The sequence below is a fragment of the Lontra canadensis genome, unplaced genomic scaffold (genome assembly GCF_010015895.1).
Source record: "Lontra canadensis isolate GAN:19392208 unplaced genomic scaffold, GSC_riverotter_1.0 scaffold1, whole genome shotgun sequence".
In the NCBI taxonomy this organism is placed as follows: Eukaryota; Metazoa; Chordata; class Mammalia; order Carnivora; family Mustelidae; genus Lontra; species Lontra canadensis.
In genome coordinates this window covers 122,697,452-122,769,540 of record NW_022630995.1, presented here as the reverse complement: position 1 = coordinate 122,769,540, position 72,089 = coordinate 122,697,452, and the positions used below count along the sequence as shown (strand labels likewise).

The following is a 72,089-nucleotide window of genomic DNA, read 5'->3' as shown; positions in this document are numbered from 1 at the left end:
CACTGTGGTCTGAGAATACGGAGGGAATAATCTCCAGTCTTTTGGTATTGGTTGAGACCTGATTTGTGACCTAGTATGTGGTCTATTCTGAAGAAAGTTCCATGTGCACTCAAGAAGAATGAATATTCTGTTGTTTTAGGCTGGAATGTTCTGTATAGATCTATGAGGTCCATCTGGTCCAGTGTGTCATTGAAAGCTCTTGTTTCTTATTGATTTTCTGCTTAGTTGATCTGTTTATTACAGAGTGGAATGTTAAGGTCTCCTACAATTAATGTATTATCAATATGTCTCTTTATTTTGGTTAAAAGTTGGCTTATGTAGTTGGCTGCTCCCATGTTGGGGGCATAGATATTTACAATTGTTAGATTTTCTTGTGGGATAGACACTTAAAGAATGATATAGTGTCCTTCTGTATCTCTGACTACAGTCTTTAGCTTAAAATCTAATTTGTCTGATATTAGAAAGCAGCAGTAGAAACCTGCTACCCCAGTTTTCTGTTGAGATCTGTTGGCATGAAAGATAGTTCTCCACCCCTTCACTTTCAGTCTGGATGTACATTAGTTCAGAATTAGTCTCTTGTAGACAGCATATGGATGGGCCCTGTCTTTTTATCCAATCTGTAACCCTGTGCCATTTTATGGGAGCATTTAGGCTGTTCACGTTGAGAGTGATTATTGACAGATAAGATTTTATTGTCATCATGTTGCCTGTGAAGTCCTTGTTTCTATGGATTATCTCTGTATATCACTGTTCTATATAACTCTTGGGGTCTTTCTCCTTTTATAGAACCCTCTTTAATATTTCTTGCAGGGCCACTTTAGTGGTCATGTATCATTCAGTGTCTGCCAGCCCTGGAAGATTCTTATCTCTCCATCTGCTCTGAATGACAGCCTTGCCAGATAAAGAATTCTTCGCTGCATGTTCTTCTCATTTAGTACCTGAATATGCCTTGCCAGCCCTTTCTGGCTTGCCAAGTCTCTGTGGACAGGTCTGACATTATTCTGATGTTTCTCCTCCTGTACATAAGGCATCTCTTTCCCCTAACTGCCCTTAAAATGGTTTTCTTGGTTCTAAGATTTGCAAGTTTTACTAGTGTATATCTGGGCATTTGTCCACTCTCACTGATCTTGGGGGGTGTCCTCCCTGACTCTAGGACACGATTGCTTGTTTCATTCCCCAGGTTGGGGAAATTCTCAGCTACAATTTGTTCAAATATATTTTCTAGTCCTCTCTCTCTCTCCACCACTTCAGAGATCCCAATAATTCTGACATTGGAGCATTTCATGGTGTCATTTATTTCTCTAATTCTGTCTTCATGGATTTTAAGCTGTTTGTTCCAGGCCTCCTTCTCCTCATCAGTCTGTCTTCAAGATTACTAATTCATTCATCTGCCTCAGTTACCCTAACTGTTAGAGTATCTAGATTAGATTGTATCTCATTGATACAAGTTTTTAAGTTTTGCCAAATCTGCTATCACTTCTGCCCTTAACAAATCTATGTTGCCATTAATAGTTTTCTCCAGCCTGACTATTGTCTTCATAACTGCTACTCTGAAGTCTATTTCTGACATCATACTTAGATCCATATCCATTAGATCTGCTGGAGGGGCCATTGTCTCTGTGTTTTTTCTTTGTTGAGAATTCCTCCTCCTTGTCATTCTGTTGAGTTGTGGTTGAGGGGATGTACAGTCGAAAATTTCAACCACTCTCCAGGCAAGGTGTATCCTGGGAAGTTTCAGAACAATAGGAAGTCACCACCAAAAAGAAAAGAAAAGAAAAAAAATCCAAAACCATATCTTTTGTCCCAAGAGTAAGATTTATAAAGTATAAAAACAAAACCAAACAAATGAACAACACACCAACAAAAGAAAAAACAATCCAAAATAAAAAGGGGCGGGGTGGCAGGAAGGTGGTTATTATCCCTCAGTATGGGTGAGGAAGGGTATTTCAGTTCTTCCTGGGTGTATCTTGTTATCTTTGTTTGAGAACTCAACTTTCCAGAGATACACAGAAATTAAAACTGGTATATATATATAAAGGTAGTATTGAGTGGGGAAAAAAGGACTACATTGAAGCTTATATCTATATCTATATATCTATCTATATCTATATTATAGCTACAGATATAAAGAAAAAGAAAAAAGTGTATGAAAATGTTCAAGTTAAAAAGTTACTATGAAATATGCTGCATTAAATATCTAGTTGAAATGATAAGTAGGTAAAAAAAAAGAACAAGAATCATGAAAAATAATTAAAAAAGAGAGAGAGAGAAAGAAAAGTTGTATCTAAGAAATATACAGGCTGTTAGACAATAGCTTAATATATTGTTTTCCCTGGTGTTAGGGTTTTATAGTTTTAGGGGAACCCTGTGGTTGTTGTCCTCTTCTTCCTTCAGCTTGTCTTCTGGGGGAGGAACCTGCTGCATTGCTGTTCCATCAGTCCTGCTTGGGCATAGTTGCCTTGTAGGCTATCAAGGGACTGGGCTCCATGGAAACTATTTTTGGGGGTTTTTGTTCTCTGAAGGTTCTTATTCTCTGGTGGCTTTTCGCACCTTTTTGGAGGGTCAGAGCAAAGTAAACTGTCTGCACCTAGACCTTTGCCTTAGAGAGAAACAGACTGCTCATCTCTGAATCCTCTAGAACACAGACGCCCCCTCTGCAAGCTCTGGTGAACACTGCAGGCTTCCACAGGTAGTGCGTGCCCCCAAGCGACCCTTTCAGTGGTCCCCCAAGGCCCTTCTTCTCTCTGTACCCCTGTGCCACCAAAACCATGAGCGATACAGTCTGGGCAAGCCTGGCCCCAGTGGCTATGGATCCTGGAACCGTGGGCTCCAGTCCAAGCCTGGTCCTCCCTGCTGCAGTGGCAGAGGTGGCAGCAGTGGCTGTGGTGGCAGTGGTAGACATCAGCCCCAGGGACCCAGACTCAAGTACTCGTGGGGTCCTCTCAGCCCCAAGGGGTGGTGGAGGCAGCCATAGAGGTGGCTGTGCTGGCAGCAGCACCTGCCAGCCCCAGGGACCACTGACTGAAGCTGCTAGCCACACGGACTGCCTACTCAACTCCATGCTGGGTCCTCTCAGGCACAGGTGGGTGGCAGCTGCGGCTAGTCCCAGGACCGTGTGCTTAGGTCTGTGCCTGCAGCACCCCAAGGGTTCCCCTCCCCCATCCCACAATTGTCCATTAAGCCCTTTTGTTTTATTTGAGTGTTATTATCAGTCCCTCCTCATCCTGCAGCCACTAGTCCCCAAGGTATCACTGGTCCCCAAGCACAGGGCACTTTTGCATTGGGGTATTACTTTCCAATAGCTCCCTTCTGGTGGCTCCCTTCCCCTCCTGTTTATCCTCCTCATATCTTTCTGCACAATCCCACCTCTGTCTTTTGTACCTCTCAAATGATGATCTGCTGCCCCATAGAGATCCAAACATATATAATCTTACATCTCAGGTGGGACTCATGGGAGTCCAGAGTGCTCTGGTGGATATCCAGCTCAAATCAGGGGACCAGTTGAAATAGGGTCCCCTACTCCTCTGCAATTTTGTCCGCCTCCTCCATCTGTTTTGTTTCTTAAATTCCACATGAATGAAATCATATGGTATTTGTCTTACTCTGACTTATTTTGCTCAGCATAATACTCTCTAGTTCCATCCATGTCAGTTCAGTTGACAAGATTTCATTCTTTCTTATGGCTGAGAAATATAAATATATATATCTAATATATATATATATATGTATATATATATATATATATATACATATATATATATATACACACACACACACACATACCACTTCTTCTTTGTCTATTCATCAGCCAATGGACATTTGGGCTCTTTCCATAATTTGACTATTGTTGATAATGCTTCTATAAACATTGGGGATCATGTATCCCTTCAAGCCAGTATTTTTATTTCCTTTGGGTAAATACCTACTAAGCAATTGCTGAGTCTTAGGACAGTTCTATTTTTAACTTTTTGAGGAACCTCTATAGTTTTCCAGAGTGGCTGCACCAGTTTGCATTCCCATCAACAGTGTAAGAGGGTTCCCCTTTATCTGTGACTTTGCCAACAATTGTGATTTCCTGTGTTGTTAATTTTAGCCATTCTGCTTGTGTGAGGTGATATGTCATTATAGTGTTGATTTTTATTTCTCTGATGATGATGAGTGATGTTGAGCTTATTTTCTTTTCATGTGTCTGTTAGCCATCTGGATGTCTTCTTTGAAAAACTGCCTATTCATATCTTCTGCCCATTTTTTAACTGGATTATTTGTTTTTTGGGTGTTGAGTTTGATAAGTTACTATAGATTTTGGATACTAGCCCTTTATTTGATATGTCATTTGCAAGGATCTTCTCCCATTCCAAATGCGGCCTTTTAGTTTTGTTGATTGTTTCCTTCACTGTGTGGAAACTTTTTATCTTAATGAGATCCCAATAGTTTACTTTGGCTTTTGTTTCTCTTGCCTCAAGAGACAAAGCAGGAAAGACTATCCAGTGGAAAAAGACAGTTTCTTCAAGGGGCGTGGGAAAATTGGAGAGCAACATGCAGAAGAATGAAACTGGACCACTTGCTTACAACATACACAGAATAAATTCAAAATAATGAAAGACCTAAATGTGAAACAGAAAATTATCAAAATCCTAGAGGAGAACATAGGCAACACCTCTTTGACCTCAGTCATAGCAACTTCTTAGTAGATAGTGTTGAGGAATTTTTAGAAAGGAAAAGCAATTCTCACTAAACCTCACCAGAGAGAAATGACAAACTATAGATTATAGTAAATACATAGGCTATTTTCCCTGAAGTTTCATTCAGTTAAACATTTCTTGGACACTTATGATTTTCTATACAATGTTTTAGGTTTCAATCATATTATGTAACTACTGAGCCTATTTATAGCCAATCACATAAAGCAATCATATAACTGCAATTTCCAAGTGCCACTGAAGGACAAGAGAACCAAATGCAAGGGAGCCCTGATGTTGCTATTGCTGACTTAGGAAGGAGAAAGAAGTTGATTCCATTTCTCTAAACCACTGCCAAAGGGGAAATAGCAAAATAAACTTGGCTTTAACTCTGGTTAGAAAGACATCCTGAATGTGGATAAATTAAACATTCGAATGATATTTTTAGTAAATATCCTTGCCATATACATATCCTTATTAAATTTAAAGATAATACAAAAGTGAAAAAATGTATGCTGGATGACAAAATAAGAACTCAAGAAGTTTTCTATAGAGTGAGAGATTGAAAAGAGTTGCCCCAAACCATACAACGATATTTAACACATTAAAATATCACATCCCACATTTTGATTCAAAGTTTCTTTTGAAACATATGGTACCTAAAAAAAATCACAGCATCTGGTAGTCCACAACATGAACCAATGGTAGAACCCATCTTCTGGAAAGACATCAACATAAGCTCAGACTGTTAGCAGTTTTCATACCTTAGAAAGGAATCATTCTTTTACATAGGTTAAACCACATCTAGGTTGTTATTCTGCTTATTAGACACAACTCTTGAAGGACAAAATCAAATTACATTATCCAGAAAAGAACAACCAGGATGATAATGGGTTTTTGAAACTACAGAAAATAGCAGTAAAGGGAAAAGGTAAATGGGGAGAGGGAGTATGCTAAATATTTCCAAAATGGAAGTTTTGTCATGTGAAAGAAGTATTAGATTTACTCTCTGAAATTCTGCAGCATAGAACTAGAATCAATGTATATAAAGTAGAATAGCACATTTTGATTAAGTATGAAGAATAAAATTGTGATAATTAAAGCTAAGAATGAAAACATGCATCAGATGTTGGTGTATTCCATCTATGTCATTAGAAGTATTCCAAACGTATTTTCCCTTAACATTGTCAATTCATATACCAAGAATTATGTTATTATTTCTATGGCATTCTAGGATTCTAACTTATTCTTGCGGGGTGACACAGTTTCATTTAGACAGCAGAACTCTCTAAGTGAGACATAATGTTCTTAAATTGCTTTGTCTAAAAGAAAAGAATCTAAAACATACTCAAATATAAACTTCGAAACTGATATTCATAAACCAGATGCAAAATCATGTCTCATTACTTCATTGTCTCACTCCATCTAAAACAGTGAGATTTCCTTTTTAAAAAGGTTAAGTCCAAACTTCCAAAAGATTTAGGTTTTGCAATCTTAGCCCTCTCAAAAAAAAAAAAAAAAAAAGAAAGAAAGAAAGAAAGAAAAAGAAAATGAAAGAAGAAGGATAAGAAAAACAAAATCTGTACGATCTGTTACCTTTTAGACATCGCTTTACCAACCCTTGACATATAACACTTCAAAATGTAAAATAAAACCAACATAATAAAAAAATAGGAAAAAAAATAGATTCACTGGCAGCTAATAGGGAAAATTTTATCTTATCTAACAGATAGTATTGGCTATCTTAAAGGGAAAATTTTGTGGGCTTTCATTATAGAAGGAAAAGAAACATTATAATATGTAATGCGGCGGGGGGGGGAGAAGAAGCCTGCATCAGATTTTTATAGAATACATTCCTCTTTTTTTTCCTCCATAATAGAAAAAAATCAGTTGGCTATGGGTTGTATGGACATGCTGTTTAAAATGAAAGGCTGACATCTGAATCCAAGTCAAGGAATAAAAGCATCACCTTATATATCTACTCAGGAATCACAAAAGTTCATTTTAAGGTTAAGAAGCTTGCATAATAGAAAGTTTTTACTAATGTTTATTCTAAGTTTGGCTACAGTGTATGTATATAAAATGCCTAAAATTGAATCCTTGATTGGGCAAATGTAGTGTCTTTGAAGTTACATAAACTATTTAGTAATGCTTTAGCATTCATCATTGCCTGTTTTAAACATGAAGAGTTTTAATTTATGTTATTTTTCAGTTCTGTGACCTGATGGATCTCCTTAAGAGCACTATATTAAATAGTGCCTTCCTAATGTTGGGAATAATAGTTATGGAATTAGGAGATTTGAAATGTTTTATTTTTACCTCCAGAAGAATATTTTTCTGTTAGATTTTAAAATAATTCCTTTTTTCTTTAACCGTTAAAAACTGAAGGAAATATTTTATATTCATGTTTTTACTTGATGTGTAGTTTTTTAAATTTGGTGCCAATATATGACATTTTTTAAAAAGAGACAATTAACCCTGGAGTTATATAATAAAATGAGAAGAAAGGTTTAGTCTACACAATTGCATCTTATAAGGGAACAATAAGGTATCTAAGTCATGAATAAATTTAGGTGAACACTATTCTTATGTTCTTATGCATATGTTGTAAAAACCTTTCTGGAAGGCATTTTGGAAATGAATATAAAGCCAGCTAATGTACTCATACTTTGACCCAACAATTCCAGCTCTCATAAAAGCTGGAAATAATCTAAAGAGCATTCAATAATAATTTTAGAATATCCATAATTGTATAACCATAAAGTAATGCACAATTCAAATTTAATTAACATGAAAGGATACTCAAGTGAAAAGACCAGGTTGTGTATAACCTGGACATTTTTATGTGAATAGGAAAAATAATATGTAAAAGAATGCTAACTCTTAACAATGACCATGGCTGAGTTCAGGAGAGTAGAGTATAGCTTGGAGTATGAGCAGTTATGCAAGTCTTTTAAAAATATTTATTAAAAAAAATATTTTCTTGTCACATTAAACTAAATTCCTAATATTCTAATATAAGGAAAAGGTTGATCATTCAAAAAGCTTTATAAAATTACTTTAAAAGTAGATTATTTTTCAGTGTAATTTTTAATCACTCTAAGCATAATAAAACATCCCCAAAATATTAATGATCATGTTCTTGTTATATTCCAGGATGCTAAATCCTTTGCTGCCATCTTTTGGAAGTAGGTTACTAATGCATGCCATGGATATCTTTTAACCTGGAAGACTTCCCAGATTAGGAAAATAAGGAAAATTTATATTCTCGCAGGAGTGAAATGCTAAAGCAAAATTAGATTTTCTCCATAGTGTTGAAAAATTTGTTTTATTCACACTACCTACAGCTGGATTCTGGCCTCTCTTTCTTTGAAAATCCTGAAAGGGGTGATCTTTTACAAGGAAACTCTGACTGACCAATGCCTGGGCTTTCCTCAACACTCTGTCTTAATTCCTCAGAAACTCAAGCATTTTTTGTGAAAAAACACTAATAGTTTGTCTTTTTTCTATCTCCAAACCAGATTTGTCTTAAGGTGAAGGGGCACAAAGCAGGAAGGGACTGAGCAATTCCAAAAAGGTAGATAAAGAGGGAGCTACACTTGGAAGAAATGACATGTAAAACCATTTCCACAGTGTGGGCTAATAGATCAGGAAAGAAAGAACACACTAGCTCAACTTCCCAAGTAAGAATAATGGCATTGTATGAAAACATTAATAAAATTAAAGATTTCTTAAAACTTCAGTAGCATCATAAAGTCAATATAACAAACCAGTCTCTTCCGACATTTCACAGACGAAAATAACTACCTGATTATCAAGTTGAATAATATTTTTTCAAAACTACCTGAGTCTCAAGATGGTACATTAGACATGCTGGTATAATAGACTAACAGTGGCTGGTTTCCTTCATTCATCGGAAGCTGATAAACACTTTTAATCAGTGTAGTTGTTTATCGCTGGCTTCCTCAAGATTCCGACACTTCCCTTCTAGAAGTTCTCACCCCAGAAGTTGGCACTGGTATTGAGAAATGCACTTGTATCTTGGTTGTTTACTCTCATTCTCTTCCGCATGAGCATTCAGTGTTTAATGTATATATAGTCCTTATCATTTGACATCAAAGAAGATTTGCTTTTTTGTAGTGCACTTCTCAAAATGTTAGACATGTGCTTTATTTATTCACCCAGGACTGGCTGTGAGTACAACATCCTTCGTCTCTAACTTGCGCTGCCAGTCACAGGACAATAAATAATTTGCTTGCTGAGGGGAGGGCAGGAACTTTTGAAGAAGAGTCATTGCTCAGTTGCTTTATGATTGGAAATAGATCTTCTCATTCCCCTTGTGACCTGAAAGGCAACACACTATCACTGTGTTCAAATTCTTATATCTGCAATGAGATAGACTTCACATTCATAGACCATTTCCTCTGCTTAAAATATACTTTTGATCTCTCTTACTTCCTAAATTCATTAATCAACTCACACTTAGTTTCTCTGTGAAAACTTAGTAGTGCCTTCAGGAAGAATTCTTTGCTCTCTCTTGAGACCTTCTCTCTTTGTACTTCTACAGAGAAATTAGCACAATGTATAATCACTGTGTGCTTACCCAACCTTCCAGCTGTCTCTGGTCTATAAGATCTCCAGGCAGAGACCTACTCCGGTTTACATTTGAACTCTCCAGATCTGACCTAGAATGTTATTGATATGGGTGTACTAAATGAATGAATGAATGAGTGAAGACAAGGTTGAGAAGTGAAAAGAGCATAAACTCAAAAAATACTTGCTTAGCAAATATGTCTGAGATCAAATATATACTTGAAAAAAGAAAAAGAAAATAAAGAGAAGATGTTACATAAGCTACTGAAATTGTGTGTGTTGTAGTGTTTTGTTTTTTTTTAAATTGAGTATATGTGGCCTTTGGAAATGTTTCAAAAATTATTTTTCATTTAAAATGCTATTTGTTTATGCATGAGTTCATGCAACAATTATGCATTTATTGCAAATTAAGAGTTAGATAAAATCATAGTATTAATTCAGGTATTATATAATGTCATTTTTAACATATTATACTGAAGCTACCTGAAAATATTGATAAAGTACATAATATTCTACCGCTTAAGATAACAGTAGGAAAATACTGTGCTTTAGGTGTAGAAATAGGATTGAGGCCAGGTTAACTGCTTTTGTTTACTATAGCTTTGTAAGCCATAGTTGGATATTGTTTATTAATTATTTTGTACTAAATTGAAATTAAAAATCCAGTGGGTTCTATGGAAAAGAGGATTTTAAAGGCTTTTTCATTAATATTTTGTGTGACTTTTATTTTTTTAAATCATATGTAAATAAAAACTACATATTGGGTGGGTGGATTAAAAATGAACAGTTCTTTTGAATGGATATAAATATCCAACATGAACAAATTAGGACTTCGCATATTAGGATGATGTAGATCCTGTCTTCTCACTGTGGGCTCAGGTACCACAATGGAATCATACTTGTTTATTTTTTTTCAAAGATTTTATTTATTTATTTATTTGACAGAGAAAGAGAGAGAGATCACAAGTAGGCAGAGATGCAGGAAGAGAGAGGGGGAAACAAGCTTCCTGCTGAGCAGAGAGCCTGATGCGGGGCTCCATCCCAGGACCCTGAGATCATGACCTGAGCGGAAGGCAGACACACACAGACACTGAGCCACCCAGGCACCCCATCATACTTATTTATTAATAACTTATATGAATTAGAAAGTTAACAGTAACTGGTAGGAATGAGAAATCTTTATGCAATGACTCCCTCAAAAATGTTTGAAAATTCCAAAATTAAGCAAATGTTGATCAAACTTTGTTTTCCAAACAAGTGGAACATGAACCAAACACAATTTTGAAAAAGTTGAACTGTAAATGTTGTAAATGTTGCTAAAAGCATAATTTTTAACTAAATTTCATATTTTTGTGCACATTTAGTTTTCAATACATTTGTTTATTAAACCATATATCTCAATGGGATTTGCTTATGCATAATTGTTGAATGAGTGAAAAATTAATAAATTTTAGAGATATGGGAAAAAATACCAGGTACTACTTTAATTATTGGTCAATATATTTATTTGGACAATTTAGCTTGGATTAAATATCTTTTAAATTAAAAATAGTAGAAATCCATGTTATTTTGAAGTCTTTAAAGAAGTGTTTGTCTTTTGTTTATTGAAGGATTCCCTATGCTAATTAAGTGATCTTGATCTGGGTTTCTTTAGCAGCATGTGGTGCTCCAGTCTTAGACCATTTTGTTTATTGACTGGTTTGATTTTAACCAGATTATCCACTTCCTATACAAAGGGGGAAGCTTTACATTAAAGAAATACTTGAAATGGGTTTTCACCTGTGTCCACAAGGGATGATTTCTTTCCAGGTGCTTTGTGACTGAGTTGCATAAAAAGTGTATCTAATATTGACTGAATGCAATCCCAGGCGCCCTTGCAGGTATCCCACCTGCTTATTCCATTCGGTACTCACAGCAACCCTCTAAGGTGGCTATCATCATCATTATATTTTTCCCAGAAAAGGAAACTGGAACATAATTTGCCTGACATCACACGGGTATAGGGAAGGAGTACCAGGATTCAATAGAGCAGTTCCTCTCCTCAGCCTACAAATGTCGCTAGGTAGCTATTCCGTCCCATCTGCCTGTACGCTATTCTGTCAGTGCACTATTCCGATTCACAGAACTACATATCCCAACTCTGGCAAAATGGTAAATGTGCTTTGGCTCGAGCAGCAGGTGGAGGTAAGGATCTCACTCCACGGGAAAACTCAAGGCTCCTGGTTCCGGGTGGGAGCCGGAGGGTCCTGTCTCCTAGGCAACAGCTGTAGCGCAGCGGACGATAATGCACCCTTTTCCAGGGACCCAAAGGGGTGACGTCATTTCCTTCAGTCGTTCCTTCCTCGACGCTTCGGGCGGAAGAGCGGCGTTGGGTACCCGAGAGACCTGTCGGTTGGGAAGTCACTTCCTTCCGGAGACGCGGTTTCTTAGCAACCGTCTCCCATCTCCGCTTTTTAGTCCCTCCCCTTTGCTCAGTCCGGTGCGAGTACCCGAGAGCCGGCAGGCCCAGGTCAGGGCGGGAGGCTCCTGTCCAAGGCCAGGAGCTCAGTGAGTGGCGGGAGCCCTCCGTAGGATCGGCTGGCGTGGGTACAGAACGCGGGTCTTGGAGGGTCTCGGAGGAACGCGGCGAGGATGGCGCTCGGTGTGCTCGGGCCTGGGGAGTGCTGGGAGCTGGGCGGGCAGGCGGCGCGGTACAGTGCGGAGCCAGCTGGGACCCGGCGCCACTCCGCCGGGCGGGCGCGGTCCCTGGTGGCGCGCTGCGGCGGACAGCTGGGTAGCCGAAGCCCAGGCCTCCGCTCCGAGCACGGGAAAAGTTCACGGGCCCATTCGTGCAGTGATTTTAATACTGCCTATCATGGAAACTTCGTTTTGTTTTATCTAGCCCTGTTAGCACTGTTGCTAGAGGGAAGAGCGATTGGGGGGGGGGGAATATATATATCCCCCCCCCAATCGCTATTGAAGGTATTGATATATATATATATCGCTATTGAAGTTTAGCATTATGATCTTTGTCTTTCACTAGAGCTGTACGCAAGCTTTTGCTTGTTTGCTTGTTTGTTTTGGTTGTCCTTCTAGCTGTATCTTTTATGCTGCCAATCTCCTTTAAAACAAGGTATGGCTGTTTCATGGGCACTGTTATATTTTCTGAATGGAAGAGAAGTGAAAAATAAGGTGTTGTATTTTAACTGGCAACATTTTACCATACTAAGCTGTTACAGTCGTTTATTTGCTCATCCTTAAAATAATTGCCAAATTCTTTTAGGATAACTTCAATTTGACTTTTCCTTTTTTTGATAATAAACTTGTGAAAATTTTATATTTCTTTATAAGAACGCTAAATATTTAAGTGAATATGTAGCGCGATGTTATGAGATGCTTTTCTTAATTTTTTTGTTTGCTCTTTTTTTTAGCACTAAAGAGTAGTAATAGAAATTCTCAAATATGCAAAAAAGTCTGATTTGTTTTTTATTTCAGATACCATTAGAGTTTGAATTATTCCTATTATTTATTAGCTGTTTTACAAAGGTAGAGAAAAATCAAAAAACACTATGTCCGATGAAGTTTTTAGCACAACTTTGGCTTATACAAAGAGTCCAAAAGTCACCAAAAGGACTACTTTCCAGGTAAGTATTTCAAACGTTTTTGAGTGATTTTAAAGGTAAACATTGTATTAGCAATGTTGGATTTAAAATGACTCTACAAAGGGCCCTGTGTAACACAGGAGTGTATCTTACATTCCTTTGGAAGTTTTGCAGGTGGTCCTGTTTGGGCTCAAGTGTTACCAACTCTCTTCTGTGTGGCTTACATACTACTTAACTAGCTTAACTACTAGGTTCTTACTAAGTTAAAAGTTTAAATCAACTTTTAAAAGTTAAGTTATATAGCAACTTTAAATTTGCATGTAGTTTTTTTCTGTTATAATAACATTTCAGTTTTTTCCATCCAGTCACTACAGTTTTGAACTCAGCCTCTAAGTTTGCAGTATTAATTACATTTATTACTGCAGTGTGCTAAAACAAAAGATCTTAAAAAGTACCAGTTTCTTTCAAAATGCCAGTTTGTGATAAATCTTGCCTAAATCGAGTCCTATCTTCTTTATTACTCTCCTGCCTTAATTATACCCTGTAACTAATTTATTTGCTGTTCCCGGTCTCCTCCTGTTGAACTGGAAGTTCCATAAGGAGAAGGGGCTTGTCTGTGATGTTACACATTGAGTCTGAGGGCTTGGGTGCATGGCATAAGGTAGGCTTTCATTGAATATTTGTTATATGAATGAAACCCAAGTTTGAAAGCAGTTATTAATCAAGCGTTGTTTAAAGAATTAATTCTAAATATGAGACCTCTATGTTTGGATGGAAATTGATTTTACTTATCTCGTTTCAGGATGAGCTAATAAAAGCAATTACAGCTCGCTCAGCCAGGCAAAGGAGTTCTGAATACTCAGATGACTTTGACAGTGATGAAATTGGTATGTGTCAATGTGGAAAAGTGAACCACTTTTCCTCTTTTTGTTTACTTAGTTATGTTTAGCTCATCCCTTCAAAAATAATCACTTATGTCAAAATAACTGGTTCTAAATAATTGGTTCTAAATTTCCAACTTTTTAGTGAGTAAAAAGCCACTCGGAAGCTTCAAGAAGTTGTATGATTATCTTTGTTTATTTCTGAATGGTGTATACTGAAAATATAAATTAACTGATAGCAGGTTTGAAGTAAAAGTATGCCTGTCTGCTATAAACCATGTTGGACACAACAGTGTCAACCTTATGAGACTCTACAGCGAATTAAAAACTAGAGCCCAGAGAACTAAACTTTAGTGCATGTCATATAATCACTTTTGTAATGCTTTTTGTAAATCAGATTTTCTTTTGGCTGTAATAGGGGTTTAGTTTTAAAAACCTAGTATATCAGTGCTGGTATGACTTAATTTTGTCTCTTTCGATACTGTAAAAATATTAACATTTTAGATATCAGATGTAAGCACACAGAATTTCAAACTTGAAATTCAGCACTTTATACTTTAATATGAAGTGAATAATTTTTAATGTTCTCTGTGAAAATAATCAGAACAGTAGTTAAAGCATTGCTGTATAGTTAAATTGGCATTCTTTAATACTCTTCTCACAGTAAAATCTAATACTCTGGTATGGATGAAATTATAGTACCAAAGTTTTTATGGAAAATAATTTAATTAGCAAATAACTAGAAAAATTCTTCCACTTACCAGTGTTTTTGATTTTATATAATGAAGTCATTTGCAAATAAAAGCTCTACAGTCCAGAACCTAATTTAAATAACCCAAGTCATCTTTATTTTGAGGAACCTTTGAATGACTTCTCAGAGCAAGTGGAGAGTTTGGCACACAATTCACACTCACTAAGTATAATTAATGAATAATGAATAAATTAATGAAATTGAATTTTTTTTTCAAAAATACCAATAACAACTGCCTAAGTTAGCTGTGTGTTAGAGCTGCAGATACTTGTCCATTCATTGTTGTAAATTCATTTCTAGTCTTTAAGGTAATCTTTTTGATTAATACGACCTTCACAACTTTAAAGAGGCTATTGAAAACGTTTTTTCTCTTCCATTTTTCAGTTTCCTTAGGTGATTTTTCTGACACCTCAGTAGATGAAAATTTGGATAAGAAAAAGATGAATGATTTCCATTTATCAGATGATGAAGAAAAGAATTCTCCAAAACTGTCTTTTTTGAAAACCAAGAAATCAAACAGTGACATAATGGAAGATGAGGCAGTATTCTCCACCAGAAATGATGAGGAAATGGCACCTGATGGTTGTGGAGATATGGCTGGAACTCCCTTATCTGAATCTCAAAATAAAGACCAAGAAATTGAAAAAGACGAAATTAAAATGAAACCTAAACCCAGAATTCTTCCAGTCAAAGGCAAATCTTCAGGTAATTCATGTTACTATATTTCTTGAAAACATATTTTATTTATTTTAATTTTTAATTTTTTTTTAAGATTTTAGTAATTTGAGTGAGAGAAAGAGAATGAGAGAGAGCACAAGTGGTGGGAGGGACAGTGGCAGAAGGAGAAGGAGACTTGCTTCCTCAGGTCATAACCCTGAGATTATGACCTAAGCCGAAGGCAGACTTGTAACCCACTGGTCACTCTGGTGCCCCTTGAAAACTTATTTTAAGATAATCACAAAATATCTTTATATGGTAGCTAGTAAATATTTAAGAAATAGGCATAACTTTGTAATTTAGAGTTATAAAGTAAAATAATGGAACCATATCAAAAACTCATAATTCTGATGTCCAGTTGCATGTTAGTCTTGCATGTATGCTGGTGCCTAATAGAAGGCCAGAGTACCTTGCCCTCCACAGCTGTGGCTCCCAAAGTTTCTAGGTCTAGCCTTCTGAGGCCCTTGGGCTTCAGTTTTGTTTTTGGAGATGGGACTGAAATGCAGTCCTTTCTAATCCATTTTACACTCCAGAAATTAGTTACAGCAGGAAGGAACTAGTCCTTCAATCATTTCCATGCCATCATTTGCCAGAAAATCTTTTTGACATTTGAGAATGTGAAGGAATAGAGTTTTGCTGTTGGTGTTGGTATTTAAGCCTCCAGCTTGCCTTACGGAAACAGAATCCCCATTTAGTTTCTCTGTTCCCTGGGAAAATCCACTCAAACTCAGTTTTCTGAAGGGAAGTTCCTGGTGTGATTGGGAGTAGAGTCGTTTCTCCACAGTTCTCCTGAGCTCTAGACACAATGGAGCAAAGACGAAGTGAAGCAGGAACCAGCCTCTCAAGAGGTCCCCTGGGCCACCATACAGAAACAGGGGCATAGAAGTTTAAGGTTTTGGTGTCTTGTAGTCATTTTTTCCTGTTTTATAGAAAAAATATTAGTTGATACTAACTTTCATAAAAATATCTTTCCTTATATCATCATTAAATATTCTACTGGTAAATATTTCATACTTCACATATTAGATATCACTAGTAACATCAGACAGAACTTTATTTCAGAAATTTTAAGGGAACCACTCCTTCCCCCACAATCCCATTGACTTTCAAATATGAACAGAGCAGAGACTACTAGGAGAAGAGCCATTGTATTGCTAATTATATGTGACCTTGGCAAATAAGGTAGGCCTTATTGTCCTCATGAGGAGGAGGATAAAACCTGCTCTTCTCTTTCTACTGAATTGTTTCAAGAATCTATTGAAGTATATCTCAGAAACTATATAGTTCTACCACAAATATAAGCACAAGACATAATGAAACAGAATTAAGCTGCTGAATGTACTTAATTAGGAAAGAAAGCATTTTGAAAATGTATAGTTGTGTTTTTGTTTTTGTTTGAATAGCACCAAAAATGGAGAGAAAGGAAGCATAATGGAACTTGGTGAATAATCTAGTAGTTTACCATTTCCCAAAGTACATTCTACAGTCTGTTCCTTGGTATTATTGGAAAAACACAGAATTCTAGAAATTTTAAAGTGATTTCTTAGTGGGAGAACTTCTTGGAGCCATTAATAAAGAAATATGAATGGGGAATCTTCAAGAAGGATAGAGCAGACAGTATTTCCTGGTTCCAGTAAATTTAGAAATCTATTTTTGTGGATTGTATTTATCTTATTTGTCTTGATTCTGAAAAGCTTTTTATTAGGTAAATGAAAGCATACAGAAATTATGCTTACATAGAAAATGTATGCTTTCTATGCTTACATAGAAAATGTAAGCATACAGAAGCTAAAAGTTAGTCTTAGATAGAAGTATCTAGTTAGAACTGGATGGTGGATAATCATCAATAATCTATCTATTTAATACTTTAAAAAAAAAACCTGTGACAAATTAAAATTAATAGAGAAATACTGTCTTTAAACCACAAGATGGCACCAAGATTCTAAATATTATACACAAATGTGCAATACTTATTTTTAAAGTCATTAGCCATTTGCAATTTATTTTGTTATAAAAAATAATTACCAAAAACAGTTAGTCATTTACACTTAATTAGGAAAGAAAGCATTTTGAAAATGTATAGTTGTGTTTTTGTTTTTGTTTTTGTTTTTTTCTGAAAGCTTGACAGTACTTCTAGGAGTGGAGCGGAATTTTGGTATAAAATATATTAAAGTCATTATTTGTAGACTCTTCAGATTGAAGAAAAAAATTGAGATTAGTGGTTAGTGCCTGGCATGTATAATTCAATCAGTATTTTAGTGTAATCATAAGTGAATGATTTCATTCATGAAAGAAAGAGTGTGGTTCCCAAGCTAAGCTTTATCCTTTTCTGAATTTTTAGACTTTTTTCATTTTCTTATGAAGTTTGAAACTTAGTGTTTTTAATGTGAGACATTGCCAAGTAGCAATTAAGGCTTTATAAAAATATTGGAACCTGAAAGTTTACTTTGTTCTTGCTGTCTTTTGTTAAAAGTGCAGTAACTAGACTCTTCACTTGATTGAGCAACTATCACATGGGGAGTGATTGCAGAAAGTAATTTTTACGGGATGTGTTGCTTTTATTTTAACATTAAAATGACTAAAGTCATGAACTTTGGAGCCAGGGTGCCCTTGCTTTAATCCCACAAACTAGAGTTTATGACCGTGGGCATATGACCTCTTTGTTCCTCATTTTATTTGTCTGTAAGATGGGCATAATAGTTGAACCTGAACTAAAGGTTTGAGACAATTAAATGAGTTTATATATTTGAAGTGTTTAGAACAATCTGGCATAAAGCACTTTTCTAAATGCTTTTATTAGCATTTGTTCGTAAGCAGATCATTTTATTTTTCCACACATATTTATTATAAATACAGTCTGTTTCAGTATGTTACAGGCACTGTGATGATAACTAAGAATACGACATTAAAAAACATTGTACCAAAAACAAAACAAAACAAAAAAAAACAAAAGACGTAGTACCGATCCTCCAAGACTGTCTTAGTCCATTTGGGCCACTATATGAAAGTACCATAGACTGGATGGGTTTTAAAAAATGGAAACCTCTCTCTCACAGTTCTAGAAATTACAAGTCTGAGATCACAGTGCCAGCACGGTCAGGTGAGAGCCCTCTTCCAGATCTCAGACTTCACATTGTGTCTTTACAATGGTGGAAGGGGCAAGAGAGCTCTCTGGAGGCTCTTTTATAATCCCCTTCATGAAGGTTCTGCCCTTGTGACGGGGTCACCTCCCTACTGCCTTAATACTATCACCTTTGTGTTTAGGATTTCAACCTAAGAATTTGAGGGTACACAAGCATTCAGACTGTAGCAAAGACTTTACAATTTAATGAGAAGGTATATGAAAGGTGTAGTAAGAACAGGAAAGGAGGCATCTAAGTTTACCTGAGGGCATCAGGTAAAGCTTCCTGGAGGAAATGGCAATAATAGTTGTAACTGAAATAATAGTACCCATAGTCAGGAGTCTTGGTTGCAAATGACTTGACTCAAACTTCAGTGAAAAGAGAAATTTATCACCTATTGAGCATGGATGTCAAAAGACCTCTCTTTAGGTCTGATTAAGTTTGTAAACAGTAGTTTTATGTGATCTGCATTCTCTACTTCTACTTCTTCTTCCCTCCCTGATTTCCAGACCTCCTCACTGTCTCCTCCCACCCCTGTCACTGGCCCAGTTACTCCATCCGCTGGTCCTATATTTTTGTCATTGGGTCTCTTTGTTTCAGACTTCCCTTCACCTGGCCGGAAGGAATGCCACTAGTAGTCCCCAAATCATATCCTTTGGGCCTTGTGACCTTAAAGGCATATCCTCCAACTCTAAATAGAAAAATACTGACCTGACCATCTGCTGTGGACAGGGGAAATGATGTTTCTGTGATAAGCTGGGAGGGTGATATATACTGTGGGCACACCCCTCTCACTGAGGTACGGAGGAGATGTTTGTTAACCCATTAGAATTACAAGGATGGAGAAGAGGAGAGACTACCCCCAAAGAAAACAGGAGTGACAAACAAACCAAAAAAAAAAACAAAAGAAAAAAAACAAAAGAAAAAAAAGAAAGAAAAGTTTACCACAGTTATTAATGTTCACTGAGAGCATTTACCATGAGTCCGGCACTGTGCTATGCACTTTATTTTCTCACTTAGGTCCCACAGGTATACCTCAGGAATTCTTAACTAATTTTACTAATGGGGAAACTGAGCTCGTGGAGATGATATGGTTATGTAAGGTTATAATGCTAGTAAATGTCGGAGCCAAGATTCATGTATGAAATACCTGAACTAGACACACTCCTCTAGACAGAAGGTAGAACGGTGGTTGCCAGGGTCTCTGGGGCAAGGAAAAGAGAACTTGCTGTTCAACAGGTGTAAAGTTTCACTACGAAGGTGAATATATTCCAAAGATCTGTACAACACTGATTCTTTAGTTAATAGTACTGTATTGTGCACTTAAAATTTGTTAAAAAGATGGGTCTGTAACCACAGACCTGGTTACAGAACTACCCTCTTAACAATTTTTTAAATTGTTCTTACTACAATTTACAAAAAAAACCCTGACTCAACACCTTCTTTTAGGCATTATATAATATTCTGCTTACACTTAGGCTCAGAAGACAGGCAAGCATTTGTCAGGAGAAGCAGCGGGAAGCAGACATTCTAGGCAGAGGCATGAGCTGGGTAAAGGTATGGTAGCAGGAGGGATTGTGGCACAGCAGTGAGACAGCAGTGAGCCCGGCATTCCGGCATTTCTGGAACATAGATTACAAAATGGATGTGCGGGTAGACGAGGCAGTGCCAGCAGGAGAAGACCATAAGACCTTAAGCTTTTATTCCGTAGGATTTGACGCTGGGGAGCCATTGAGGCATTTTATGGAGAGGAGTAATGTGATCTGATTTTCATTTTTCAAATACCTCTGAGGCAGTAATCTAGGAAAGGGTGGATGAGGAGCTGAGGGTGGGGATGCAGAAAGTGGGTTAAATGAGAGATGTAGCAAGAAGAATCAGTGGGGTATCCTGACCCATTAGATATAAGGGGAACAGAGGGAGGAATCCAGGATGGCTTAAACATTTGGCCAGAGTTTAGAACACAGCTAAAATTGGCAATTGAAACATTTATAGTAGTGCCACTTGGTATGATGATGAAGTCTTCTAGCAGTGTTCATAAGGCCATGTGTAGATAAAGAGGATGAAGGAGTTGATTATTTCAGTTTTGAAATTTTGTCAGAGGGAAACACTGGTAGAACAATGAAGAAATTAATATGCTTAATAGGTAAAATTTGGGCAAAAAGCTTATGTAAAAACTTTCTTATATTTTGAGGGCTGGACGAATACCAGCCCCAGATTGTTGTTTTAAACTTTGAAGTAATGGAAATAGTCACTGAGAAATTTTTAATAACTGCAGAGAAGTTTTATGGACTCAAAAAGCAGCAGCTCATAAATGTAGTTCTTCATTACTCCGTCCGGGGAGAGCGAACACTTCTGCCCCCAGTACCGACATCACCTTCGTACTTGTAACAGAACTTACCTTTCTCTTAGAATTTCTTTTGTTTAGAACCACCTCCCCTCCCAACCTGTAAAACCCCTGGACGGGGCCATGGTCATTGTCTTGACTATCAAGTCTGGGAATGTGAGTTATCTGTATGCGGCCTAGCCGCAGATACTGGCTGAAGGTTCATAGATGAGCCCCCTCCTGTTAGAGAGGCAGTTTAGAAACTGGGGCATAGTTGGTGTTTTGTTTTTTATTTTTTATTTTTATTTTTTGCATGCTAGGAGAGTTCATAAAATTGAAGCATTAACTTCTCACAAAACATAAGTATGCTAGTTCCTTCTGGGATGGCAGCTACTTTTAAAAAAGAAAATTTGATCGTGAGCTATTGCTTATTTGTGCTTCTGGGAGATCTGTGTAGAGAACGGTTGTGGGCTTCTTCTGGCTCTCCAGGACAGAGAGCCACGGTGCACAGGCACAGGAAGGAAGTGGGGCAGCGAAGTGGTGGTAGGTGAAGTCATGGGCACTGTTCGGTATGCTCACCTTAAAACGGTTTATTTTTCAACAGAAAACAGCAGCAGTCTTGAAGCAGACAAGCACTTTAAGCCTTTACCTCGTCCACGGAGCATGTTGAAAAAACACAGCCACGGGGAGGAGAAAGATGGGCTAGGCAAAGATGAGACCACTGCCCTCCATGAAGAATTGGAGGCACATTCTGCACCCTCCCCCTTTCCAAAACTAAGTGACAGACAACTAGAAGCTGTGAAAAAATTGTTCTCCGAAAACCTCGATCCTGAGGTTAGCACTACTGTTGAATTGCTGGATTGTGCTCTTGAACTGAGGTCTTTGCAGCTGATTATGGAAAAGAGAATATTTGTGCGCATGCACGTGATGTGTGTGTGTGTGTTTGTGTGTGTCGTACATGTTTTCTTCAGCAGTTGATAGGGAAATCTAAAGTTGTTTTTTTTTTAAATATACAGTATTCCACTGAGTCTAAAACTTCACCAACTCTAAGATATAACAAAGATGTAGCATTATTTTATGTACTGCTAAGAAAGGAGAAAACTACAGACACCAGTAATTATAAAATGAATCATCCAGTTGCAGAGAAAGTGAAATGTGAAAAAAAATATCACCCTTTTGAATCTATGCAATACTATCTTTCATCATAAGAATTTATAGGTTTATTCACATACCTTTTTTTTTTTTGAAGATTTTATTTATTTATTTGTCAGAGAGAGAGAGAAAGAGCACAAACAAGCAGAGTGGCAGGCAGAGGCAGAGAGAGAAGCAGGCTCCCTGCTGAGCAAGAAGCCCGAAGTGGGACTCGATTCCAGGACCCTGGGATCATGACCTGAGCCAAAGGCAGCCGCTTAACCGACTGAACCACCCAAGTGTCCCATATTCACATATCTTTGAATTATATTATTTATGGCTAAGGATAATATAGCCAATGTCATTTTATTTATTTGGTTTTATTCACTCAACAAAGGTATATTGAATGATCATGGCACTGTCCTATATTTTGGGAATCTGCCAGAATGGGAGTAAATGTGACCCTTTGGGATTTCATTGGAGAGTTTACTATGTATTGTTATTAGGAGAGAACGCTGGGCCTCCTCTCTTTACATTGCACTGTGGTTAGTGAACTTCCACCTAACATTTCAGAAGGAGTAAGTATGGGAAGAACATTCTGTCTCCATAATCTGCTTGAGCAAACTGGGGAAAAGGAACGGAATGGTACCTGACTAAGCTTCTTTTTCTCCTCACTCCTCTGCGGTAGTGATGCGTGTAAAGATCTGGTCCCTGGAAGGTGGTACAGAGGGAAACTTGGGAGCAACTCCTGTGTGTTATGACTAAATAAATAAACCTTTCCAGTTGGGATAGGAAATATGAGCCCAGTAGACAACAGGTTCAAATCTGGTTTCGTAGTTTAGCTTTGCCAGTAAAGCTGACAATTTGATATAAATCTTTTCTGACCTCAATGTGCTCTTTCCTAATTTGTTCTGAAAATTCAAGAAAAGAAAAAGAGGTCTTCTCAAACCCAGTCATTTTATATTTAATAAAATGATCTGGTCAAGTGGATTTCGTGTTAGTTTAGTATAGCTGCTATAACAAGGTGCCACAAACTCAATGACTTTAAACGACAGAAGCCTCCGGTCTGGAGGCTAGAGTCCAATGGGTAGCGCCATGTTCTCTCTGAAGCTTCTAGAGAAGAATCCTTGCCTCTTCCGCCTGCTGTTGGTTACCAGCAGTCTTTGGTGCTCCTTGGCTTGTAGAGGCATCACATCCTTCCTTTGCTCCATCATCATGTGGCCTTCTCTTCCCTGTGTCTCAGCATCTCCCTCTCTTTTTTCTACAAAAGACACCAGTCATTGGATTTAGGGCCCACCTATTCCAGTATGTTTTCATTTTAACTACTGCCATTTGCAAACACTTTATTCTCAAATAAGATCACATTCGAGGTTCTGGATAGATATGAATTTCGAGGGAACACTATTGAAAGTGGTACTGGTGCCTCGCTTTAAATGATCTTTGCTAACATTTTCATATCCCTTGATTTAAGGGGAAAAAAAGGTATTCCTAAAGTTTTTTTGTTTTGTTTTGTTTTTGTTTTTTTTAAATATTGACTTTTTTTTTTTTAAAGATTTTATTTATTTGTCAGAGAGAGAGAGTACACACAAGCAGGCAGAGAGGCAGGCAGAGAGAGAGGAGGAAGCAGGCTCCCTGCCAAGCAAGGAGCCCAATGCAGGACTCGATCCCAGGACCCCAGGATCATGACCTGAGCTGAAGGCAGCGGCTTAACCAACTGAGCCACCCAGGCATCCCGGTATTCCTAAAGTTTTTAAAGTAACATCATATTATGACAAAATTTAACCAAATAAAAGATACCAACTTATAATCCCACCATCTCATAGTAACTATGTTTATCAGTTTTATTCCCTTTTAGCCTGTTTCTCTAAACTTTTTATCACATTTGTCATCTTAACATGATGTTTGTATCATGCTTTTTCTTTATCTCAATATTAGATCATGAAGTCTTTCTATGCTGCTGGGTGATCTAGAGACCATATTCTCCTTACTGATTATAACATAGCCCATAATATAAAACTTTTATGTTATTGTGGGGTATATTGGATACTTCTATTTTCTTTTTTTTTTAAAGATTTTTTATTTATTTATTTGACAGACAGTTGTCTCAAGTAGGCAGAGAGGCAGGCAGAGAGAGAGGAGGAAGCAGGCTCCCTGCTGAGCAGAGAGCCCGATGTGGGACTCAGTCCTTCCACCCTGAGATCATGACCTGAGCCGAAGGCAGAGGCTTAACCCACTGAGCCACCCCGGTGCCCCTGGATACTTCTGTTTTCAATAATCTAAGTGTTACATATTTTTCATTATAAAAATCTTCCTGACTGTGCTCTGAATCTTCTTTAAACCCACCTTCTCAAGGATTTCACATTTTTTTGCTCAACTCTTCTCTCGCCATATCTATGACCTTTGGCCCTTTATTGGAAGAGTCAAAAACTGGAAGGGTCTGTTTCCATCCACATTCAACTATGATCAAGACTTTTTAACTTTGTGTACACTCCCTCTTGATAGCATGCCTCTCCTCCTACTGTCTTATCTTCCTTCAAATATCTTGAAATTTTGGATCTTGAAATGGTGACATTTGCTTTCTTACCATCCTCATCTCCCACCTTTCCTTTGTGTGTGTTTGTGTGAGAGAGAGATAGAGAAGAGAGCTAGGGGAGTGGAGATGATACATATATATGTACAAATGTCAAACTAAGCATTCCTAGGATAAAATCTGGTTGATAATAGTAGAATATTTTATTGTGGGATTTGATTTGTTAGTGTTTTGTTAAGACTTCTACATCCGTATTTACAGAGCTATTTACCTATAATTATTTCCTTACAATGTTATTATCAGGCTTGGGTATCATATGAGTTGGGGAGTATCTCTTCCTCTTTTTTTCTAAAAGTTTGTTTGGTATGAAACCAGAAGTTTGGTATCAATTTTTTTTTTCCTTAATTGAGAGAATTCACTAGTGAAATCAATGTGGAATTTTCTTTGTGAAGAGATACTTGACAGTAAATTTTATTTTTGGATACATATTTTGGTATTCAGATTCCCGGTTTCATCAATTGGGTAATTTATGTCTATTAAGAAATTTGTCCATTTCATCTAAGATTTTGAATTTATAAATGGGAGGTTGTGATATTTTTTATCCTTTTGATGACAGTGGGATTATCATAACATTCCATCTTTTATTTCTAATAAAAAGTTTATATTTTCTGTCTTCCTTGTTAAATCTTGATAGGCATTATCCAGTTTTATTAAACTTTTCTAACTTTTCTAACCAACTTTGACTTTGTTAATTTTCACTATTGTTTGTTTCTAATTTCACTGATTTTCACTTATTACTTTCTTTGGGTTTAATTTACTTACACCCTTAAGTTAGAAAATGGGTTCATTCATTTTAAGCCTTTTATCCTTTCTATTAAAACCATTGACAACTATAAATTTCCCTCTCTGCACTGCTTTAGGAGCACCCCATTTTTTTTTAATTTTTTATTTCTTTTCAGCGTAACAGTATTCATTGTTTTTGCACCACACCCAATGCTCCATGCAATCCGTGCCCTCTCTAATACCCACCACCTGGTTCCCCCAACCTCCCATCCCCCGCCCCTTCAAAACCCTCAGATTGTTTTTCAGAGTCCATAGTCTCTCATGGTTCACCTCCCCTTCCAATTTCCCCCAACTCCCTTCTCCTCTCTAACTCCCCTTGTCCTCCATGCTATTTGTTATGCTCCGCATATAAGTGAAACCATGTGATAATTGACTCTCTCTGCTTGACTTATTTCACTCAGCATAATCTCTTCCAGTCCCGTCCATGTTGCTACAAAAATTCATCCTTTCTGATGGAGGCATAATACTCCATAGTGTATATGGACCACATCTCTTTTATCCATTCGTCCATTGAAGGGCATCTTGGTTCTTTCCACAGTTTGGCGACTGTGGCCATTGCTGCTATAAACATTGGGGTACAGATGATCCTTCTTTTCACTACATCTGTATCTTTGGGGTAAATATCCAGTAGAGGAGCACCCCATTTTTTGATGCCTTTCATTTTCACTCTCATTTCTTTAAATATATTTTCTTTAAATGTATTTTCTAATTTCCTTTTTGACTGGTTATTTTGTGGTGATTAGTTTTATTTTCAAATATTTGGATCTTCTCTAGATGTAATTTTGTATTGATTTGTAATTTGATTTTGTTATGAGCAGAGAATATATTTTACATGATTTCACATTTAAAAAATTTCTTTAGGTTTTTTTTTATGGCTCAGCCTAAGTGTATCTTATGAAAGTTCAGTTTGCATTTATAGACAACGTAATTTTTGCAGACGTTGGGTGTAATGTTCTATAACTTCAGTTTGCTCAAGGTGGCTGGTAATGTCTCTGAAATCTTCTCCATCCTCACTGTTTTTGTGTCTAGTTGTTTTACCAAATATTGACTAAGGGGTGTTGAAATCTCCAGTTATGTTTGTGAATGTGTCTCCACTTCCCGTTGGTTCTGTCAGTGTTTTATGACTCTGTTATTAGACACATAGACATTTATTATCATTATGTCTCAACCCTATTTACATTATGAAATGTTTCTACCCCTGGTAATACTTCTTCTTATCTTGCAGCTTGCTTAGTCTGATATCTCAGCTTTCTTATTACTAGTATTTGCATGGTGTACCTTTTCCTATCATTCTCTTCAAACTATTTGTGCCTTTCTTTTTTATTTAATTTTTTATAATAAGACTTTTGTAATAATTATTTGGTATTACTTTTTTTTTTTAATCAAGTCTGACAGTCTACTTTTTAATTCCATTCCATTTGTGAGTATATAGTCCATTTACTTTTAATTTGGGACTGATTTGTTGCTGTGGGATTTCTGTTTATTTCATTTTATTTAGTTGATTTATTGTTCCTCTATAATGTTTTCCCTGCCCTTTTTTTTTTTTTTTTGAGAGTTAACCACATGGATTTTAGTTTCCAATTTTGATTCCTCTGTTGCCTTTTTAGCTGTACTTATTTGTGTTATATTTTTAGTAGTTGCTCTGTGGATTACAAGATGCAGCTATGAATTATCAGTCTACTTAGATATTACACTATTTCATATTTAATATAGAAATCTTGTGATAGTGTAGTTCCATATATTCCCTCATCCATCCTGCTATTGTTGTCATATTATACTACATTTATATATGATATAATCCTCACAATTCAGTGTTACAATTTCTCTTTAAACAAAATTTTTTGTCTTCCACTTCTAAAAAATTAAAAGAATAAATATTTATAGTTTTCTTAAATTATATATAACATTTCTGAGGATCTTTATTCCTTCCTGTAAGCCCAAATTACCTTCTAGTATTATTTCCCTTGAATTTTAAGAACTTATTTTTGTTTCGCTAGTGATGGTTTCTTCAGTCTTACTTACCTAAAAAATATTTATTTCATTTTCATTTTTGAAGAATGGTTAGCTGAATATATGCTTCGGGGCCAACAGTTCCCTTCTCATCCTCGCAACTCTTTATAGGTTTCCATTGTTCCTGGCCTGTATTATTTCTGGTGAGAAATCAGTGATAATTCATTTTGTTGCCTTCCTAAATATGTCTTGTTTTTTTTTTTTTTTTTCTGGCTGCTTTTCAAGATTTTTTTTTTAATTTTGTATTACAGCATTTGACTACAGAGTAACTAGATGTGTGTGTTTTTAAAAAGTATTTGCTTGGGTTTCTTTGAGTTCTCAGGATCTATAAGCTGGTACTTTCTAAGAAAATGGGAAGTTTTAAAATATTTTTCCCTGCCCTAGTTTTCTTTTCTCTTCTTTTAGTACTGAAATCTTTGGTATGTCTCATCTAATCTCTAAAATTCTGTTTATGTTTCTTCAGTCTTTATTCCCTTTGTTTTTCAGATTGAATAATTTGTATTGCTCTGTCATCAAGTTCACGGCCATGTTCTGCCATCTTGATCTGCTGTTATCTATCCAGCAAATTTCTTATTTCAGTATTGTAGTGTCCAACTGTATAATGTCCATTGGTATTTTTATATTTCTAGTATCTTTAAGATCCCATTTGTGTCAGCCTCCATGCGTGCATTTCCTCTAAATGCTTGAACATATTTATAATGCCTACTTTAAAGGTTAATTGTAATATATGGGTCATCTCTAGGTTGGTTTCCAAGGACTGTTCTTGTGGTTTTTGTTTTTATTTTCATGAGTATGTGCCACCATTTTCCATTTCTTTATCTATTTGGTAACTTTTTGATTGAATACAGGACATTGTGAATGATTATGTTATAGAGATTCTAGATTTGTTATGTTCCTCTGAATAATGTTTTAGTATATGGATATTGTGGCTGAACTCAAATTCCCAACTGTCTCCCTTGCTGCAGATACCAATGGAAATCTCTGCTTAGTTCTTTCAATTTGTAACTACTGTGATTTTATAGGATCTTCTCTGATGTCTTTTCTATGCCATGCATAGATGAGCAAAGAATTTTGAGTGAATTTTATATGAAGATTTTGGGGTTCATGCCTACTGCAGCTCTTCCTCAAACTTACTGGCTGATCTTCTAGTCCTAGACTCTATCCTCTGCTCCCTTAAGCTAGCCCAGTAAGGCTGTAACCTTGTACCACTTGAGCTGCACAGATGGGTGAACTCACTCAGACATAAAGCTACTAACTTGCCAGTCTTCTCTGCAAAATTTTGTCTCTCGAGGTAGATTCCTGTGTTTAATCCCTTTTGTCATCTTCCTAGTTGGTTTCTATTTACTGCTTTTAACAAATAATTGTCTTTGTACCATAAAATATTGTGGAAATAAAACATAGAATTTATTATTTATACAACAAAGTCAAACTTCTTACAGTGTGATACCATCAACTTTTGGCTAGATTACTATTCTCTAAAGAGATGTGTAGTTCAGACACACAATTATTTCATTTCAGATATAATTTTCAGAATTTTGAGGAAAACTCAAGTGCATGAAATCTATACTATTTCTATCTAAATATTTGGTAGTATCTGTTTACTTGGTTTTACAAATTGCTTTCATTTGCCAAATAGTAATATTTGACACCAAGGGTTTTTGCCTACTGTCTCCTTTATGCTTTCTTAGAAATAAGAATTAGAGAAAAAGATATCACATCTTCATCTCAAATATTTATGAGATTTGATTTGAGAGCAAGAGTTTTGAAAATCACTGAAAACAAGTATCGAGATGCTGGCTCAAGAACTAGAATAGCTCTTTAGTGACCCCTTTTAATGATCAAGCCATCAAGTCTTACAAGTAAAGCATGTTAGCCTCCATAGGCTTAATGCTTTTGGTGTTACAGCAAACTCCTAATAATGATGATTTCAGACTTATAAAATAGTCTTAATAATGCTGTTGCCCTACCACAAATCTTAAGAACTAAACCTACATAGTAAATTCTTTCTTTCTTTCTTTCTTTTTTTTTTAAACAGGATCCATGTTTAACAAGTTTATCATCGTCGTCCCTTAAAGAAAGTCTTGGAGATTCCTTTTCACCAGGATCTGGAGGAAAAGCATCCATAAAAGGTGGTTGTATCAAATTATTACATCTTAGTTTATGTGTGAACTCTGTACTGCTTAGAATCCTATTTGTAAAAGTAAGAATACATAGTTATAGGAATGACAGGCTTGTATTTGCCTCAAATTGTGTTATTTACTAACCATGTGATTTTAGATGCAGAACTAGACACAGTTCCAAGAGTAAAGTAACTAATCTCTCTGGCCCTGTATACTGATCTTATAATGGGGATCATAAGAGCAACCTACCCGACACAGTGGCCATCAGAACTAAATGGGTTAATGATACATGTAAAGCACAGGGAACAGTGTCATGGTAAGCATGCAGTAAGTGTGAGGGGTGATATATTTCTTTCCTTAGTCCTATGACTTAGAGCTTCATGAGAGCTAAAAAGGCATCGCTGTTTCTAGGACCAAGATGTGTAACATTTATTAAGTGCTTGCTGTGTAGTATAGTTTTTGTCATTTTACAGATGAGAAAAACTGAAGTGCAGAGATATTGAGAAACATACCCAAGGTCAGTAACGGAGCTGTAATTTGAATTTTTGGCTCCATAGTCGTTCTTTTTACTGAACACATTGATTAGCAGCTCTAAAGAATCCACTGATGGTACTTGGAGTCATGAGTGCTCTCCAGATGAACAGGTCTAACTCTATTACAAGATTATCTTAACTCCTGCTTACTGCAAAGCAGGTTTCAAAGATGGCTTTAATGAAAGCAGCAGAATTAAGACTTTGACAATAAAGAGACAAGGTTGGCCAGTAGGTGGCTCCGAGTAGAGCTGAGAGTTGGTGATTGATTTCTTTCTGTTGAACATTCCAAAGTGGGGCAGACAGAATAACAGAAGCAGTTCTGTGATAGCAAAATGGAATCTTCTCATGCCAGAGCCTGAGACTGACCTTTGGAGCACAGAAAGGATAAGCAGCAGGCTCACCTTTAGTGCCTGTTAATAAAGGCAGGCATCTTGGCAGGGATAAAGCTGTCTGGAGGATGGCTTTATTTGGTGTGATGAGTCTTCTGAAAGTGCATGGGTTCTTGGTTCCCCTACACCTATACAAGTTTACAGCGGTACTGATTGTGCCTCTGGTAACATAGAGATGTGTGCCTCCAGCTTACATAGCCTCTTGTCCCAGCTAAGAAGGCCAGACTTTGAATAGAATAGATATTGCCGGCCTACTTACTTGGTTTATCATCAACAGGAGCTTTTGGTGTGTCTTTTGCTTTAGGATAGTTATTCCATTTTTTTTACTCATATATTTTTTTCTAAGGGTTAGGTATGTCAAGTGTTTTTGTAGATTGAGTAGCCATTTTCTCTTTCATAGATCACTTTGGAGAAAAGTTTATTCAGGTTGAATACAATAGCTCTCCTTTATTGTATTCTGCAAGACAAAGAGTTTGTAAACACTCCTTTTAGTAGAAAGCAAATGAATCTGTTAATAGTTTGGAAGGGAGTTTTAGTTTTGTGACTCTGTCTCAAAATAGATCAAAATGAAGAACTCCCTGAAAACCACATGAGATCAAATGAAAATGAAGAGAATTCATTTTTGATAGACTTTGTCACTCCTCCAATTGAGAAATCCCAGGAAAGTCAAGTGATAACTGATGACCTTGAAGAAGAAAAGGAGAAAGCTGAACTGATGATGAATGACTTAACAGTTGATCCACCATTGTTGAAAGCTCAGAGTATCTTAGTATCTACTGATGCAACGGAGCCTTCAAAGGTATTTATATGAAATTATGTCTTTTATACTACAGTTTAAAACTCAAAATAGACCTTTTAAATATTTTATCTGCCACATTATGTACTTCTGAATTGTCTGTGGAAAACTCATCTTTTGATAATGACATATTGTCAGGTAGACAATAGAGTCAGTAGAGTTTTACTTCAGGGAAGGTTTACAGTGACTATAATAAAAGTATTTTCTTAAAAATTATCAAAGGCATATGATCATAATATACTCTTAAATATCTCAGAAATACAAACCCATAAGTGGGTAGGTTTCTATAGGTCTCCGTATTATAAAAATATAGCTATCTGGAATAACTTCTGAGGTTTTGAATTAGTGAAAGTTATTCTTTTAGGTATCATTTTTAAACATTTTACAAATTTTAAGGAAAATCCTTAAGACATGTTATCACCATCTTGCTTACTTAAAAGGATGGACAGGATTATTATCACAAACATTATTATTACTATTATTACCTTGAGAACCAGATTTTTGGTGTGTAGGATTACTTGTCAATGTACTATAATGTGCCAGGAAACTGTAGTCTTTTTAAATTTATGGTACAGCACTTTTAGTCTTTATTCCTCTTGAATTTAGTCTTTATTCCTTATAGCTATAGTTAGCTGGTGGCTATGTATACCTAATCTTGGGGAAGGTAACAGTGCTAGTTGAAAATCTGTGGTTGAGGAGGACTTTTATAATACAGAATATTAGTGCTTTGTATTATAATTTATGGAGATGGTTCATTAAACCATGCTACAGTTATATTGTTCCTAACCACTTTCTTCAGGAAAAGTCACTTATGCCAAGTTAGTGATGTGCTTACATCTGTGGTCTCACTTCACTGATCTGTCTGTGTAAAGTAGAGAAGTTACTCCTTAAAAAGAAAAAGCATATTCTGGAACTTACAGACAGGACCCTAGAAATGTCTAATAGCAGCAATTCTCAATAACAACAGGCAATTTTGTATAAAAAGTAAGAGCATAACATTCCGTTTGATTGAATCCTTGGCTTTATCCTTACTCTGTCCTGAGGGATCTTCCTCAAGTCTAAATCACATCACTTCCCTGCTAAGGTCTCGATTGGATTGTCATCAGAAGAATAAAATGCAAACTCCTTCCCACATCCTCACGACCTCACACCATTCTTCTCTGACTATATATTCATCCACTCTCACTGCCATTCGCTGTGCATTGGCGTCATTCACTTTCTGTTTCTCAAAATTATCAAGCTCTTTCCCTTCTCAGGCTCTTAGTACTTACTGCTTCTTTCTTCCCACAGACCTTCCTTCATGCGGGCCCCCTTTTCCCCATGATTTTTCTTAACACTGCTGTCAAGACCTCAGGGAGGCCAGGGGCACCTGGGTGGCTCAGTGGGTTAAGCCTCTGGCTTCGGCTCAGGTCATGATCTCAGGGTCCTGGGATCGAGCTCCGCATCAGGCTCTCTTCTCTGCTCAGCAGAGAGCCTCCTTTTCCCCCTCTCTCTGCCTGCCTCTCTGCCCACTTGTGATCTCTGTCTGTCAAATAAATAAATAATTTAAAAAAAAAAAAAAAAAGACCTCACGGAGGCCTTTCCTGGTCATTGTCATTAACATAACCCCTCATCCTAGTCACACTCACTGGACCCTAGTTTATCTCCACCATGACTCACATTTGGTTTTGTGTTTCATGTCCGTCAACCCTTTCTAAAATGTGGTATCCTTATTAGTTTCCAGTAGCTGCTGTACTTGACACATAGTAGATGCTCTAAAAGCATTGATTTCCTGGCCTCTAGGTAGGTAACTATGACAGTTACAGTGAGTAATCCATCTGTGGTATTTTCTCTTTAATAGAAAACAATTGAAGATAGGAATATGAAGACTAAAAAGTCAACAAATACTAGAGCCTCCAGTGCATCTGGCAGGTAATAAAGCTGTCGTTATCCCTCATTAATGAGTGTACATTCCAATGAAGCTAGTTTTAATTTAACTTCTGTAAAGTGAATTTCATTTGATATTATTTGATTTTCTTTAAACTCCCATCTCATGAACTGAATGAGGTCATTACTTCGTGATAAAACTCCTCAGTTGATCATATTCTTTTATGAAAAGGAGTTGGTTAGGTGTTCTCTATGCTCTGCATTGTTCCTAGGATGGAGTTTCTGTCCTGTTTTTCCTGAGACAGTACATATCAGTAATAAAGCTGAAGTCCAACATTATACTTCTTTATTAAACACCTTTGTCCCACACATGAAAATTGTACTTAAAACCTCGAGGTTCTGTGGACTAAGTTGGTTTCTTGAGATGAGAAGACTCCATATTGTTTCATTCACACTGATGACAACGAATGCCTAACTCATAAATGATAATCAGAACCTTCTCAGTCTTTTCAATTACCATAAATCAAATAAAACTAGAGTCTGCAAACTTTAACTGTAAATTGCCAGTTAGTACATGTGTTGGACTCTGTAGGCCGTATGGTCTCCGTTGTAGCTACTCAGTTCTGCTGGTGTAGCAGGGGAATAGTTGTGGTGCAGTAAACTTAAGAAATAAATAGACTGTACCAAACTGGATCATGGGTCATATTTTCCTGCCAACCCCTGAAATAGAGGATGCTGTTCTAACTTTATATTTAGAGTTGTTTATTGTAACAAAATGATACAAGAGACTTAAAATCTACTTTATTAATACTTTTATTTCCGTGTAACTTGAGATGTAGTCCATTTTTCTTGAAAATGTTCTAATTATAAATATCTTGAAAGAGCATCCATTTGAAGCTCTTAGTAGATGAAGAAAAAACTATCATTATTTTCCTATTTTATCATCACTTTCAAAATACTTATAATTTATTAATTTACAATATAATTTCAAATGTAGTAGTTGTGAATTCTAGTGAATTTTTCTTCTTCCAAGTATAACTAATATTTTCTGTTGATTTATTTGGATCTTTTCAGATTAATGACCCCTGAGTTCTTAAAGAAATCTAATTCTGTAAGGAGACCTCCGTCAACAACTACCTCTTCTCACTATTTAGGGACTTTGAAAGTCTTGGACCAAAAGCCCTTACAGAAACAGAACATAGAACCTGAAAGAGCAGACAGCATAAGGGCAGCTGTTTATCAGGTAAAAAGGAAAACGTATAACAAAAAATGAAGAACTGATCACGTAATAAGATTACCTGTTTACCAAGGAATGAAAAGAACCTATCAGAAATGATGGCTTAATACTTAATTTACTAGGAAAGATGTTCTTTTATAATACCTGAGCAACCCAGAGGTTTTTTTTGTTTTACTAGAATACTTCCTTCCAAGCTTTGCTGAACCGATCATGGTTGTTTAAGAGAATATGCCATAGCAACTTATGAAAATACGATAAAAGCAAAAATACTGTTAAGGTCTATACATGTTTTTATACTTTTTCTCCTTAAAATGTATATTGTTAAGAACACAAAGAGTTTTAATTTTTTCCTGAGACTTTGCATTAAGCTTACACAGAACAAGACTTTTCCTGATTTTTTTTTCACAGTTCCCAAAGACATCCTTTTTTTTTTTTTTTTTTTTGTCTTGTTTGTTTTACAAAATAGTACACTTTAGAAAATTATACTTGTAAATTTTGGAGAAAAATGTTAATTTATGTAGCCATTATGTTCAATCTTCAAAGTCTGTTAAAACTAAGATAAGTTTTATTTTCTTAACTCATCTTTATATATTAGAATATTATCAGAAAAAGAAAAGTGATATTGGTTTATATAGAATTTCTACATTTTGTATTTTGCTTTTTTAAAATTTCTTAGGTGCTCGTGTGGCTCAGTTGGTTAAGTGTTTGCCTTCAGTTCAGGTCATAATCGAGTCCCACATCAGGCTCCCTGCTCAGTGGGGCGTCTGCTTCTCCCTCTGTCCCTCCCCCCTGCTTGTTTTCTCTCTCTCTCTTTCACTCCCTCTCCCATTTTCAAATAAATAAAATCGTAAAATAAAATTTCTATCAAATATTTCAGAAATGAATAAGAATTCTGAGTCATTTGGGAAACTGAATATTATATACTTTTTTCTTGTTTTCACAGGAGTGGTTAGAAAAGAAAAATGTGTATTTACATGAAATGCACAGAATTAAAAGGATCGAAAGTGAAAACTTAAGGATCCAAAATGAACAGGTATTCTGAAATATAGAAATGGAAAATATTCTGGGTTTTTAAGTTAGTAAAATATCTCTGAGTAACATTTCTAAATCCACTGTTTTTTAAATGGCAAAATAACATGGATATATAAGAATTGATTATTGGTTTTATTTCTCTGGCACTTCATACATTTTTAGTTTGATATAAATATAACCATCTCACATGAAAACAGATATGCAGAGATTTCTGATTTTTGTATGTGTGGAATATATTCGACACTACTGATTTAGGAACTTACTATTACTTGTGACTACCTTCTCACTCTTATTTACTTACCTTTTCACTGTTAAAAATTGACTTCAGTCTTACAACTTAGCCAGGAACATAAAGGATCAGCAGATATGAACCTCCATTTTTCCTCTTTTCCATCTTGAATTTTACATGTGTCCTTAAGACTAACACCTATGGAGGGGTGCCTGGGTGGCTCAGTGGGTTAAAGCCTCTGCCTTGGGCTCAGGTCATGATCTCAGGGTCCTGGGATCGAGCCCCACATTGGGCTCTCTGCTTAGCAGGAAACCTACGTCCCTCTTTCTTTCTCTCCCTACTTGTGATCTCTGTCTGTCAAATAAATAAATAAAATCTTTAAAAAAAAAAAGAAAAAGACTAACGCCTTTGGGGGAAAAAAAATACTAACGCCCATGTGAGCTCTTGACTGGTATCCTTCCCACTTACTAGAGGTGGACTCTTATTTTACTCTGGCCTGTACTTCAGTCTCTACCTCTAACTCCTGCTGGTGGTCCATAACATGCTTAGTTCCCTCCCGACTTCTGAGTTAGAAGCCCTTCCCTCTGCTGTCCAGTAGTAAAGGGATTCAGAAGGAAACCGGGTTCCCCAATGCCTGGTACTGCATGGAGAAGCATGCAGGGGTGTGCCTGCATCCCCATCAGCAGTTCTGCGGCCTTAGATGGCTGAGCTCCGAGCCTGACACCTTCTCCTGTCATCGTCCATCACAACTCGCTGAGGTGGCTTGTACCTTTACTTCTAAAGTGTGTTTTTTTATAAGACTTCATGTCGTTTAGCATTAAGCAATAAGGCAGAGAATATAATGGGTTTAGATGGAGGTAAGTCAAGTAATAACATACTTACCATACCCTCATCTACATTTTTCTCAGTTTGGCACCGAGTTTCAGCATCCCGGCTGTGTTTATTTCGTAACAGTTTTATGCTTTGATGTCAGTCAAAATTCAGGTTCAAAGCAAAGATCCAGGGCTTTCTGCAGGACTTGGCCAGTTGAGTTCACTCTTACTTTATAAGCCTGAAACTTCCCTGATATTTTCCTTGTAATGGAATGTTTTATTCTGAGCATTTTGCAGTAGCACTCAGGCCATTATAGTTCATTTTGATAACGTTTGTTTAGTAGGCTTCCAAAAAAGAGTTCTTTCCCATGAATAGCAGATCAGTATCTAATAAACGGGTTTAGAAAAGGACATTTTAAACTGCAATGAATAATTCCGATAATACTTTTTTTCTAAATCCACTTGTCTCAACCATTCTAAAAAAATTACCTGCCCTGAACAACAAAGTCTAGAAATGACGATGATGAAGGGAATTCAACACAATCTGTATGTGTCTGTATCTGCCGCTGTCTGTCCACTTGTTTATATGTCTGTCTCTTATTTTTTGAAACAGAAAAGAGCTGCTAAGCGAGAAGAAGCATTAGCATCCTTTGAGGCCTGGAAGGCTATGAAAGAAAAGGAAGCAAAGAAAATAGCTGCCCAAAAAAGGCTTGAGGCCAAAAACAAGAAGAAAACAGAGGAAGAAAATGCCGTGAGAAAGGAAGAAGCACTGCAGGTACTCGGCGGCATGATTTTGCCTTCTCTGACTACTGGAGATTAGTGACTAGCTCTGGCTCTCCTTATTGATCATTTTCACGGTTAATAAGAAAATCATTGTGTACTTTTTCAGGCCTTTGAACGATGGAAAGAGAAAAAGATGGAATATCTTAGAGAGAAAAATAAAAAGGAGAGAGAATATGAAAGAGCAAAGAAGCAGAAAGAGGAGGAGACGATTGCTGAGAAAAGGAAAGATAACCTAACCGCTGTTGAGAAATGGTAATCCCAAATGAGAGCTATTTGATAGTTTCCAAGTGAATAACACTTTAAGGCTCTTGAAAAGGTTATTTGCTTGAAATTTACTAAAGCATTGCCATCTCATTATTGCAAAGCTATATTCAGGAATCTTTATTCCATCCTCCCCTTTAACCATCCAGTGTTCTGTAATATCCTACATAGGAATGAAAAGAAGGATGCTTTTTTCAAAGAAAAGGAGAAAGAGAAAATAAATGAGAAAAGAAGAGAAGAACTGAAAAGAGCAGAGAAAAAAGATAAAGATAAGCAAGCTATTGATGAATATGAAAAATGGCTGGTAGGTATTGTCTGTTAATGCACTTGTGTCTTGTGAATGCACTTTATTCGTGACTTTTCCATCCAGTTCTTTTTGTCTCTGCCTACTGACCATTTTTACCTGAAGCTGCCTTGTGGAATCTTGTTCTCTCCCTGTGTCCATCCTATTGTCTTCGATTTACTCATTTCTGTTGATGCTAAACTCTTTCCTCAAGCACTCAAATGTCAGGCAGAATATTCTTCGTTATCTGCATCCTGACATTCATTTACTTACCAATCACGCCTGTTCTTCCTTTGCAATGACTGTTACGTCTGAAATCATGGAGAGCTGACAAGTGCATTGCTGACGGTATGCCAGGCTATTTTAGGTGGGACTCGTCATGACACATAGTAATACAGGATTGAATAGTGAGAAAGTTACTCCATTTTTTAAATTCTCTTTTGATCTTTCTAATGACCTCAAGGAGAAGGTTTCATTTTGGTGTTTTTTAATGAAAGAAAGTAAGTAGAAAGTGTGGGAGGAAAATGTCTAGCTGGACTTAACATTATTTTGTTTTTTGTATTTTTTGTTTGTTTTAATGTACTTATGTTTATGGTCACTTTTCATTGATGTTAAGCAAAATACCATTTTCTGGCTTAAAATATCATTATAAATATGCATGTTTATCAATATTTGGCTAAGAATGCATTCCTATGAATAAGTACTTTATATATGAATTGGTGACACATTCATATGAGTGGTTAGCACGTCCCATGTTGCAGCAACCAAAACGTGTAAAATTGCTCCGCTGGGTTTGGGATCCAGTAGGGTTTCTTTCCAGTAGGAATGGTTGTCTACCTTTTTTTTTTTTTAATCCACATCCATCTGCTAGTTAAAAATATCATCCAGGGAATTTTGTGGTTGTATTTCTCTGGTTAGGACTGAACGTGAGCAGCTTTTCATTTGTATAAGGGCCTTTTATAATTTTTTGTGGAAACTGTTAATTCATAGACTTTCCACATTTTTCTGTTGGTCTTTTTCTTCTTGATTTTTAGAAGCTTGTTTAAGTATTAGGGAAATTAACCCATCATTTCTGGTAGGAGTTACAACTACTTTTTCCCCATTGTTTTGTTGGTTTCTAAGCTTTGCATATAGTATTTTATGTCATGAAGAACTGATTTTTATTTTCTGGTGTCAAATATATCAATCTTTTAGGTTCTGATTTTCAAGCATAATTGAAAAGGCTTTCTTTATAACTTGAGGCTAAAAGAAGTACTCCCATTTTTCTTCTAATAACTTTATAATTTTAATATCTTGACATTTTAACATTTGATCAGCTTGTAATTTACCTTGATAATAGTGGGGTATATGATTCTGATGTTATTTTTTCCAAATGCATCTCCTATGAAATAGCCTATCTTTTATTTTATATTTTTATTAAAGAAATACATTTTTTATTTTAAATTTTTATTAAAAAATTATATATTTTATATAAAAGATATTTTATATCTTTTATTCATTGATTTGAGGTACTGCCTTTATTATATGATACCTTCCCAGATTTTAGGGTCAATTTCTTGACTTTCTGTCCCATTGGTCAATATCAAATCTCATGGTACATATTCCAGCACTGTACTGTCTCATTATCAGGGCTTCATATGTTTTCGTATCTGTTTTGGTTAATCTTTCTTCCTAGCATGTCTTTCAAAGTATTTCTGACTGTTACTGTTTACTTTTTCACATCAGCTTTAGAACCAACAGTAGCTAGAGAGGCATGCAGGACACAAAGCAGTCTATTTAAAGATAGGGTAAAAAGATGAAGCACTTAGGAATAAACTTAAGAAATGTACAAGACCACTATGAAGAAAATTTTAGAATACTCCTGCCGGACACAAATAAAGACTTGAGAACATGGATCCAAACTGCTCTTGGATAGAAACACTCAGTCTTAAAATGACGTTATAGATGTCCGTGCTTCCTAAAGTAGTTTACAAATGTAATGCAATCCTAATAAATAGGACAAAAGAATTTCTTCTTGTTTATGTATTGATTTTAGTGCTACTTTATGCTAAGTCCATGCAGAAAAACAGTAAGAAAAAAAAGTGATCAGAATTGGTTGGATGGTTTGAATGAAAAAGGTAGTGTTTCATGATGGCTTCCTTAAACTCTTAAATAGTCCTTGGTTCAAGAAAAATTAAAACTCGGGGCACCTGGGTGGCTCAGTGGGTTAAGCCTCTGCCTTCAGCTCGGGTCATGATCTTGGAGTCCTGGGATCGAGCCCCGCACTGGACTCTCTGCTCAGCAGGGAGCCTGCTTCTCCCTCTCTCTCTGCCTGCCTCTCTGCCTACTTGTGATCTCTCTCTCTGTCCAATAAATATATAAAATTTAAAAAAAAAGAAAAATTAAAACTTCTTCTATCAAGGAAGCATATACCAACTGTGCTATATCACTTAGGGCAACTAAATTGACATTTTTTCAGTTTTATTTTCACATACTTTTGATGATGGGAATAGAATTTTCTTAATGACTAAGTCACTGTTAGGTACATTATGTTTTATTACAGTATTTGGCCACTTTCTTATTCTAATCAGTCCTCTGGAGAACAAAAACTTATCAAAGATGAAAATAACTTGTTTTGATATGTAGTACAACCTTGACAAATATCATGCTACTTATAAAAACATCCAGTCACATTACAGATCTAGTCCTCCAACTTGCCAATTTCTTATTGCAGTTTGTTTCTAGAAAGAATGGAAAAATACTCCCATATGGAAATCTAAGAACTTCAACTTTAATGTAAAGTTAAACATCTCAAACTTTTGTTATAAAACCTGCTTTAAGTAATGAGCATTGGATGGGTTATCGTTTTAGGGGAAAGTTATAGTCAAAGATCAGTAAGACTCTCTTCTTTATGCTGGTTCCCAGATTAATGAATAGTTACCATTAATAAGAAAATGAGTAAAAAATTCACACTCCAAAAAACAGTACTCAAAAGGACTGTTTAACAAGATTCATTTAATGATTACTCCAGATAACCTTTTTGATCATCTTAATCGATATTAAGGTTGATAATTAGTTGCCTGTTTCCTATTCTGGCTTTCTTAGCACCTACTTTTAAGAGCAGACTTGTTTCATGTTTCCCTCTCTCTCCCCATGTGAAATGGAATGGACAAAAAGAGGTATGTGCAGTCAGTTTCTGTGGACTCAGCCCCACACTGCTTTTCTGCTCCCTAGCTAGAGGGTGTGCCGCTCTCTAAGATACTTCAGTGTTTAACAGAGACCCAGTTACAGTTTTTTGTTGTTGTTGCTGTTTTTTTCTTAGTTAGGATTATGAAAGGAGAATCACTCTTTGCTTTAGTAGGAATAGCAAGCATGGGGCAAAATGTTAAGACAGTAAAAAAGAATTTCATACCTCTTTTCATTCCTTTTGTTGTATGTGAATAATTGTATGCTTATGGAAGCCTTGCATTATCGTATTCTTCTTGTGACACATCAATTCCATACACTTGCTGGTGAAAGGATCATAGACATCTCATAATGTACCAAGATGCTGCCCCTCCCAAGCCGTCCAGCCTGTAGAGGTGACACTATCTAAGCTTCCTGGGTATTACTGCTCTTTGAGAAAATCACCAGTATGAGGAAACCACCGAACTCTATAGTGCTAGCAGAGACTTGGAGAAATGAAGAGACAATCTGAGCTGCAGGATGAAAAAAGCTAGTGCTGCTAACATTTCAGGAATTCCTGGATTAATGTTTAATTTTCATAGTAATCCTCACATAGTCCTTTCTTTGAAGGGAGTGTGTGCACGGAAATAAAATGATTCTAAAATTCATCCAGCATAATAAAAATGGGAGACTATAGAAGGTAATATTTCCAAAATAAGATGAGGTAGAGGACTGTTTCTATCAAGCAATAAAGTATAAATTTACCGTCCTACTCTCCCATGAACCAGCATTCTCCTCTCCTGGATTTGTCCCATCACTTTCCAAGATGTATAATTCTTAATTCTTAATTCCTCATTTGCCTCCAGTTGTGGTTACACATCTCACTACCCCTTTTTAATAGCTAAACTTCTAAGGAAGTTTTATTTACACTCCATACCCTTTTCACCCTCAGCACACTCCAGCCTTGTCTCTTTTGCCATCACTATACTGAAACTATACTCCGAAAGTTAGTTTTGCCAAACCATCTAGCAATCCAATGTGTTGTTTGCTGCTGCATTCCCCAGACCTCTCAAACATTCTCCCTAGCCACTTTCATCTTCTGGCAACTGTCACCTACCCTGGGTACCTTGCTCCCCTGGTGTCTCTCATTTCTCTGCCTTTCTCCTCAATGGCACTTGTTGACTTCTCTTCTCTTACCTGTGTTCCGGATGTTACCATTGGCATGCAGGCCCCACACCACCTCACTCGCCCACCTTTCTTTTCTGGCACCTCCTCCTGTCTTCTGCCCAGTTTAGTCACACTGGCTATCACTGGCCCTCTTGTTTCCTCTCACATCCCACGTTTCTCCCACGTGTCCGAGCCCTCACACATACTACTTGCTCTGCTTGAAATGCTCTCTCCTCAGTGCGTCTCACAAGGGGCTTCTCTTATCTGGCTGGTCTCACTTTGAAATGACTTTCCCTGAATCCACTTTTCTTTGAAGTCACGCAGTCTGTTTTATTCTTTAGCAATCACAACAATTTTTTTTATATGTTCCATAGAAATTCTCACAATTTGAAATGATCTGTTGTTTGTTAACTGTCTGTTTTGAAAATCCCCTGAAGGACAAGGACCAAATTTGTGTTTGGATTTTAGAATCACGTTCTATGTGGTCCCCTGTAGTATACTGCTTGACCCAGAGTAGGATCTCGGTGCTCAACAGTTGGATGAATGAACACAAATCAAAGCAGTATAATACCAGTAAAATAATAGACACCCCCACCCAGGACCTCTTAGAACCTGTGACAAGGAAGGATGTGCTGCTGTATAATAAATAACACAAATTAATAGATGCAAGGAAACTGTAACTTGGCTTATTTGTGTGACATTTGGGCATGAGATCACTTCAGAGCAAAGCGAAAGCACCTAAGCATTAAATATAAAATGCCAAACAATAGAAGAACTGAAGGAAAACAAAACACTATCAAGTCTCACAGGGATAAGATGCTTTTCTAAACCGAGAAGTGCTATAGAAATAAAAAGGAAAACATGAACAGATACTGAATTTAAAATCATTAATGTGTTAACATAAAAAGTCCATGTAGGTTCTGCTTGGGGGGTAGATTCCTACAGCTGGTTTGGAAAATAAATCATTTCCCAGCAAATTAATACCAGCAATTTCACTCCTAGGTAGATACTTGGAGAGAAAATCTTGACTTAAAAGTACAAGGTATTAAACAGGGATGTTTACGAGGGGGAAAAAGAATCATGCTTTCAACAACACAAAAATAGGTTAAATGGTGATAAGTTGACATGCTGGAACTCTATGAATATTGTATGGAATATCAATGAACTAGAGCTGTAATTCACATAGGTGGTTCTTAGAAATATTAAGATGGATAAAAAAGGAAGCTGCAAAAGTACAGCATGTTACATTTTACTCTAATTATAAAAACATGCAAAACAAAATTACTTGTTTTGAGATTAATTCATTTATAGTACAAGTACTAAGAGATGCATGCGCCGAAGTGATAAGCATTAAGTTGAGAGTAATGGTTACCTCACTGGGGTGGAGAGGAAGCAGTATGATGGAGGAATGAACACAGAGACCTTCGAAAGTCCTTGTTTTTCTTCATAAGGCAGATGGTGGGCACATAAGTTTTGATTACATTACTCTTTAAACAATTGTCTCGGCTGAAATAGTTCATTTTTTTTTTTTTTTTTTGCTAAAAAGGACAGAGTAATGTAGGTAAAATGTGTGCTGCAAAGATAATATATATTATATGAAAATATACAAATTACTAAGCATTAAAACCATCGATACCTGTAGCCAGATAATTAAGCAAAAAAATTCACGAAAGGGCTAAAGAAAAATATAATATGCTCAAACTTAATAAGCAAAGAAACATGAGACTTAATGTTCAACTATTTATAAAAATTTTGAAGTGTCCCTGCTGGTCGTGGCATATTCAACCTTTGCACCCAGTAAATTAAGTTCTGAGATTCTGTTCTCATCACTAACTTCTCATAATTTTCTCTTTGAGTTATGGAATTAGAGGTCTTTTTCCCCCATTTTTCATAATTTTGTTTAAATATTATCACTTTAAATATTAAAAAATAAGTGATTAAGTGATGCATTAGTACCTATTGGTAATATACTTATAGATGAGCAATATACTCAGCCACTATTCCTTTATAACCAGTTAAATAGGAAGTGACATTTTAATGTCTTATAATAGATTACTTTGTTCTTTAGCAAGCAACTTGATTTGAAAATAATGTTCATATATGTATATAAATTTAAAGTTTTCTATTTTCTCTTTAGGAAAAGAAAGAAAGGCAGGAAAGAATCGAACGAAAACAAAAGAAGCGTCATCCCTTTCTGGAAAATGAGGCACTTCCTCCCTGGAGCCCTCCAAGCAGAACTGTATTCTCAAAAGTGTTCTGATACTTCTCATTTTTACATTATTTAGTTATCAATTCACCATTTTAGCTACTATTTATTCAATTAGTTATAGTTAGTAGAGTCTATTTTTATTAAATGCCAGCCATTTCCACTAACAATGGAAAAGATGCTTTGGAGTTTAATCAGTGAAATAATTGAAAGCTTTTTTTTTGGACTGTAGGTAAACTGCCTCAGATGAGAAGCTAATAATCAGATTGCTCTTACCATTCGAATGACCATCACGTCCTGACAGTCCTTACAATCAAATGATCCATGGTCACTTTCCCGAAGCTGTGCATGGTATTTAAGTGGGTTTATTCCTCAGAATAGGAAACCATCTAGGTACTATAATCATAGAAATTATGAATGAAATCTGTGAATGATTGTGCACCTAGATTCAGGTTTTAAAAGGAATCATATCTGGGGGTATGCATATATGTAAATATACATACATATATATATATATTTTTTTTAAACTGATCTTTAGCTCAAGCAGTTGCACTTGCACTGTGCAAGTTAGAGTTTCAGTCAGTTAAGGCAGTAGTTCAGTAGAACTCAAATCGTTGAGGCATTTTATTTCAAAAGTTTGCCTTATGTTTTAATATGAGTTTTATCTGTCCCACACTTAAGGTGACAATCGTAGGCACTTTTATAATGAGTAGACCTCTAAAATGTGTCTTCTAAGTTCTATCTCACTTTATTATTTCAGTGGTACCAAAAATATATCCATTTCTTGGTAGTGATATACTTAACGCAATAGTTATGGAAATTCCATGAGAGTTCAAGGTCATTATCACTGTTAATAATTTTTTCCAGACTAAAGCCATAAAGGTGATAAAGGTAATTTTCAATCTCTTAGCTTATTCCAGAGCCTTATAGTTTATATTTAGGAGACAGCTATATAGGAAGGCAATTTGTAGAAAATGCCCAAAGAATCTTTATTTATTTATTTGATCTCTGCATATCTTTAAATTAATTGGACTCATACTTGAACTGGTCAGCTGATTTATCACAGACCAAATGTATGCTCTCAGAGCTGCAGTACTACTTTAGCCAATGATGCAGCACAATGATGGATGAGAATAAATAATTACTATTTATTAAGCACCTAATGTATGCTTGCTGCTGGATCTTTACAGATGTCAATTCTTATCTTTAGAACAATTATTCAGTGTAGGTGTTATTTTGCAGATTAAAAAATACTGAGACTCGGAGAAATAACTTGCCGTACATTTAGCATGTGATTGAATCGGGATGAGAATTAAGTCTTTCTCCCTCCAGAATATATATTATATCAACTTTACAAACACATATCACCTCTGGGATCCTAAAATCATGTATTGTTATCTGAAGATTATCTTTCTTTTAAGAAATATCTGTTATTTAGAGATGTTGAACTTTATTAGATCTATAAAGTGGAAGAAGTTTCCATAATAGTTGAAGATTTAGTCAAATGCCATGTACCTAGCGTTAGAATGTCAGGAAAGCCAGCAGGTTGTGGAACAGAGGCTTTGAGATAGTCACTCAGGAAGTTTCAGAGGATTAACCTCATTGCGGTGCATGTGCAAAATAAGGGAAATACCGTGGGTCACTTTCTATGATCACATCAGTGCTATGAATAAATTGGTTTTAAAATTATAAACAAAACTAGAAGCACACTGCCAGGAACTAGGAGCATACTTCATGAAATTGAAACTGTTATCATCAGTACTATCAACATGGGATTTAGCTCATCTCTTTTTCACCAAATATATATATAGTGCCTACCAGAATGAATCGTTGTTTTTGATATCCAATTAACTATTCACAGCTATAAAGGAATTTGCAAATTCCAGGGAAGTAAAAGGAAAAAAAGATCAGGGATATGAGATCATAAATAAGTCATAAATTTCATATTAAATATTTGCTTACACTTCCCAATTATTTTCTTCTTCATTATCCTATTTAGCAGCTTGCCATTATCCCTTCTTAGTTGTTGTGAGCACTGAATGAAATTAGTAATTAAAGTAAACCACATGGCATTGTTTTCATTTAGGGACTATCAAGAGCCCTGCATTTCCCCACTTCATGTATGTGAGAAGATTAATGTAGGCGGCATTGATAATGGTTATTTGACATACATTTTTAGCAAACGAAGGGAGTTCCTAAAAAGAAACGTAAATACTAATTTCTTAGCACTGCTTGTGAAATAGGATGAAAAGAGAAATTGAGGTGTTTGCAAAGACCCAACAAGTTGTTTCCCTCAAATGGGGAAGTTTATCTTACTATGATAAATAATACATTATTTCCCGTTTACAGCAACCTGTGCTGGCCAGTTATCTAGTTGAATGAAACCCTCTTTTTTCCTGCAGCAGAAATAAAGTTGAGTTTTGGGAGCTGGGTGAAAATAAAGTCCTACTTATTTTCTGAGATCGAAGGGGCAAATCCAGCCTGGTAGTATTCTCGTGAATATATTTATCTGTTTAAGGGGTATGAGTTCCCCATATATCCTTAAAAGTATCAAATGTAAATATACATATTTACTCATTAAGTTTTCATTAATTTATAATAAGAGGGAATTCAAATAAAGGACACTAAAAACCTATAGATTTTCAGGTGAAGCTTCTAGTTTTGTAAGTTGTATTGATCACTTGACACTTCAAAGTAAAGAAAATAAGAATTTAATGAATAATCTAAAACATTACTGAAAAGAATTTCCCTAGAAATTTACTTATCAGTACAAAAAATAAAATTTTTTACACAATGTATTTTCCATAAAAAATAGTGTTTGTAAGAAAATAGTGTTACATAAATAAAGAGAAACTATATGGCATTTTAGATCAGAAGGAAGAGGCAGTTTTCTTGAAGAAGATAAGAAATGTTCAGGGATAACAATTTTTCAGTTGTTTGTATTATATCACATTTTGAAAATGTTAGTGGCTCGTTTATTGTTTTAATATTATTGAAACTGATATTTTTCACTATTGCCAAAGCAGTAGCTGATAATAGTTAAGTGTCCACAGCTGTATTACCTGAGAGTGATAAAACTGCATCTGGGAGGTTTTAATACTTTAATAAAACAGGCCCAAACCCTATTTCCAAGTTGAACAAAACTACTCTGACTTGCCCATGCCCATACCACTAACCAGAAGAATCCAGAGTTAGAGATGAGGTGTCCAGTTTTCTAGTTGTAATTTGCCCCCATCCCACCCATAATTTTGAGAACCCAATAAAACTTTTAACGCTGAATTTTGTAACCATGGTCATTATCAGCTTGGTTCATTGTGATCCTCTCAGATGGTCCCTTATCCTTCCAGTGCCTTCTCCATAACTCCACCAGATCAAGGCTCTGTGGACACCTGCATGACTACTTCATGGGTGGGGGAGACATAAGTTTCTCAAGCCCTGAGTCATAGGCGAAGATACAATGGGAAAAAGGAATTTCACAAAATGGGAGAAATTGCATGTTAGTCAAAGTAGTTCCCGAGAATAAACCCGTACAGAAAACAAACTTTCCTGATGTCATCTTCGCTCTAATTTCAGAAGTGCTATATTAATAGGTATTTAGACCCATATGCTCCCAGGCTACACAAAGCAAAGATATTATCAGTTGCCCTGCTTCCTAGGTACACTGGCTGACAGAATAATGAATGCTATATAAATGCTTAACTGGAGACTTCCCTGAATTCTTTCTGTTTTAAACTTTCAGGTGATTTGATTATTTTGAAACATGTTACATGTAATTGTATAATGTTAACTAAATTATTGGTATTAAATTTAGGATGTTGTTTTAAGAATTACCTGAGGAGATGTACTTACTGTCTGCTTTCTAGTAGCATACTTCATGTTGTGCTGAATTAAAGTTAACCATTCAAGATTTATTTTATTGGGTTATGATGTTATTTGTTGATCGTGCCATATTTCATTTCATAACTTTGGAAAATGTGGTATGAGTTTCATTTGTGGGCTAATGATGAAATGATCATTGCCATTTGCAGCAACATGGATGGATCTAGAGAGTATAAATGCTAAGCGAAATAAGCCAGAGAAAGACAAGTACCATATGACGTCGCTCATGTGTAGAGTTTAAGAAACAAAACAAAGAACTGCCCCCCCCTCCGCAAAAAAAAAACCAGACTCTTAATTATAGAGAACAAATAGAGGGTTACCAGAGGGAAGGTGGGTGAGGAGACAGGTGAAATAGGTGAAGGGGATGAAGAGTGCACTTACCATAATGAGCACTGAGTAATGTATAAAATGCTGAATCACGGTATTATACACCTCAGATTAACATAACACTGCTAACTAAAGAATTTTTTAAAAACATGAAATGATCATATTATGATATAATTATATTACATCTTCTACTAGAAATGCCTGAAAATTTTTCAAAACTGACTGAAAATTTGGATATAAACTTTTCTTTTACTTGAAGTAGTACATAAGTTACAAAGGTAATGTAATTATAAAATTACCAAATAATTAGAAAGTGCAAATAGCAAAAATAACCCACATTTCCATCTCCCCAAAATAATCATAGTTAACATATTTTGTACTCTACCAGCTTTTAATTTCCAGTGCCTTTTTTCCTATAGTTGGAATTAAATGGAGAGTGAAGAAAATAGAGATAAAATTCCCTCTCTCTCTGTTTTTCTCTGTGCCTCTCTCCCATGCCACCTGTGTGTGTATACCTATGTGTTGTATTTCTGTATACATATATCTTTGCATATATTTATTTATTAAATATAGATTAATATCTATAAATATATCAAATACATATTATATAAAATTTATATAAATATATATATTATAAATATATATATATATATATATTTGAGTACAAAACTCAGGAAACCAAATATGCAGTTTTGATCTTATTTCAATTTTAAAGAATAAAAATGTTTGAATATATGCATGTATACATATGTGTTATATTTCTATAAATTTCTGGTTACCAGCATTTTCCACTCAACAATAGATAATGAACATATGCTATTATGCTTTTTCTAATAATCTTTGATGCTGCAACTACAATCTAACCTATTTTGGGCAATTTGTTTCCTTATAAATGTTTACTATAATAAGGAATAGGACAGCCAACATCCTTGTAGTCACTACCCTTGTTATCAAGAGGGTGGACCTCATTAAATCTATAAAATGAAAAAAGAATCCATAGTATTTAAGGAGTTAGTCATATTCTTTGTATCTGCTATTAAAATGTGAGGCGGGACCCCTAGGTTGCTCAGTCAGTTAAGTGCTGGGACTCTTGATTTCCGCACTGGTCCTGATGTCAGGGTCATGAGGAGCTCTGAATTGGGTTCCACACTGTGCGAGGAACCTGCTTAAGATTCTCCCTCTCCCTCTCCCCCTCCGTCCCTCTCCCTGCCACCCTACCCCTTTGCATTGTCTTTCTTAAGGGGTGGGGGGCGGGGAAGAATGTCAGGAAAGCCAGCAGGTTGCGAAACAGGCTTTGAGATAGTCACTTAGAAGGTTTCGCAGGCTTAACCTCCCTACGGCGCATGTGCTAGAAAAGAAAGACATCTTGGATCACTTTGTCAGATCCCATCATCACTACAGATAAACAAAAGAAATTTCATAAACAAAACTAGAAACTTTTTTATATTGCCAGAACTACAAGGAACTACACGGGAATGGGAGTTGTTTAATGGGTACAGAAATCCAGTTTCTCAAAAGGAAGGAATTCTAGAGATCGGCTGCACCTCCGAGTGAGGGTGCTTAGCATTACTGAACCGTACGTTTAAAAATGTGTGAGATGGTAAATTTTATCTTACGTGTATTTTACCACAATTCAAAAAAAAAAACTGTACAGCAAGACAAAATGCTTACTCATTCATCCATGGGAGAAATACAGAGAAAACTTCTCCCCTAATTAGAGAGATGTCTTTTCCTTTGGTCTGATCAGATCGACTTGTTTATCCGGGACGACATATCCTTGATTCAATTACAGTTCTGAGGAATGTCCTAGCTGCTCAGTTTAAACGGAGATTGAACACTGAGTAGAAAAGAAACATTTCAACCACACCTTCTGATCATTCCTCCTTACAGATTTTTTTTTTCCCTTGGATATTCTTGCCCACCTAATTTTGAGATAAGCTTTAGGATTCTTTTTGAAGCTTTTAAAACAAAATTATGATTCTTGGTAGAATTGCATTAATTAGGCATAGTAAGAAAATATGTTGGTTAGAAAAAGAATAAAACCGGGGTGCCTGGGTGGCTCAGTGGGTTAAGCTGCTGCCTTCGGCTCAGGTCATGATCTCAGAATCCTGGGATCTAGCCCCGCGTCCAGCTCTCTGCTCAGCAGGGAGCCTGCTTCCTCCTCTCTGTCTGCCTCTCTGCCTGCTTGTGATCTCTCTGTCAAATAAATAAATAAAATCTTTAAAAAAAAAAAAAAGAATAAAGAATAAAACCAATCCTGTTCTGAGGCTGATTAATATTCACTTGTATTTTGTACAGAGAGCCATTTTACTCTTAAAATTAATGAATCTATTGTGCTCATGGATTCCCTTTTGGGAAAATCCACTGTGATCCCTACACATCTTCCATATACTCAAGAGTAACCGTTACTTTCTTTACTACATTGTTCCCTTGCCTTAAATAACTGTTATCAAAGGTCTCACCTTTGTAGGTGAATGTATGTATCTCCCCAACTAAAGAACTTTATGAGGGCAGGAATGATATTTTATATATATTATATATTTTATACATCTTGGTATTTGTCCTTTATCATGGGGCCTGGATGAATATTTCTTGGCTGATAAAGAACAAGTTAAAAATAGAATATAAAAGACTGCATATGTGTTTATCATGACCATAGTACACACAAGAGCAAGGACACTATTATTTGATAAATTTACATAAATTACTTTATAAATAATTAAGATGGCTTTAAAATGAGTATGATAACTATTGCAAATAGCTTAAAATTTTATTTTAACATTACATCACTTTTTCAGCCCAAAACAAAACAAAATTTTTAAAGTGGAAAACTCTCTGTGTATGTGTGTGTGTGACTACATTAAGTTGGAAAACCTCACATATATTCTAACATTCACAATTAAATAGATTGAGCCCTATCAAGAGAACTCTTTTTTCTTTCTTTCTTGGTATCCTTCCCATGGTACTATTCAGCAACAAAAAAGAAGGAATGAAGGAAGAGAGGGAGTGAGGATGGGAGGGCGGGAGGAAAGATAGCAAGCAAGCCCAGAGATCACTGGCTCATTCACACTAAATGACGTATCTTGGTAGAAAAATCCATTAACTAAAGCTTAAATTCAGATATACCAAGTGTGGATACTGAAACTAGACTCAACAGTGAGACTTCATTCTGGGTGAGTGGAGGGCATGGTCACTCTGTGCCTACTTTATCTCATTACTAGATTTAGAACTCAGAGTTACATCTTTAAAGCTTGTGATTGTGATTTCCACAAGGCTGCTAGATGTTGATTATCCCATATCAAAACTGCTCGTTCATCAAGCAGTGAACAAGCTGCCATGTGTGGGACTCCTCTATGAACGTTAGGGATTTGGCAGTAATAACCCCTGCTTTCAAGGAACTTATTGTAAGGTCAGGAGGAGGCAAACAAAAATCACCTAAGCAAATATACAAATAAAATAATTTCAGTTTCTGATAAATACTGTGAAGAAGATAAAGTAGTTTAGTGTGATAGACCATGACCAGGCTGTGGAAGATTTCTTTTCAGCAGGCATCTCTGAAGAAAAAACGTGAGAGTTGTGACCTGAAATGAGAAGGCAGCACTGGGAAGACTCTTTGGAAGAACAGCGCAAGCAGCAAGAACATTGAGTGCCGAGGCTTCGAGGAGGGAAAAGGCCAACATGGTGGGTGATGAACAAGAAGCAGAGAGGAAGGAAATGAGGCCAGAGAGGAAGGAAGATTATATAGAGAGTCTGAGGCATTTTAAGAAGTCTGTATTTTATTCCAAGTGCAGTGGAAGAGTTCTAGTTGAGGTGAAGTGATGTGATATACACTCTAAATAATTCTCTCACTCGGTGCCCCTGGGTGGCTCAGTCAGTTAAGTGTCTGCCTTCTGCTTAGGTCATGATCCCAGGGTCCTGGGATTGAGCCCCACATTGGATTCCCTTCTTGGCGGGAAGTCTACTTCTCCCTCTCCGACTCCCCCCCTGCTATGTTTCCTTTCTCACCGTGTCCCTCTCTGTCAGTCAATATATAATAAATAAAATATTTTTAAAAAATAATAAAATTTTAAAAAAATTCTCTCAAGACTACTATGTGAGGAGTAACCCATCGGGAGGTTTCTTTACTAGCCCAGATAAAGACTGATGGAGATTTGGTCTGGGGTTGTAGTGCTGGAGGTAATAAAAAGTGGTTGGATTTTATATACATTTGGAAGGTAGAGAAATAGATGTTTCTAATGGATAGAATATGAGGTATGAGGGGGAAAATCAACAACAGCATCAGGGTTTCAATCTAGCCTCAGTGAATGAATGGATAGTGATGCCCTTTATTCAGAGAGGTTTGTAGGTGACAGATTTGGGGATGCAGGATATGGGGGTGGATCTTACATTTGCAGGGATGGATGCCAGAAGTCTCTGAGCCTAGTGAAGGGATTAGGGAATGGAGAGGCCAAATGACCCAAATCTGCGTCCGGCCCTGCATGCTCTTTAACTGACACACACCGTACAGAACCCCACAGCACACTTATTGTTCCAGAAGGTTTAGTCAGTTCAAGGGACACTTCAAGCATAGGCCATGATCTGTCCTAGGAAGCAGTCGTATCCCAAGACAACCCATGTGGTGTTGCGTCTAGTCACAGAGGCTGATCAGCACTTCTCTTGCTGTTCAGAAAGCCTTTTTTTGCCACATTTTCCCACTACACTGAGCAGGAGGCACTTCAGTACATCATGATGAGGGGTCATGCAAAAGAAGTATCTCTGTCTTTTTACTTCCGGGAAGCTGCTTGGCCCCCATGCCACTTTCCTCACTCTTTTTCCAACAATTCTCCAATTCTACATAATAACAAATATGTATGAAGATCACTGTTAAGCGAAACACAAACACAAACTTAATATTGTATTCCAGAGCTAAAAGCTGGTAGGTTCACAAAGTCCTAGATTCACAAGGGTGACATTGTGGTAATAAATAAATATTTCATATTCGCTTCTGGCACAGAGCTTCTAAAAGTCTTGGAATCTCTTAAGTGATAAGTGCAACCTCGGTGTCTTTTGTGATGTTAACAAGTTGACTGTAGGACGCCCGGAGCCAGCGCGATACACCAGGGGTTGGAAAAACCACGCTAGGCAAAGAACTTGCATCAAGATCAGGACTGAAATACATTAATGTGGGTGATTTAGCTCGAGAAGTCTGATCAACGGATATCATGGAGTCTGGCAAGATGGCTTCTCCCAAGAGCATGCCGAAAGATGCACAGATGATGGCACAAATCCTGAAGGATATGGGGATTACAGAATATGAGCCAAGAGTTATAAGTCAGATGTTGGAGTTTGCCTTCCGATATGTGACCACAATTCTAGATGATGCAAAAATTTATTCCAGCCATGCTAAGAAAGCTACTGTTGATGCAGATGATGTGCGATTGGCCATCCAGTGTCGTGCTGATCAGTCTTTTACCTCTCCTCCCCCAAGAGATTTTTTATTAGATATTGCAAGGCAAAGAAATCAAACTCCTTTGCCATTAATCAAGCCATATTCAGGCCCCAGGTTGCCACCTGATAGATACTGCTTGACCGCTCCAAACTATAGACTTAAGTCTTTACAAAAAAAGGCATCTACCTCTGCGGGAAGAATAACAGTTCCACGGTTAAGTGTTGGTTCAGTTACTAGCAGACCAAGTACTCCCACTCTTGGCACACCAACCCCACAGACCATGTCTGTGTCAACTAAAGTAGGGACTCCAATGTCCCTCACAGGGCAAAGGTTTACAGTACAGATGCCCACTTCACAGTCCCCAACTGTAAAAGCATCAATTCCTGCAACATCCGCAGTTCAGAATGTTCTGATTAATCCATCATTAATTGGGTCCAAAAACATTCTTATTACCACTAACATGGTGTCATCACAAAATACTGCCAATGAATCATCAAATGCAATGAAAAGAAAACGAGAAGATGATGATGATGACGATGATGATGACGATGATGACTATGATAATTTGTAATCCAGCCTTGATGCTTGTAACATGTATACTTGGTCTTGAATCCATTGTACTAGATTAAACATGCATGCTGGGTATTTTCAAGTTGTGTTGTAGAAAACTTAAATGCTATTTAATGAGTAAATATGGTTATCCTTTCCGATTGAGATGTTGGGTTTTCTTTAATAGGATTAGTAATGGTTATTCATCAGCCTTTAAGTGTAAAAAATAAAACTGTTTTCATCAGAAAAAAAAAAAAAAACAAGTTGACTGTACTTCAGGAAGCAGGCTGGTTGCTAGGAGACCCAACCAAGGGGTTAGAGAGTTGGAATTTTCAGTCCTGCTCCTGGGAGGAGAGAGGGGCTGGAGGTTGAATCAATTGCCAGGTGCCAATGATTTCATCAGTCATGTCTTAGGAAATGAAGCCTCCATAAAAATTGAAGTGAAGGGAGTTTGGGGAGCTTCCAGGTTGGTGAACATATAGAGATTTGGGGAGAGTAGCACACTGGGATAGGGCATGGAAGCTAGGATCCCCTACAGATCTCTTTCTGAATCCTCAGGCCGTTCCTGAATTATGTATTTTTATAATTAACCAGCAAACTAGTAAGTAAAAAGTTTCTCTGAATTCCATGAGCCACTCTGGCCAATTAATCGAACCCAAGGAGGGGGTCGTGGGAATCTCCAATCAGAAGCAGAGGTGATAAATAACCTGGGTTTGCAACTGGCATCTGAGGTGGGGTGGGGGTGGGAGGCTAAGGGTTGGAGGGGTGGGGAATCATGTGGAACTGAGCTCTTAACCTTTTGAATCAGATGCTGTCTGCGTACAGAGTGTCAGAATTGTAGAACATTCAGATGGTGTTACAGAATTTTTTGTTGATGGTGTGGAAAAACCTCCACACATTGGAATTAAGGTACAGAATCCATTCAACAAGGTATAAAAGTGTATATAGTAAAAAATGTCTCCTTTTGCTGTTCTTGGCCACCAGCTTTGCTTTCCAAAAGGCAACTGTTATTATTAGTTTTTTTGTTTGCCCTTCCAAAGATATTGTATATATTAAAAGCATATAATTATTTGTTCTTTTTACCACCCTCAAATGATATTATAATGAGTGTACTAGGCTGTACAGTGTTTATACCTTGGAAAACTTTCTGGACTAATGCATATAGAAATACTTTTTTCTTATAGTTTTATGCCAATGCATTACATGGATATTTGATAATTTAATTGGACAGTTCCCTTTTAAAAGGCCATTTATTTCCAATCCTTTGCAGGTATTATAGTGTCAAATAAAAAAATCAGACATATAGTTACATGACCATTAATATGCTATTTAATTTGTATACAAGGGAAGCCAATCAATAAATTGATTTCATCTTTAAAAAAGAGAAACTACCACGATTTATATAAAAGGAAAAGTGAAGAGGAAAAAAGGAAGAAGGAAAAAACACCAACCATGTGGAAATATGACCTATATTTTCCTCTCCTTTGGTAAACTGCTGATTAGCTGGCTGTTGTCTGGGGCCAATGGGGATATTCTGCCTTGGACAGCTGGATAGGTCATTGAAGGAAACAATTTCAGTTACTATGGAGTCTTTAAAAAGCTTGATTTTTTTAAATGTTTTCATCCATTCTTTATTTTATTTTCTGTTTGTTTTAGATTGTTATTTATTTATTTGAAAGGAGAGAGAGAATGAGCAGGGAGAGCAAGAGAGGGAGAGGGAGAAGCAGACTCCCCACTGAGCAGGGACCCCCCCCTGCAGAACTTGATCCCAGGACACCAGTATCATGACCTGGGCTGAAGGAAGACACCCAACTGATAGAGCAACCCACACACCCCAACCTTGAGATTTTTTAATCCTAAAATATACCTGTCAAGTAATGTCTCTCAGTGTCTTTGGTTGGCACTTTGTCTTAATCAGGCCAGGTCTGCACCAGTCCCTTCATCAACATTTCTCACAGACGATATTGTAAAGTATCGTGGGCACATCATTTTACACGTGGATAAGCACCGTCATAGCAACAAAGCTGAGAACTCCAATTGCTGCACTGAAAGAATCGTGCATTTTAACAATGAAAGCTATTGCCATGTTGTCCTGCACAGAGGTTGTACCCACCGTGAAAAGAGGCAGCACATGCTTGCCTATGCAATGTGATAGCCTCCTTTTCTTCTTTAGCTCTGAATCACATTTAATGCCTAGTTTTTCAATCCACACTGACTTGGTTTAGAACACATAGGTGTGTTTCACTTTCGCCAACAAATATGACTGCTTTTTTTTTTTTTTTTTTTAACATAAAGCCATCTCTATCTTCAGGTTTCCCACTTTAACCAACATGATTAAGAGAAACATTTGGCTACCCTTTGGAACTCGACAAGTATGTTGATAAGGGCAACTGTCACATGACCTCCACACTGAACAGGCAAAAAAGGAGGGATAAAGATCATGACAAACTAGGGATACAGAGTATAGCTTTTTGTCAGCAACAGAATTCATAATCTTTACATGTTTAATGACTTTTTAGATGAACAATGGCGTCAACTAAACAAACAAGACTCTTAGCATTAATACTGCGAGGTCCAAATGAAACAACCCTGCAAGTCTTCCTGGTTTCGGTTTTCTTTCCCCCAAATTCCAAACTGCCAGGTCAGGGCACATGAAAGAGCAAAAGCACACTGATGTGGCACAGAGGCAACAAGTCTGTCTCTTTGTCAGGGCAGTCAGGAGAGACTTGGGGCAGTGCTCTGGTCAAGCGGATCATCTCCAGCTACAAACTGCTCCATAGGTGTTTCTAGAAGGGTGCCCCAAGGAGGTTTGCATGTGAACCTCTCTGTACCCGCAGACTGCTACACAGTGAAGAACAGTGGAATTCACTGCTCTACCTTGACTCCAAAGATTCTCAACCATATGCCATTTATTTCAATAGCTAACTGTAGTGGCGGAGGGGAGTTTGCTTCTTGGGTCTCCAAGAATCACAACTATGGTGGGCAGCCCAGGTAGAACCAACGGAAGTTGGATAGCTCCTGGAAGTCAGGGGGAGTCTTCCCAAGGGCACAGTTCTGTCTTCAAGTATATGTGAGATTTTAGTAACATCCATACTGCCTGCAGGCTCACGGCTCTGAACATTCAAATAATGTGGGTGCCATTTTTACAAGCCAGAGTTCCATGATTATTTTGATATATTATATCTAACATGAAAATAGTTTATACGTAGAGGTTAATTTGCTTTGCACAAGAAATTTTAACTTCATAACTGTTAATGAAAGAAAAATCTGTTCAGTTCCTTAAATAAAATTCCAGTTGTGATGTTCTGATTTATGCCAACCAACTTGATATAAATTATAATCACCAATTTGTAAGGTATGAAATATCTTTTCAAAAATTTTATCCAGTGGTTTCTTGGTTGGCTCAGTCAGTTGAGCATCTGACTCTTGATTTCAGCTCAGGTCATGATCTCGGGATCATTAGATCAAGGCTTTTGTGTGGCTCGTCATTCAGCATGGAGTCTGCTGGAGATTCTCTCCATCTTGCTCTTCTTCTACCCCTCCCCCCACTCTCTCTCTCTTTCTCAGATTAAAAAAAAATTTTTTTAAAGATTTTATTTATCTATTTGACAGACAGAGATCACAAGTAGGCAGAGAGGCAGGCAGAGAGAGAGGAGGAAGCAGGCTCCCCGCGGAGCAGAAAGCCCGATGCAGGGCTCGATCCCAGGACCCTGAGATCATGACCTGAGCCGAAGGCAGAGGCTTAACCCACTGAGCCACCCAAGTGCCCCTCTCAGATAAAAAAATCTTAAAAAGTATTTTATCATTTATCAATATTAATAATATATCTTGTCTGCTGGGGTTATTAGGAGTTTGATGGGATTATCTTTAAATGTCTTGATTAGGATTATATCTGGACATCTCATCTAGAAACCCTGACTTGAAGAAATCAAGTCCATAAAAGACAATTCAAGTCTGCCATTTAAATTTTAAAATATTTTATTTTGAAATGTTATACAAAATTGCTATTTAATTTGTTCTCTATTAATTTATGTTTTTAAATATATATGGAAAACCCAATTAATTTTGTTAGCCAAGCCTGAGACAGGCAACCTAAAACACTCAGAGTCATCAATAATAGCATTGTTTTCCTGATGTCAGATGAAACATCTTGGATACACAGCTTCATCCTTCCCCAAGAATGATGTCTCATGTCTCAGAAATGCATAATCAAAGTTGTCACTCTTCCAGAACGAAGATTTGGCCAGGTCAACTCACTCTCCATGCTAGTTATAGAGGCAAGTGAGGAAATTTTCACCATTGCTTCCCTTTGTTAAAGAAGAAAGAAAAATATGTGTAATATTAAGTGGATAAGCTTAATTTAAAAATCCAAAGGGAGGGGGAAGCAGCATTGTGAGATAGAGGAATAATTTTGGCAATATTAATGATTCTATATGATATGGAAGTCTAGGATATGATAAGTATGAGTCTAGTTATAGAATAGAGTATAGAATGGACCAAGCAGAGTTCATCCCCTCATGTCATTTCTATTCTAGAAGGGAAGAGAAACATTGAACAAACAAGCACATTTATAATGTAATTCCCATCAGTTCATAGTATAATAACCTCTAAGCAGGTTAAGGAGATAAAATAATAGAAGTTAATAGAACTGTGGAGGATTATCAGATGTCCATCTAAAGAGATTAATTCCAAGCAAAAACCTAAAAGGAGTGAATGAGAAACCATGTTAGTACCTGTAGAACAGGATTTGGACCAGTCAGATCTCATGGGGCATGAAGTAGGCTTTGGTTTCATTCTATCACAGTATAAAACCGGAGAATTAAGACCAGTGACCTCACAAGCTCTTAAGATATGGAACGTTTCCTTAGGTGTTTGGGTGGACAATATACTTCAGGGGGCAAGAGTATAGATGTCAGAAGCTATTACAATCGTTCAGAGGATAGATGGACAGTGGTTGAAGGAGGAGTTGCATCATCAAATTCCAGAAGTGTTTCGAGGGAGATGTTGCACCATTTACTCGTGGGCTCAGGGAAGGTGTGAAAAAAATAGAAGAGTAAAAAAATGGGCCAAACAACAGACTCAATGCCATTTATCAAACTCCGGGTCCCTTATCAAATGATGGTGCCTTTATTAAACTGGGGACACTTGGAAATCAAGTTTGAAGGGAAAGCAAAAAGTTTTTTTTCTGGGGGCACCTGGGTGGCTCAGTGGGTTAAAGCCTCTGCCTTCAGCTCAGGTCATGATCCCAGGGTCCTGGGATCGAGCCCTACATGGGGCTCTCTGCTCAGCAGGGAGCCTGCTTCCCTTCCTCTCTCTCAAATAAATAAATAAAAATCTTTAAAAAAATTTTTTTTCTGTAAATAATATTTTCAAAAGGAGAGATCATGTAATTTGAATATTCAAATCAAAGGAGGGAAGCTCCAGAAGTATAAATTTGGGTGTTAGCAGCATAGAGATGGTATGATATAAAATCATGGGATTAGATAAGATCACCTAGAGAGTGAGCATAGGACAAAGAAGAAAAGGGGAATCCCAGACTAAACCCTAGGGTGATCCAACATATCCAGGTCAGAAAGATGAAAGGGCACGGTGTGTATGATTGGAAACATAGGCCAGTGTGATAAGAGCTAATCTAAGAGAGGTGGGTTCCCTGGAAATCAACAGAATAAAGTGTTTCCAGAAACGAATGATACACAGTGTCAAATCTTTCTGATCGATCAAGTGATCAGGAGACTAACTATTGGAGCTGTTGGATAAAATAGAAGTTTGTGTAACCTGAAAATAAGATTTCAACAGACTGATGGGATGAAGACCTGTTAGGGGAAGGGGGAAGAAAGGAAATAAAGTTATAAGTATACACCACTCTGTCAATGTGCCTTGCTGTAACCAGAAACAAAACGAGAGTGGGTATCATTGCTGAAGGAGACATGGGGTCAAGGCTGGGTTTATTTGTTTTTAAGATAGAGAATTTATAGCTTACTCGCAGTAATTATTTAACAAAAATGAAAAAAAATTATGCCTCTTGTGCTTTTAGGCAGTACAGAAATCAACTAATTTAGATGAGAATTATCTATGCCATTCACACAGTATTAGTATTTCCCCCCTCAGCAAGCACAATCTAATAAGGAAAAAATGTCTTGAGTAATAAAATTAAAATTCAGTGCCTACATATGGCAAAGATTTGTTACCCATCAAGGTTTTCAGGTCAATGTTACACATTTCTGCCCCTGCTTTTAAAAACAGAAAACAAAAGTATTAACCAGGGTCGCCTAGGTGGCTCAGCGGGTTAAGCCTCTACCTTCAGCTCGGGTCATGATCCCAGGGTGCTGGCATCAAGCCCCGCATTGGGCTCTCTCTTCAGCAGTGAGCCTGCTTCCCACCCCACCCTGGTCTGCTGTTCTGCCTACTTGTGATTTCTCTCTCTTCAGATAAATAAATAAAATCTTAAAAAAAAGAAGTATTAACCAGTCATAAAAGCTGGCAACGTGAATGCTTATTTGGAATATTTACAGACAAAAAAAAAAAAAAATCATGGCTATGGATAAAATTCCCTAGGTAACAAATATGTCTACTTGGAAATTCCTTTAAATAATTGTAATTCATATATTAATATATAATTACAGAAAATATATTAAGTAAATAAACCTATACACAATTATTTTTTTATGTTGAAGGAAACATTTGCAAGGAAAATTAACAGAATATATGAATACTGCAGATTCATGTATAATACACCAAAATCTTCATTAATTGCTGAATGTCTCAGCTTAAACTACCCTAACATCAAGAAAAGGAAGGAAATGTCAATCTTCAAATCAATGATAATTATTGTCATCCATGAGTCATGACAGCAAGTAGAATCTCTCATAAATATATAAATGTGGCCTCCGGATGTTTTTGACTGGATGAAAAGTTTATTTATGAGTCATAGAGGAGAGTTGCTTAATTAAAAACTCCTGGCAAGATGAATAAGAAGAAGCAGCTGATGTATTCCTCACCTGCTATCACATACTCAAACTAAACAAGATTGTTATCTGATTAATCAAAAACTAAAACTAAGTTAAACTGAAATGTAAAATGTTGATTGAATGAGCCAGTATATGGGAGACTTGGAGGGTTTAACCCTGAAAACTTTCATAAGTACTTTTTTGTTGTTGTTGTTGTTGTTTTCTTTCCCCCACATCATTTTGAGTATTTGTACAGATCTATGTTTTTATCTCTTTCTTACTGTGCCATGAACAAGAAACAACCACTTGAATGTAACTGGGTTTTCATGCTGCAAGTGGTCTTCCACATGGAAGCAGAAGTTAAATATAGCTCTTGCATAAATATGATTATTTATGTTAATTTTTGGCATTTGATAAAAATAGACTACTTTCTGATTTCTTTCTGAGTCTTTTTATCTCCCATATAGACAATATGTGGAATAAAAAATTTAACAGGTTGGAGGTCATTATTACCCTATTGTCATTTATTTAACAAATATTTATTTTCCCATTCTCCTTTGATAACAGAGCCACAATTATGTCTAGGGCAACAAGGTATCTGGTTAAATAGAAGCTTTCCATTCTTCCTATGGCTCGTGGTGACAAAGGACACATTTGCAGAAGCCTGTGAAATTTTAGTTGATGTTTGCTGAGAAGTCTAGATAAGTTCTTACTTTTCTGAAAGGAGACGGATGCAGTGGGCTTTTCTGCTTTCTTCCTCTCTGGAACATAGCATGAGAGCTGCATCAGTCACATTGCAGGAAAAGCAAGAGGTTCCCAGACACACTGGCTGCTGAAATAAGGCAATAACTGCTACTTCTGGATCTGTTTTTTTGCTTTGGGGGGCTTTTTTAACCTATTTTCTTGTAAGGAAATTAAACCCCTAGGTGTTTAAAGCTTCTGGGAACAGGCTTTTAAGGACTTGGAACCAAACAAAATTCTGACTGATACACTTTTGTACTATTCATACACACAGCAAAATGGTGACTCCAATGTTACATAATTTATATAATATTTGCCTTTAATATTTATTAGTGTACTGGTGTATTGGTCAAAGTAATGCTAGCTACTCCACCAGATGGAGTCCTGAGTTTCAGTGGCCTTAATGCAATAGAAATTTATTTTTTATGCACTTTAAACTCTGAGAAACAGGGTCGGGGGTGGGCATGGAGATGGTGGTTGGTGGTGGCCCTCAGTGCCTGAAGTCAGAGATGCGGGATATTCCATCTTTTAGCAAGTAAGCTAAGAGGGGAAAAGAACATGTAGTAGAGAAATTCATGGAAAGATCTCATATGCCAGGCCTGAAAGTGGCGATTCACTTTTCTTCTACCCAATTCAGTGGTGGGAACTCAGAACCTGGCATCACATTGCTTGGGGAGAGGTTAGCACAGGTAAGCTAACTGTAGATCCAAGAAGAAAGGGAAATGTTTAATAAATCCTCAATTTCTGCCATGAGTAACAAGTGTAGTTTGATGTGTATCTGTCAAATTGGTATCTTCTTTTGTCAAGTGTTTATAATTATGTTATACATGTCTGTGTATATATCTATATTAGACCTCAGCACCTACTAGATGTTCACTTTAATCTAATCACTCTGCTTGATATTTTTCATGCATTTTATCATTAATCTTCTTATCCACCCTGTGAGATAAGAACTACCATTAAACGGATGCTGAGACTCAGTACGTTTAAATAACTCGCCCAAGAAAACAGTCAGCAGTGTGGGAACAAGGATATTTCCTTGTTCTGGCACATATTGTGTTTTCAAAGAATAGTTTTGAAACTGTAATGTATCAGTATGAATTATGTCATATCCAGTGACAGGCTTGATGATATGTATTGATGTCACCTGTGTAGATAGACTAAATGTCCTCCCTCCTAAATATTCCTTTGTTTCTATAACTGCCAACTATATTTCGCCTTTTAGAAACTGGAGTGATTTTCAGGATTATTGGAGGTGAAAATGCCATTATTTCTAAATATTTATTTGTATAAGCAGCCATCTCCAGATATATGGGCTTTATCTGAATGTAATTCATAAGGAATTGGGTAATACCTTGATGTGTCCTACAATTTACATCATACCTTTTCCTCTTTACCTTTCAGCTTTCTGGCACGATCTGAAGGTTCCCTATATTCTTCCATTGCTTCATAAGCATTGTTGCTCTTCAGGACAGCTCTGTATTTTAGTTCTTTATGAAATGGTACTTGGCCAAATATTCTTTTAATTCCACCAGTCTCGAGTCGTTGCCCATCTGCTACTTGCTCAGTGAAACACGTTTCCCCTTTCCTATCTAACTCAATATATTGGTCTCCTATTTATAATAACCAAGATACTATGGTATTTACATAAACTTATCTCCAAGAAGGTACTTTGTTGATCAAATATCAATTTTGCAAGGTAACAATGACATGTCCCCACTTTTACCTATCTCCCACATAATCTTACCACTCTACAGAAAAAGTGAAATATAAAATATGGTAACAAACATGGAAAATAATGACGGCTTTCCTTGTTACATGACAAACTAAACTACATAGCATATAAAGAATAATTTGCCTTTATTACTAAGTATTTAAGAGATCTCTAACTAATGAGTTTGGTTAATATCAGTATCTCAGCTTTATATGTGTGGGACCTGAATGAAACATATTAAATGACTTGAATTCAAACATAACATCATATTTTGACCCCTTTAATGTTTTCAATTCATGGATGGTTATCATCCACACATGTATGTTCAAAATCAGCTGATAAACAAGGTCAAGTAAAATTTACAAGGGTGATTTTTAGTGAGCTTAAAAAAATTATTTCCTTTTGAAATATAATGTACATACAATAAAATGCTCATATCTTAAGGCTGTCATTCAATCAGCAAGAAAAATGCATACCCTCCTGACACCCACATCCATAATCCCAGAGAGTTCTCTTATGTCCTTTTTAGCCACCACCTTCCCTCTGCCTCCCATGCAATCACTGGTCTGATTTCTATAATTGTTAATTTGTGTGGTTTCAGAATTATATACAAATGGAAATATATGTATGTACTTGTTCATTTCTTACTTCTTTCACTCAACATAACATTTTTAAGATTCATCTATGTTGTTACATGTATCATCAGTTTGGTGCTTTTTATTGTAGAAAATACTGAGAAACCTATTGTTGATATATAACACTTGGTTATCCGTTAGACTGTTGATTGGATGCTCATTGGACATCTGATTGTTTCCAGTTTTTGATGATTATCAATAAAGCTGCTATAAATATTTTTGTTCAAGGCTCTTTGCAGACATACGGATTCATGTCTTTTGTGCAAATACCTATGAGTGCAGCAAAGAATTCTGGGAAGATGACAGAATACGGAGGACCAAGAATCTGTCTCTACGTTTAGACAACAACTGTATTGGCAGAATCTGTCTGATGTAACTACCTTGGAATTCTAGAATCCGTTGAAGGCTTATGACTTCCAGGGGAAGAGTTGAACAGTAAACTGCTTAATTTCACTCAATTTGCTGCTTCCTTTGGACTGGAAATTTGTTTCCATCTCATCTCCATTTACCCACCTGACCCTTACTCATCCTTTATGGACCAGCTTAGAAGATTCTTCCTCCCAGCAGTCTTCCCTGGCAATGTCAGTCTGGATTGACTATCTTTGTGCTTCCATGTCAACCAGAAATATCCCTATATCCTATATCTAATGCATAATACCTTGTTTAAGATTTTTCTGAATCTTCTACGCCACTGTGAGCTCAAAGGAGGCATGGAAGTTTGTTTGTTTTTTTTTTTCTTTTTCCTAATTTTGTTCTCAGCACCATGCCTAATCCCTAGTACATGCTCAATACACATTTATTGAATGAGAGATTTGCTAAAGAGAACAAATCATATGAAGACCCTAGGATTTAGTGCTATATCCGATGAGCTGTCCCTGAACTATGATCAGAGAAAGGAGATTGTGCAGTATTTTTCAGGAGAAACCAACCCCTGATAAGAGGTAGGAGTGACTTCACAGTCCTATCATATCAGGATGATGGTTTGAGCCAAATAACATTTTTATTGGGACCAGAGCTTTAAATTTCCCCTATAACTGAGGAATTTGGAAACACTAATTACATATGCCCTCATATTTTTCTAAAGACCTTATTTATCTATTTTTCTGAGAGAAAGAGAGTGAGAGAGAGCAAGCACAAGCAGGAGGAACAGCAGGCTGAGGGTGAAGCAGGTTCCTTGCTGAGCAAGTAGCACAATGTGGGACTCGATCCCAGGACTCTGGTGTCATGACCTGAGTGGAAGGCAGACATTTAATAGACTGAGCCACCCAGACATTCCTGCCCTCATATTTTTTTAAAGGAAACTAGACTTGAAGTCTCTAGGCTTGCCTCTAAATCCCGACTCTGATCCACCCTCCATGTTAAGCTCATGAAAACAAATTTACTAAGTTCATTAAGCACTAGCTTCTTCAAGGGATATGTAAAAGTATATTAAATACTAAAAATTGTTATAACATGTAAAATACGAGTAATGAATGAGAGCTTTAAGTCATTGTTAACTTTGGGCGGACCAAGCAGTAATTAGATTGTCTGAATACAGTGGTCTCTCTCAAGCTATCTGTATATTTACATGGCGCCTATTACCAGTCCTTGGATGCTAGAACAGACACATTAGACTAAACTAATTATCCAGGAGTTGGGAGAAAGCCATCCTCTTTCATTTCATCTATCCTGGGATCATGAGGGCAACATTGCTTTCACTTCTCAGATGAATTGGGAGGGGTGAGGCAGTAGTGACTCCAGGAGCAGACCTTTCATTAACCTCCTAAGGACTGATATCTGCCTCAAGTCTGAATGAGGAAGGTACCTTCCACAACAGAAGTTGTCCTCTACGATGACCTCTGTTTCATGCCCTTTTGTCTCTCCCCAGGGACACAGACACAGAACGTCTGCAGGAGGCAAAATCAAATCAGGTTGCAATCCATCCATTTAGGAAAAAAACAGAATGGGTTTTTAATCTGCAGAAGAGTTAGAGTCTGGCTAGGTTTTACCCAGACTATTAGGATGAAAATGATCATTCAGGAATTATTTGTTGTCCTTCTTGAATTCCATGGTTTCAGAGGTTCTTTGCACCATTTAACTACCTACTCATATTCTTTTTGAGTTTCAGAGCTAACTAAGAAATACTTAGGAAGCTTTGTTAGCAACTCATAGAGACATAGTGTTACTGGGATAGGACATAGCAATCTAACAATCTAACACAGTGTTCAACAATCATCTCCCTATGATTCTTAAGTAATTCTAAGTGTGACAAGGAGTCAGCTATGTGGTCTTTTATGCCCCCTTCTTCCTGCAAGACTGTGTAATTCTACAACCCCCAGCCACCCTTCCAATTACACAGCTGTAATACCCATGTTTAAATAGTTCCTAAGATAGGGAGTTTTCACACTTTTCTTCTAGCTTGTGCTGTATTGAAGAATCATACTGTTATGTGGCCTTAAGGTTCTCATGTCTCTCACCTCCCATCTGAGTCGGAATGAGCCAGTGCAAAACAGAAGGGCTCATGGCCTCAGGAGGATCATCGCAGCAGCAGGACAGAGCATCACCAAACAGAGCAGCCACAGTTCTATCTCTATGAGTGCACCTTGGCACCTGTGTCTTGGATTTCCATCCTTCAAACCCACTTTCTATAGATGTAGTCTGAATTTTCCGAGATATTCAGAATAAATTCTAGGTTGAGAAGTTGGAAGACAGAAACATACGGCTTAGTTTTTCCAAGGGATGCACCAACCATTATTCCTTAAGCCAAGATGGGAATCAGACTTAGGATATAATTATGTGAAAGAGAGGAGAGATAAATTGTGAAATAATGTAGAAGGAAAATCTACTCCTGTACTTTAAATTATAATTCTTTAATCAGAAAAAAACTCTCTTGAGCAAACAACCAACACAATGTGAAATACCTCATACTCTACAAATTAACTGGAATTTACAATGCCGTATTCTCTGTTTTCTGCAAAATTCCTATCTTTAAAGAAAATGAAACTGATTGAGCTTATGAATCCATAAAGGGAAGTAATAAGCTAGTAAAACAGCTCCTCTTAATGTTGAAATAAATATGAATCATCTATACCATTTAGCCTTTTCCCCTAATGATCTACTCCTGAGAAGAATACTTGAATAGAACACTCTTCAATAATAACTGAACTTTACGAGAAACTCTACAATATGCTAGAACAATATTCTAAATGTTTCCTTTCATTGTCACCATAGATAGGTATGATTTCCCTGGGGAAAAAATCCATAGAATCTAGGTTTTTCTCCCGTGTCCCCAGAATAAAACTTGATTAGTAGTAGCTCGTAACAGTGGAAACAAAAATTGCAAAGAACACGGACTTTGGAATTAGAACGACCTACATTTATATCTCAGCTCTTTTGTTTAACACCCATGGGGCTTGAACAAGAGTCTTTAAGCCTCAGTCTTCTTATCTACAAAATGTTAAGGCTTTGTCACATTTTACAAGAACATAAAAATACTAGGGACCATATAATGGAATAGACATGTCCTTCTGGAGGCTAAATCTATTTTTTTAACCACTTGCTTTTCCTGCCTCAGCTAATGAGCTGCTGAAAAGTCTTCTTTGTTATCCAAGGAGTTGGGATAGGGGTAGGGGGATGACTCCTGAGGTGCTGAGATAACTTCCTTGTCCTTGAAGATTGCATGTTTAGTGCTATTGACCAGAAAAAAAAGTGTATGAACACTTCATGTTTAGAATTGTTAGGCAAATGTGCCAGATTTAGGAGAGGTGAAAGGAAGCAAGCTAAAGTTACTGAGGATGTATTTCTTCAGGAAAATTAGGATAGCCACATTATCCAGCACATGGTTATAGTCAGGCCTTTGGGTTACAGTCCAGAAATTTGGAGTGGGAGAAGATAATAGCCCATTTTCTGATGCTGGATCATGTGCCTAGAATTAATGAGGCACATTAGGAATAATAGCTAAAAAAGTCTTGAGATCAAGAGCTAGACTGGAAGACCCAGCAGGGCACCATGTTTCTAGTAAATACCAGGTCTGTTGTGGCATTTCTGACATTAGAAGATATTTCTCCCTAATGCCAACTAGTTCCTCTACTAAGTTAGGGATAGGAGCTTAAGACCTTTATTCTAGGAACAAACTGGGAGAAAGTCATATAAATCTTATAAAATAGCATCTCCACCCTTATTTTGCTTGATATTACACTTACTGTATATTTTATTTATCTCTTGATCAAGATGAACTTAATGGTCCTCTCGGCTAGACTAAATTCTAGAGTGGTTTCTTCCTGACAGTAGACTTTTGAACTCTCTTTTCTTAAAGCATTTACTTTTAGAAAACTTACTATTGGAAATTCTTTCTCTTCCCCTTTGAGATAAGTTTTCTCCTAGCTTCCTACCAGTTTCACAACCCAGAATATCTTTCTCAAGGAACTATGAACCATCTTTTTGAAGTGTAATTATAAAGAAATATTGTACCCTATTTCCTACTCTGTGGGAGAGTAGGAGCCTAACTTTGACAGGTATCATTTAAAAAACAAAATGGCTTATGGGGTGCCTGATTGGTTCAGGCAGTAGAGTATATGACCCTTGATCTTGGGGTCATGAGTTCCAGCCCCACATTAGCCACAGAGTTTACTTACATGACTTAATCACGTTGACCCCCTAGTGTTCTCCAGTAATTTCCCACTAGCTCATTCCAGTGCTTAAAATCTCTCCCATCTTATGTTTCAGAGGAGTTGAGTTCAGTCTCTCTCCTCTAGTGTAGTAGTCTTGAATAAAGTCTTCCTTTCTTGTTTATTTTGTCCCATGCAATTTTTCACTGATACTCCAAGAGGAGGTAAGCTCCATGAAAACCGTGACTGGTCTGTCACTGTTGTGTCTCCAGCACCAATGCACTCAGTCATGGCTTCCAGGATCAATGATTCATATCTTCTAAAGCCTATTATAACAAGTTTTGAATTCTGTCTGTTATTAGTTATGGAACCTTGAACAAGTCCCTCCCATTTTCAGTTTACCTTGGCAAAATGGGGGAGATAGAAGTACCCTAGTATCATAGACTTGTTACAGAGATTATATTAGCATTATGTGAAGCCTTAGTAATATGTGGAGCCTTTGTATTTATTCTTGCATTTTTACCTGGTGGATTTAGAGTACATACAGACATTTAAGAAGTCCATGCTTTTGTAAATGCAAAAATAGATAACAGAAAAAGTCCAGGAAAAAGGAAAAGGATGGGGGAAAAAAAAAAGGTCAGAGAAGCTGAAAAAAAGAACTAAAAATTGAGAAAGACTGATTTGAGGAAACGCACTAAAGAATGTGGGATGGAGGTGACTACGTTGAATTCTACAATGCTACCACACGCATTGCACAGGTGTAGTTAGAAAGAGTGTGCCTCCCTGCAAACTGCCCCCAGGTGTTTGAGCTAGAGCTCATTAAGAAGTGTGCAACATTCCTAGAAGCATGATTTCCTTAGGTTGTGCCTTCTGAGGGATTCAGTCATGTTTTTATAGGGTCATCTGTCTGTCTGAACCCATCCCAATTCCCAGTAAAGAGCAGCACTACCCTCCAGGCCCACACACTCCCATGACACTTGGTTCCCTTGCTATAAAAGAAGTCATGTCCTACAAGAAAGAAGACAGGCTTCAATGCATGTGTTTAAGTACTGAAGCACCATGCTGTAGGCCGAGGCAGTATTTAATGGTGTTATAAACAAGAGTCTTTTTATCAGTGAAGTATGCAACTAGGAAGCCAATTTTAGATCAGATTTACTCTGGAAATCTTTCCCCATAAATAGAAGAAAGATAAAATACTCCTTTCCCACTGTGGAAGCAGAGCAGAGGGCAGACTGCCATGAAAGAAAGACAGGGTGACTGGGCCACTCTGCAGAGAAGGAGCGTGCTTTCCCTGGGGCAGTGAATAGGCAGAAGAGGGCTAGTGAAGGGGCAAACTCCTCAGGACCAAATGATGTGGATCTGTGGAGGCAGGAAGAGCAGTACAAGGTTTCTAGAAAGCTCTTAGGAGAGCTACCTGAAATATGAACTTTGAATGGAAATGTTGATAAATTGATGGTGATTCTATGATTCTGGTTGGTCTAAGAATTAAATCTACATGAGATAGATTAACGGGAGAAAATAAAATTTAATTATGTATATGGGGGGTTCCACGAGAATATGGGGCTCAAAGGCATTCAGGCGATTGAGGCTTATATGCCGTTCTGAGCTAAGGAGAACAGTGCAAGGGTCTGGAACTTCAAACAAAAAGAAGACCATTCACAGAAAGGAGAAAAGTGAATGTTTGGCAAACAAATATTGGCTGGGCCATATCCTAACAATGGGACAAAGAGAGGAATTTTAACAAACAGATTTTGCTAAGTTCCTCCCTATCTACTGCCCCTCACTTATGTTGCACTGTAGTTATCTGTGGTGGTAGCTCACCTCCCGAAGCAAGTCCTCTATCTAAATTCTTTCAGGCAATGAAGGGAAAAGTCAAAGTTTCTTTCTGAGCCTTCTGTTTCTTAAAAATAATCAGCCTAAGAAGACACGAACAGACATTTCTGCAAAGACATCCAAATGGCCAACAGACACATGAAAAAGTGCTCCATATCACTCGGCATCAGGGAAATACAAATCAAAACCACAGTGAAATACCACCTCACACCAGTCAGAATGGCTAAAATTAACAAGACAGGAAACAACAGATATTGGTGAGGATACGAAGAAAGGGGAACCCTCCTACACTGTTGGTGGGAATTCAAGCTGGTGCCGCCACTGGAAGACAGTATGGAGGTTCCTCAAAAAGATGAAAATAAATGGTGCTGGGAAAACTGGGCAGCTATATGTAGAAGAATGAAACTCGACCATTCTCTTACACCATACACAAAGATAAACTCAAAATGGATAAAAGACCTCAACGTGAAACAGGAATCCATCAGAATCCTAGAGGAGAACATAGGCAGTAATCTCTTCGATATCAGCCACAGCAACTTCTTTCAAGATATGTCTCCAAAGACAAAGGAAACAAAAGCCAAAATAAACTTTTGGGACTTCATCAAAATCAAAAGCTTCTGCACAGCAAAGGAAACAGTCAAGAGAACAAAGAGGCAACCCACGGAATGGGAGAAGATATTTGCAAATGACAGTACAGACAAAAGATTGATATCCAGGATCTATAAAGAACTCCTCAAACTCAACACACACAAAACAGATAATCATATCAAAAAATGGGCAGAAGATATGAACAGACACTTCTCCAATGAAGACGTACAAATGGCTATCAGACACATGAAAAAATGTTCATCATCACTAGCCATCAGGGAGATTCAAATTAAAACCACATTGAGATATCACCTTACACCAGTTAGAATGGCCAAAATTAGCAAGACAGGGAACAACAAGTGTTGGAGGGGATGTGGAGAAAGGGGAATCCTCTTACACTGTTGGTGGGAATGCAAGTTGGTGCAGCCACTTTGGAGAACAGTGTGGAGATTCCTCAAGAAATTAAAAATAGAACTTCCCTATGACCCTGCAATTGCACTACTGGGTATTTACCCCAAAGATACAGATGTAGTGAAAAGAAGGATCATCTGTACCCCAATGTTTATAACAGCAATGGCCACGGTCGCCAAACTGTGGAAAGAACCAAGATGCCCTTCAGCAGACGAATGGATAAGGAAGATGTAGTCCATATACACTATGGAGTATTATGCCTCCATCAGAAAGGATGAATACCCAACTTTTGTATCAACATGGATGGGACTGGAAGAGATTATGCTGAGTGAAATAAGTCAAGCAGAGAGAGTCAATTATCATATGGTTTCACTTATTTGTGGAGCATAACAAATAGCATGGAGGACATGGGGAGTTAGGAGAAGGGAGTTG

The 72,089-nt window shown here is 36.9% G+C and overlaps 2 protein-coding genes across 3 annotated transcripts; both read left to right on the top strand.

Annotated features, from left to right (window-relative positions):
• Positions 1-12,729: 12,729 nt before the first annotated feature.
• Positions 12,730-45,445, top strand: MAP9 (microtubule associated protein 9). Of its 2 annotated transcripts, none has more exons than XM_032862869.1 (13): positions 12,730-12,895; positions 13,656-13,740; positions 14,870-15,190; positions 21,252-21,481; positions 29,197-29,290; positions 30,764-31,002; positions 32,840-32,910; positions 33,940-34,108; positions 35,046-35,135; positions 36,789-36,950; positions 37,065-37,210; positions 37,391-37,523; positions 43,951-45,445. In XM_032862869.1, the coding sequence occupies exons 1-13, from the start codon at positions 12,821-12,823 to the stop codon at positions 44,071-44,073; spliced, it is 1,938 nt and encodes a 645-aa protein (XP_032718760.1). In that variant the 5' UTR covers positions 12,730-12,820; the 3' UTR covers positions 44,074-45,445. The 2 variants fall into 2 exon arrangements, with proteins under 2 accessions (XP_032718760.1, XP_032718768.1); XM_032862877.1 differs by having other exon boundaries at positions 12,747-12,895; positions 30,833-31,002.
• A 7,868-nt stretch (positions 45,446-53,313) lies between these two features.
• LOC116870765 (transcription initiation factor TFIID subunit 9-like) lies at positions 53,314-54,367 on the top strand. The gene has a single exon (XM_032862855.1). It carries the CDS (start codon positions 53,427-53,429, stop codon positions 54,222-54,224), a length of 798 nt encoding a protein of 265 aa, XP_032718746.1. The 5' UTR covers positions 53,314-53,426; the 3' UTR covers positions 54,225-54,367.
• Positions 54,368-72,089: the final 17,722 nt, after the last annotated feature.

Excerpts from the sequence above, each read along its gene's own strand:
- LOC116870765 (XM_032862855.1), top strand. The coding sequence starts at position 53,427 with ATGGAGTCTGGCAAGATGGCTTCTCCCAAGAGCATGCCGAAAGATGCA.
- MAP9 (XM_032862869.1), top strand. The coding sequence starts at position 12,821 with ATGTCCGATGAAGTTTTTAGCACAACTTTGGCTTATACAAAGAGTCCA. Across the intron at positions 13,741-14,869 it reads CTTTGACAGTGATGAAATTG|TTTCCTTAGGTGATTTTTCT; the intron begins GTATGTGTCAAT and ends TCCATTTTTCAG. Across the intron at positions 32,911-33,939 it reads GCCTCCAGTGCATCTGGCAG|ATTAATGACCCCTGAGTTCT; the intron begins GTAATAAAGCTG and ends GGATCTTTTCAG.